The sequence below is a fragment of the Enoplosus armatus genome, chromosome 2, assembly GCF_043641665.1.
Source record: "Enoplosus armatus isolate fEnoArm2 chromosome 2, fEnoArm2.hap1, whole genome shotgun sequence".
In the NCBI taxonomy this organism is placed as follows: Eukaryota; Metazoa; Chordata; class Actinopteri; order Centrarchiformes; family Enoplosidae; genus Enoplosus; species Enoplosus armatus.
The window spans coordinates 20,741,788-20,813,876 of record NC_092181.1 but is presented as its reverse complement, the minus strand read 5'-3'; the positions used below and the strand labels follow the sequence as shown (position 1 = coordinate 20,813,876).

Sequence of the window (72,089 nt, the reverse complement as noted above, 5' to 3'; positions counted from 1 at the left end):
TCACAAGAGCAGTAGAGCCAAACTCCAGACTTCAAAATGTCACTTTAAAAAAACAAACTACTGGTGAAGTTACGGCCACTTGTCTGATACAGAAGAACGAAAATCTCAACTTCTTCAGTACAAAGGAATTTATTCTTCGAATTGCATAAAGTATAATAGAAATCTGGACTACAAAGGGTCTAGTTCAGAATGCAGAACAACAACATTTCTCACGGCGTCAAGTTTTAAACCTTTCATACTAAGCTCCTCCTGATGGGATGTAACGTTCCTGATTGGTCCGGAATCAAAACACGGAAGTCACAGAGAGTCTCTGATTGGTTATAAATTAAAGACGGGATCGAATGGCATTAAATGTACCCACTTTGAGGCACTATTATACAAGAAAACTTTCTGATTGGTATAATTTAGAGTAACGGATCATGTGCCATTTCAACTGTTGCTAAGTGACACGCCTGACTGCCTGAACTTCTTAGAAGAAAGGACTTTCACGGTCTCTCCCCCGTGATAAAGAGTGCTAATCAGCGACTTCCCAGGCTCTGCACAACAAGATGACCTTGGTTCTCACCATCTTCGTGTGTTGCTTTCTTATTCAAAATTCAATGCTTTCTTTGTCACAATAACAGCCACAGTTAATTTACAAGGCAGGATGTCCTTCTCTCTCTGTTATCCTCAGTTAATCATATTTTCTTATGATCTGATCTTACACACACACATAGGCTATGCATTGATTATAAATTGATTGTCAAAACAGTTTCCTTCAACACATGCTATTGCCTTCCAAGACAACAAGTATTTTCTAATGTGACACTCTGTATCAGCAGTACGACAGAGTAAATGAAAGCATCAACACTCAAAGAGAGAAATTTCGCCATACCTTTTATACTGTGGTTGCTATCCTTGCAACATCTCTGATTATATTACAAATTAGTAGGACTGATTGATAGCAATATTTATATTTATTCATTACATTGATTTTTGCATCAATGTACACTTTACAGTGTCTCAATTGATTTTCTAGAAAATGTACTACATCACAATATCATGCTATAAATATTACATATACAGTGACAGGCACAAAAACTACTTGGTTTAGGTTAGGATTCATCAGATCATGGTCATGGTTAATAGAAGAACGATTGTACTTGGTTAAGGTTAAAGAAAGAGCACTGTTTTGGTTAAAGGAAACCAGAGGACTCACACTGTAAACAGCTTTTGTCAGGGGCCAAATATTTTTGCTAGAAGGCCAGATTTGGCCAACGGACTGCTATTTGTCTACCTCTGGTGTGCAGCAGTCAAAGCTCTCACTTGTCAGCCAGAAAGATTTTTATCAATGAACCTAACCCACTCCTCCACAGTTCAACTATAGAGCTCTGACGTTAGTGATTAGTCCATATTTGGGAAGTGTGCTTAACTTAACCTTCAACCAAAAGGTGTAGGTAGAAAAATCTATTATAATAGTCAATTTGAACCATCTTGTCCAAACAAAGAACTAGTCAATGCCAATTTGTAAATGTGTCAGCTCAGCTCAAATCTAATTCAGACTTCCTGTACCGTACTAACACCTCCAGGTCTCTTTCTATAAGTATATCCATTATTACCAACCAGAAAAAGCTACACAGAATGGATACTTCAATTCAAAATAGTTATTCTTTCTCTCGCCTAAAGTGAATCATATTGACGTCAGAGTAGGTGTTGCAGTATGTCTGACCTTAACATGAGTACCCATCCAGTACATGAAAAGAAGTGCTGCCTGCTACTCTGTATTGTGGTTTCCAAGGTAACACAAGCAAATGCACTCTTCCTTACTGAATAGCCTATCATCTCTTACACACTACAATATTCTTTTTTTCTCATAGTGTGGGCAAAGTTTACAAGCCTACAAAGAACATAATACATGTCTGTTTCTGAAGATATAATTACACATTTAGAAAAATTTAAAAGAAAAACAGTACTCTACTAGTTTGTATTACAGCACATAAAATTGACTAAATTGCTCATTAAATGTAATTATCTATGTAGTGATTTTTCACTAGCTGAAACAAATCATTTGGATTGAGCGGAAACATTTTCAGTCAGTTACTCCTCTGCCCTCACTCTTCTGTAGCTGCATAGCATTGCAGCAAGCTAACGTTAAACACACTTCCAATAAAAGGTTATTTGATAATTCTGTTCTTAGCGGCTTTTAACAAACACACTTTTCTTGAGGGCCACCGAGAGTTCAGACACGTCTGTAACAACAGCAGGACAGAGAGGATCAAATGGCGTTTTCAGACAGCAGGGATAACTGCTAAAATGTTTGGAAAAAATGACTCAAGAAGAGTGTTGATGGATATTATGGATAAGGATGAAACCAAGTTATGCCCTTGTAAGTGAATTTTCATAGGAGCTGTAGTTTATTGTATGCCCACAAAGTAATATAATGTTGTTAAAATTGAAATGGTTTCAATGTATAATTGCAAGTACTAGTGGACAGCAGGAACACATCTAAATCTTTTCAGAAAGCATTGAGCTACAGAAGCTAGTGGAACAGAGGCTAGTCCAGCAATGGCGTCAAGCCTTCGGCTCTATAGATTAGCGACACCTCGTGCCAGAAAAAAAAGTAAAAAAGTATAAACATAGTTCCCATAGGAAGTACAACACAGTGTTCTAGTAAACATAAACTTAAAGAGTAAAAGTAAAGGGAGTGAAATAAAAAAGTAAATGAACAGTTACTTGCAGAATGTTGTACTAGCAACACAGTAACCTCTGACAGATAGTAAAATAGGTTGTTGGTTAAAAGTAAACTGGTTGCAGAAAAATTAATTCCACTAAATAACAAAACAGCTTTAAATAAATGATACCTACTGACAATACAAAATGGCACGTAACACGTAACAACGTCAGTTAAACTGTAACTGCTGTGGAACTGTGCCAGTAGTGGTTGCTACTAGCAACAGAATGTTCAACTAAAACCAACTGCCGGCGAGAGAAAAGTTATCATGGTTACCGATTACAAGTTGAAGCAGGTGACCACTAGTGCTGCTATTATTGATCATGCTACTCTGTACTGACAAAAACAGGGTTAGGGTCTATAATTTACAAGAAAGCCAGAATATTCCCGCCCTTGAGAGGTTTCAGTAATGTGCTGGAGAGGTTTCTGTCATGTACTAGAATTGATGATTGAACACTAACACTCGTGTACTGCATGCCAGGAGATTTTCTTTCTGGTGATTTATATTAGAGAAGGAGCCTGGGCTGAACAGAGTCTCTGCTACATGAAGAGGACACAAACATCAACATTGTCAAAAAGCCACCTGGCATGCGTGGTCTTGGCCCGCCCAATGTACATTTTTCTGACTGGGCTGGGTTTAATCTGGTGTTGGCCGCATTCATATGTGTTGGCTCAGCTTTCTGTATAGATTCTCGGGCTTGCTCACCTCTCTCTATATGGGCCTGCTTAACTGCAATAAACATATCACTGAAGATGTTAAAGCCAATCCTGTAGTTTACAATTCTGTAAAGAAAGGATTTTTTTTCTCTATTGCGACTTCTCCCCGGAGAGCAACACCTCAGTCTTTAATGTAGACAGCTAGGGGCATTGAGGTTATTGTGGATGTATTTCAGCAAAGTTTTCTTATTAGGCATTAGTCTTTTCTGCATCTTTTCTGCATTTACCTTTTATTGATTATTTATGGTGTGCTTTGTGTTGTGGTGCTGCTTGGGGGAAGAAAAAAAATCAATATTGGTTTACCAATTGAATTTCCTCATATTTATTGGTGTAAACCAATAAATAATGAGAGTGAGTGTGAGGAGTGATGTGGGAATACAACAAGAGCAAGGCATGGTGTACCGTTTCTAGGAAGGCAGCCTTGAGTACATGAGGAGGAACGATGTTTTGAGATGCAAAGAGAAAGCTGTGGATAGATGTTCTGAGTCAGAGCATGCACCAGCACGAAATGAATAAACTTCAGCTATGGCACTGAAAAAAAAGTAATTTAAAAGGAGTGTGTGACATCTTGGTTAATCCCATTTGCTTTTAATTTCAGAGTTTGAAATGATTTCATTGTTAGAACTGTTGAGCTGATGGTTGACAGTTGGGGAAATAGCCTGAGTGCTATTTTGAGCAACAGTCACTTGACAGCTCTGTGGCAACTGTGTAGAAATGTAGCTCAAGACATGCAGCATTAATTGAATAAAAATACACTTTCTATGTGCTTCTGACTCAGATATTTCACTGGAGGAGGAATATATGGTTAGTGGGTAAGAAAGAGGGCAGAAAGTCTGCTTCAAAAAATAAAAGTTATATCATGTTAACTAGCACATTCGGGAAATAAAATTGAGCAATTATTTCCGCGTTGGCTTTTTAACTGTGTGCAAATACTGTAGCAGCGATGACAGAAAGCTACGTATGGGAGTGGTGGGAATTTTATTTTCCTTCTTATCCACTAATGAGTTAAAGAGAGACTTTGATCTCACACTGTAGACTCCTCGCAAAATATGAAAATGCAAATCACTTAAAGGGGAACTGTTGCTATAAGTATCAGAGAAAATATTCATAATAGAGAAATTTGTGTGATTAATTCTGAGCTGAAGTGTACAGATGGTGGGCTTCAAGGCACAGTTTGTGGATTTTCAACCTTATTTTCCCATTTTAGTCTTCCGGGTTTGCATATCTATAATGTCCACAGCTCTCTGCACTGTTGTGTGCATCACTCTATCCACCTGTAGCACCTGTAGCAATTTACTTCCACCATATTGGATGCCTGAAGAGAGGAGATAGTTGAAGAACTGCAGGAGGGATTGTGCAGTTTTGTTCTTTCTCCTCACCTCAGCTCAGTCTGCTATCAGAGCTGCAGCGGACATTATGGATTCCTGTTTTATAACATGTCGCCAGAGTCAAAGCAGATTTGCTTGAGTCACAGTCCACCACTCAAGGACTGGAACTAGGTGTAGCACAGACTAGGAGACAGGAATGTCAAGTGTGGTTGACAATTTCAGATTTTCAAAACTGCAGCTTTCAAAGTGTATTTTGGGAAATACACATATTCATTTCCTTCCCCAGAGTTGGATGAGAAGATGAATACCACTCTCATGTCTGCGTGTTAAGTACAAAGTGCCCAAAGTACAAAAATCAAAACTTCTAAAGCGTACTAACTGAATGTCGTTTAATCCGTACACAAACAGAAATGTGAAAATGACAAGTTGTGGTTTTAGGGAGAGTTACATGCCGTTTCCATTTCTCGGGGAACAACAGTTGGCCACAGTCTTGTAGTCCCGGTGAGGTTGCCAGGCAACCAGTGCTATAGAGTTGCTAAGTGGAAGGAGCTGCTGGTTTCAGGAGTATATTTGCCCACTCTGAATTCCCATTTGAAAACATTTCTTTTAATGACACTGAAACATCTCTTTTAAGGACGCAGAAACATGGACGGATCTCCAATAATAATATGACCATATAGGTTTTAAATTCTGACCATCAGTTATCATCATAATCCTTTTAACTTTATTTCTGAGACACCAAGTTTATCGGGGCGGATGGCTCCCAATACTACAGTACCAATGAGCTTTGGCTGCCGTTGCCATGGACAAGAAGCCAGTCAGAAGTCCCAATAAGAGCTGCAGCAAATTCAAAATGTTTCATCGTTGCAGTTGTAAACAGAAAACCATAGTTGCCAAATTTATCAAAAATTTATCGAGAATCCATATTGTGTTACTAGTTTTCCCAATAGCCCCATGTTTATCTTCAGTGCGCTGTTATGTAGCATAATGTTGTTCTATTATTGGATGTTTCTTACAGATATGCATCTTGGGAGTCATAATTAACTTGTCACCTTTTTGTCTAACTTTGGTCAAAGAACCAGATATTTTTTAATACAGTTGTTTATGTTTTGTACTGATGATTCAACTGCGAGTGTCATTCTCTTGTATTGTTGTTACATCGTGCAAATCTCATTTATTTTTTAATTACCGTTTGTGTACGGATCAAACAAATTAGCTATACTGTGTTAATTAGTGAGCTTTAGAGGTGAAGCTTTGAAGGCTGCTTTTGAATCCAAGCTAGCCGTTTCCCCCTGTTTCTAGTCTTTATGCAAAGCTAGGCTAATTGCCTCCCACCTCTAGACTTAATTCACAGACATGAGAGTGGTGTCAATCTTCTCATCTATCTCTTATCTATCTGATACCGTTGTGAAGGAAACCATTTTACAAACACTAATTTTCCTGTTAGGACTTTGGATGCCATACACTTTTTTTAAGTCTTATCGTCCTTGAAACAACAACTGACTTCCGAATTTTCTCTTTTAGCTGAGCTCCACTTCCTTTAGGCGATATAAGATATATATTCTTTGCTTACTCAAAGAAGTTATTCTGCCCTTGGCTGTAGGAGGCTTTATGCCCCATTACACCTGTTTATAGTGGATGGAAATTGGTTGAGTTCCTGGATCCTCAGACATAGTTTGGCAACACCTCTGACCACTTCTGGTCCATTGACAAGAATGCCAGCTATCTTGGATAATAACCTGTGAATCACTATCTCATATAACTCACACGGGGGAGGCAGGGGATGTGAGTTCTGGGAGACAGAGTCAACTGTGTAATTGTCTATGATTTCAGCTTATAGATGACAGAAAAGAAAAAAAAACCTTCTATTCATGTCCACCAACAATTACAGAGATGCTTGAATATCTATAAATTGTCCTTTCCTCAAAGTGCCTCCCAGGGCTGTGGCACATGGCAGACGCTACACACTTTCATCTTGTCACGTTTGCTCATTATGGGAGAGCGACACACCAGCTGTGACTGGATTCTCTCTCTTACCCAAGGCTGTACCGACTCGCCTGCGTCTCCCTCCTCAATCAAGCAAAACAAATGAAGAAGCATTTCCTCACAAATGAACAAGGAAAATAGAGAGAGAGAGAGACTGGGAGAGAAAAAAACTAAACCAGGAACACAGTGTCAGGTGAATAAATTATATAATCATGGGTAACAAATTTCTCCTGGCTTGGAGCCATCGTATTTCACAGTGTTATGATCGGTGGTGCAGCGAGAGACCTGCTCTTCTGATATATTTCCTCCTCAGTGAGGGTGTTGGCCAGGGTGCATCAGAGAGGGTTTCATAAAAAGCAGAGAGTAATGAGAGGGAGGATAGGGTCATGGCCTCCAGGTACATAGCAATCATATTCAAGGACAATAGAAAAATAGATCTTCATGTTCATGAATGGAACATCTGGTTATAGACAGACATGTCAGCAGCCATCGCCGACACGTACAAGAGAATCACTCTCTGCTATCATGGTTCAGTATTCAGAATTGTATCCCACTTGAAATCAACCACAACATTTCACAAAACATATTGTGAGAAGAAAATATTCTCTAGTTTTTCAGAATTTTTTATACAGAATAGACCTGTGAAATATTTTGGAGCAGAGGAGCACTTCTGACATGACAAACAAACTGGATTGTGGTGTCTTCATGAAGTCTTTGGTCTCTTTGAGAAAGTGTTTTTTTCTGTTTTGTTATGATGAACAACACGCACTTTTTTCCTTCAGCTTTTCTGAATAGAGTGCCAGAATCATGTGAACATCAGACAAAAAGCAGAGGCAAGACTGCTCGATCACTGCTGGGAAAGCAGTGGCTTTTTTTAGGCTGCTTGCAGAGCCTAAAAAATCAAAAGGCAAGTTTCTTTGAGTTGTATTCATCATTCTAAAGCTATTAGTGTCTTTTGTACTACATTCTGTTCATATTGGGTTTGTTTGAAGCTGCACTCATCAATATTTTTATATTGACAATTTATCAAATGATTAAAGTTTATTGTGAAAAGTGCTGCTCATAGTGACGAACCCACAGATAATTATTACCTAATTTCCCCTCAGCTTTATGTCATGTTTTAGCTCATTGTATTGGTTTTATGGCCCACAACTGCACTGCTTTGATTCAGTCTTAACTGCTCTCATCAGCATCGTTTTCAGCCGCAGCAGAAAGAAAAACCCACTGTACGCTACCTGCACACCACCAAACAACACACAGGCAACTAGCAGGTGACCATAGCGGAGAATTTAGCAGATAAAGAGCCAGATATTTCCCTCAAAACAGCTAAACAGGAGAGTGAATATTGGACTTACAATTGTCAGTTGGACACAAACACAACTTAATGAATGCTAATGTTGCTGTGTGTCTGCTCAATGTGTAAATAAGTCACTGTTTGCTGACATGATTGCCGTACGTTATAATATGTCAGTGTTGTGTTTACAGCTTGCTGCTTTGCCCCCAAATGGCCAGGAAAAAAAATCAATGAATGCAGGTTTAAAGTTTATCGAAATTCTATGGTGAAGTTTTACAGGTGATATTAGCAAAAGTGTACATTTTTTTATTCATTTATCTATTTAAGCACAGACAATTTCAACCTTCAACCTGAGAAGGTTTGAATAATAACCAGCGTTTTTATAATTTGGGCATTAGAATGAGCTGAAACAACTTGTCAATTAATCGTTTAGTCAGTCGTTTGCTGCTTTTCTTTGTCATAAATCATGCTAAATGTAACAATTGTGTTTTAGACTTGAAAGATCTGGAAATCTGGAAAGACGACTCTTTTCTCTTTTCACTCACATTTTTAGTTAACTGCTGGATGCCACACATTTACATATTTGCAGTCATGCAGAAGACATGTTATTATGTTTTATCCTTATTATTTTCCTCATTATTATTCCCTTCCATGTATGTACTGGGGTTAATTTTGAACAGTGAAGAGTCAGCCCTATAAAACACTTGCTGATAAAATGACAGCAATGACGGCTGTTTTTAATAAGTTGAAGGATATACCAGTGGTTCACATCGTGTCAGGTTGTAATTTCAGTGCTGCTAAGTGGGAATAGAGGTGTGAGAGATCAGGGTGTACAATATTACAAGCTTCTTTCTTTATAGTATATAAATAGTGATTATTTTTCCTGTTTAAACATTCATAGAACTGACTGCTAGACTACTACAACACCTCATTACATGCATTATCCCTTTTTATTATTAGAAAAACAGAGTTGGTTTAATATAAATGATAATGCAACAGGAAAGGTGTCATTATATCCTACCGTTTTATTTAGGAATTACTTTTAAAACAAGAAAATGCGACCACAATAGCCTATTACACCATGTCCACGTCTAAATTGGAGGACAGGTTGCCATTACGCAATTCATAATTTGTTTCACATATTTTTAATGGTCCATTAAAATGTTTATTTCTCACAGAATCAATTATGCACGTTTAACATAATGGAAGAATGTGTTTTAATATTGAGGATTATTATTATTATTATCATTATTATTGGCTTATGAAGATGAGGTTGCAACTACAAACCGCAGTGCTGTTTTAACAGACGCCTGTGGAGGGTTGGGCAATGTCTACCGAAATTGGTATATGACAAATTAAAACATGCTTTCACTGGGCTGTAAATAGTGTGATTAAATAAGATGTTTTTCCTTTAGTAAATCAGGCACAAGATGCAATTGATTATAATTTGAATAAACCGACCTCCTTCACTGTTGCGCTCTCTGGCTTACACTCCTTAAAATACATATTCATCAGTTCTAAAGGTGCCAAATGTTTTGATAAATTACTATTATTGCCTTTTTACTCGCAAAGCTTTTATTGCACTTTCAGTAACGACATTTTACTCACCAAGCAGAAAACCTACCTGCAAAAAAGAGAATTGTATGTTCTCTCTATAAATGCACACAGTAGAGACCTATGCTTGACAACAATTATAATTCCTGCAATCAACATTAAGTATGGACTTTCTTACAGTATCTAGTCCATGTGCTGCTGTATTTGTTGTACTAACGCAATGAGTCCCTGTGCTGGTGCCATGTCCCTGTGAGGGAGTAATGGATGTCTAATCAGATTATGAACCGTCCCTGTGTCCTTTCAACCTACAGCAGACTTAGACATGTCCAGGAAAATCAGTTCTCCCTTTCAGCCATTGGGTCTGAAGCCCTTTCATCTTATTGTTTGATGAAATATACACCTTCAAAGGCTTGCATATATTCTATCAGGGGGAAACTGTGGTTCAAGGAAATGAAAAGAAACTTTCTCTTATTAGGAAACTGTGTTTCGACAAACGTTGGCCACATTGTGCTGTATACAGCACTGCATGTCCTGTGATGAAAGCACAAAAGTAACACATCTCAACTACAAGATGTCCAATAAATCTGATGCCTGCAGGGACCAAATTTAAAGTCAGCCCGAGTGAGCATAATCTAATTACACAAAGACAGTGTTTGTGCTGTATCTCTCTATTTATCTCTTCCTTGCAGGTCTGCGTGAACGTTTAAACGATACGCATGGATAGCCGTTTTATTTATATATCTACAATGTTAGAAAGACTCATTATTGCTTTCAAGTTAAGATAAAGTCAAAATGTTTCTTGTGCGATTCAACACATTGTGGCCTAAAGATGCCATATCATGTCTACTTGATGGGGCTTAAGGCAGCACAGACACTAATGGGCAGGGCTAATGCATTCGTGAGGTCATTCAATTAACATCCCAGGTTGATGTCTGCTGTTGATTCCAGCTCTTAGAGTACACAGTGGGAAGAAAAAAAAGATGGTCTAATCTCCTCTTTCTTTCCAACCAAGAGTGATTTAAAAGATGTCTTGCACATTGTTTTTTTTGCCAAATCATTTTGTCATTTTGTAATTCTAATCTAGTAAGGCAAATGTGTTAGCGAATGATTGCCTATTTACACATCCAGCAGGCCCAGAGAAACATTAGCATTCATTGGAGTTGTTTTAGTGCTGGGCAGATAGTGCCCAGTGTTTGTCACTATGAGTGACCCTTTTCACGTAGTCATCAGTCCATTGTTAATATAAAAATATTGATTACAGCAGCTTTAAATTAATTTGGGAACAGAACAAGGTAGATTTCTAAATCAGCAAAGGACAGAAATTATTACATTTGCAATAGAGGGCATGTCATAAACTATTACAGTGACAGTGGCTAAATATTTTAGTAATGATGATGTGCAAGTACTGTACCCTCCCGCACAAAACCCCATAACTTATGTTGATCGATACCATAATTATAATAATAAAGGACCGCTCTTGCACACAAAACATAAACATAGGTGTCCAAACAACCATACATTCCTGAAATAATAGTGTGAGTTTAAAACTGCTGTTTATGGCCATTGTTTGGCTGCATGGTGAAAATCCATTTTGAGCTGCCTGTGTGCATGACCGGAGAGGACAGAGGACGGAGAGAGTGCCCAGACCTCTCAGCTCAGAGAGAAGCTATAGTGGCATGTCAATCTAGATAATTAGTGCTTACACTGAGGGAATGGGACTTTAATCAGCAGAGCTCTGTGTTTATCATCAGTGTTCAGCGTTCAGAGTACCATCAGTCTGTTAATGAAGTCACTGACCCACTGGCTTGTTGGCTAAAGGCAACAAGAGCATGTACATTGATTGAGACAAACTCATTCTGTTCACTTGCTCATATTTTCCTTCATTCATTCATTTACCATCCAAGTCAGTTAATGATCTATGATTCGGGATAACATCATTGACAACATTTCTATCCAACAACTGTTGGATGGATTAAGACATATAGTTTTGTACAGACATTCATGGCTCTCAGAGGATGAATCAAAATTATTTTGGCGATTCCCCTGACTTTTCTTGTGGCGCTATCAGCACGTTGAAGTTTTCAAGCGATGGATTGAAATAATAACTCTGTACAGATATTCATGGTGCCCAGGTGATGTATAGCAATGACTTCGGTGATCCCCTGACCTCTCCTCTAGCGTTACCATGACGATGACATGTGGTTTATTGGACTACTATTGGATGGATTGCCATGAAATTTGGCACAAACATTCATGTTCCCCCTCAGGATGAATTGTATAAATTTGCTGATGTTAGCATGGTGACACACAAAACAAAAATGTGTTAGCATTTAGCTCAAAGCACCACTATGCCTAAGTACAACCTTACAGAGCCGTTAGCATGGCTGTAGACTCTTGTTCTGTTAGGGTTATAAAGAGACAAACATTATGTGCAGGTTTGTGGCAGGTTGCAAACAGACACAAACCCGGGTCTTCTGCATGAAAGTCGGCCGCGTTACACGCCCATCCACCACTCTGACGTCCGCACCCATACTACTACCTGCATTGGCACTAAACATTGGCATTTAATCAAAATCGTTAGGTGTGGATTTGCCAAATATAGATGTAATTCCTCGGGATACTGAGCTAGTATGCTACTGGAAAAATAGACACCCAGTGCAGATATTTGATACAGTCTCACTTTAACAAAGAGAATCACAGATGGAGAGTAAAACCGAGAGAGAACTTTTGAGAGAGACAAGTTTGTTGGCATTAAATGCAGAGCTTGTGGATAGGATGTGGTCATGATGGCAGCCGTGTGGATCTCAGAATGCCCAGCCATCACTCTCTTTTTGAAGCCAAGTGTGAAATGGGCTTTAAATCACTTTTACCCCAAGCAGTCACATTATTGATGGCGGCCTCTGAATCCCATGACAGAGGGCGTCTTATCGGTTTAGCACAAATGCTGCAAATTAGTAAAGTAATTATCATGGCTTTAGCTTTATAAATGCAGCTAACCAAAATCCTCTCAAAGACACGCATGCACGGAAATTAAATATTTTAGGAATGCCTTAGTGAATGGAACAGACCAGAGGGCACCTTCCACAATCCAGTGTGATTCATGTGAAATGTATCTCTTTGTTTCTACAGTACAAGAACAAAACACTGTGAGCACCAAATTCATTGTGAGAGGCCGGTTCATTTTGTGATATTGTTTCATTAGACACAAATGGATGGAGAACAAACAGAATTAATCCTGCTTGTTGTTGATGATGAACCTTCATGTGTGATTTAACGCTTCAGCGCATCGTCGCAAAAAAGATCTCAAATTTAAAAAAAACAAAACAAAAACAAACAAACCTGGCCTTTCCAGACTTGTAAACAACAACATGCCAGACCTAGTTGGGGTACAGTCGGCCTATACTGAGATATGGGGCAGCACTCATGGGACCGGCTGACCTGCTCAAATCTAGATCATTTCCCATCTGAGCCTCAGTGACCTTCAGTTTGTCCAAGCTGTGCAGCTGAGAGGCAAGGGCAACATCAACGGAGTATTTCTTCTTTAAATACAGGTGCTGGACAAATATCAAAGCACTATCACAACTTTGGGGTGCTGCCAGGTTCAGTGCCAGCCCGGGTTGGTGTACTATCAGCCTCCAGCAGCTACAATTCATCTTCGCTTTGTGTATTTCTCTGGGAGATATAAAATGACACCGTTCCCACTCTCATCTCATCTCATTCTCCGGTAGCTGTCTCTGCTGTGATGAATCATTTCATCTTCTCTTCATTGCTGGATGGTGGAGAGTCAGAGCAGCAGGCGTTTCCCAGCCAACTGTATTGTGTACTCATTTTTACAGCCCTTAGACAGTGAATCAAAACATCGAATATTACATTTCCTGTCTCCAGGAAAGATGATTATGGACCCATCAACGCCCTCCTATAGCTATATGCTGCACACTCACTAATGCACATCGACTTTGCTGCTTAGCCTTTCAGTTAATGTTTCCCTTATTATCACCTTGCATTGTTCTAATATTGTAAATTATCTGTAAAATCCTATTTCTGACTTCATCTAGGGGCTACTGAAAGACTCTACATCGGCTAATCCCTCTCAAGGAATTGACCATTCGCTAAACCCCTCCCCCAAACACCAATTGTCCAATCATAGCTTAGCATCTGTAACTAGGCACTGCCTGTCAAGCTTTGGATTTCTCCACATGTTGAAGCAGCGTGTCTGGGGGGGGGGGGGGGGGGGGGGGTTAGCAAGAAATGGATTCAACTACAGTATGTGTTTATCTGCTCTAACGTAAGCTACAATCGTTAGCATGTCCAGCTAGCTGGCTTACTACCTACAGAATCAGAATCAGAATCAGAATCAGAAACTGTTTATTGCCAAGTAACATACATTACAAGGAATTTGCTGTGGTCTGAAGGTGCTATTGTTTTGATAACAAATAAGTAGAATATAAAAGCTAAAATAAGAATAAGAATAAAAATAAAAATAAAAAATAAGATAAGATAACAGTAGCAGTAGTTACAAGTGTTAGCACATCATTACCTATCTACATTTGTTTGTGGGGTTACAGGTTACATTAAAAAAAAAGCCCTGTTCACGACATCAGGTAGTCCTCATCCTAAAGCCTCTCTCTCTCTCTCTATATATATATATATATATATATATATATATATATATATATATATATATATATATATATATGTATATGTTAAAAGTGAAAACATACAGTTTAGAATATGAACACATTTGTAAACCAAGCAGCCAAACAGTGTTATGTTAGAACAAAATAACTGTGAACTTTGTCCTTATCACAGTAATGACACACTGCAATACAAAAGCAATGCTCCTTTATTTCCGTGTTTTCTACATGGATCATCAACTGGTGAGAGCACTGACTTTCAGCCTAGGACAAGTAGCTTCAGCCTCAGTCTTTTAGGATAATATCATGTCCATCAAGTGCATTTTTAAGACCCTTTTAAAGAAATCTCAGCTGAAACAGTAAAAAGTCAGCTAGAGAGAGCGATTATCCAACTGGAGTCAACATTACCTTAATTAGCTAGTTAGCTCGAGCTGATCAAATCTGCTAGTGACAGTTTTCAGCTGGAACAAAAACGATGAACGCTGGCCATGAATGAGAAACCCACTTTTGTGAACCTTCAAAAATTACAAAAGAAAAATATATTTTTAAATCTGCAAGGACGAAAAGCTTGACAAGTGTAGCAGCAGCATTTAAGTATTTAGGAGCTTAGCAAACAGGTAATTGGCAGTCCACATTGTCTTATTTTTTGTATCTCTCTAACGTTAGATATTTGCCTTCTAGATGTGTGCAATATGTTTGAAGGCACCACCATCATACAGTTTATTTCTAACACAGATTCTTGTGGTTTTGCTGCAGATCCTCTTCCCACTCTGCCCTTTCCCTGACACAAACAGTGACATGATAAGCTCTTATTAGGAAATCTGTGCCGTGTAATGGCTTCAGCCGTGTCCATCACAAAAAAAATAACAAGTGCTTCATTATACCGTGAACCAACAGAGACTTGGGCAAAGATGCATTTCATTGTTAATCCACAGTTGCAATCACCACCCCTTTGTACAGCTAAAATGTATTTTTCATACGAAATCACCATCTTTATTCCTTCCCCTCAATGTACACTTCAGAAGAAGAAAATTACCTGTGGTGGGTGGTGACTGTGCAAAATGGATGTGAATATCTCAATTGTGAGTGCAGCTGTGCCCCTTGATTGATATAGATGTGTAGGCTGCATACATGGGGATTGCAATTTTCACCCCGTCTCTGCTGTAAGAGGCCATTTTCAATCACAGCTCCCAATCAGCCCACAGTTATCTGCAATGGAGTCACCGATGCTATTGCCATTGTCTCAACCAATCCCTCTCAAGGAATTGACCATTCGCTAAACCCCGCCCCCAAATAGCAATTGTCCAATCATAGCTTAGCATTTGAAACTAGGCACTGGCTGTCAAGCTTTGGATTTCTCTACATGTTGGAGCAGCATGCCTGGGGCTGTAAGGGAGCTACTCTGCATGTAAAGACTTGGAGAGGTTGGAGAGAGTCAACATTAGCTTAATTAGCTTGCTAGCTAGTGCTGATCTGCTAGCAACAGTAGTCATTTCAGCTGGCAAAAAAAATGACGATTTTCGGCTAGAAATGAGAGGCCTACTTTTGTCTACCTCTGAAATCAAGGAGCCACCCTTCGAAAATTATAGATGTATAGGCTGCACACATGGGGATTGCAATTTTCACCCTGTCTCTGCTGAAAGGGCGATTTTCAATCACAGCTTCCAATCAGCCCACAGTTATCTGCAATGCAGTCCCTGATGCTAACTAGTCATTAAAATTATAGTGAACACAGTTATAAATATTGAATTAATGTAGCCTGTATCAATTCATAAATGAGGATAGAGGTTAGACATGTTGCATTAGACATGTTGCATTAGACATGTTGCGTACGTCATGTTGCATACGACATGTTGCGCGTACGTGTCAGTTTCCTGGGGTGATAAATGGAGGATTTGGCTTCATGGGTCGTGCTGTTAATGACTCTTAAGATCATCTCTGAGAAACATGTTGATAGCAGTCCAACATAATGTAAGATGACATTAGTTCAGGTGTGCATTCACTGTGAATAAATGCTTCCAAGCGTGTGATTCCAGTGGATTTGATTTGTCTTGTGCGATACTGAAAGACACCTAGCATCTGCTTAATTACATTATCTACAGTTGAAAGATCTCTTTGTTTCACAGCATGTCTGCTGGGTACACATAACTAGCAGGTGTGGAATAACTTCATTAGTGCTGCAGCTAATGGTTATCTTCATTAGATTAATCTGGCAATGATTTTTTCAATTAATCTATTAATTATTTGTCAATGTCAGAAAATAGTAAAAAAATAAAAAATAAAAATAAATAAGCCATCAGAGCACAAGGAGAAGTCCTCAAATTTCTTGTTTGATCGTCAATTACAAGGATATCAAAATAGATAAATGCAGCTTTCATTTCTGAGAAGCTAGGAACAATTAAATTGATAAATGAACAAATCATTAAATCATTTCAGCCCCAAACTTCACTGACACAAACATGGACATGCATGATCATTAGGGCTGTAACTAAAAACTATTTTCATTATTAATTAACCTGCCAATTATTTTCTCAATTAATCAAGTTAGAAGTCTACAAAATGTGTCTGTATTTGTACGTGTATGTTGTTCTTGTTAACCATGTATGGAGATAAAAGTAAAACCCATCTCTACAATTTCCTGTGTCTGTGTTGCTGCATCATCCAATATCTTATTCTGATGAACACAGACGAGAATAGGCGTGTAAAGTGAAAACTCGCCATTATCCGAATACATCCAGATCACAGTGTCATCATTACTGTAACAGAGGAGTAATTAAGGAGTTCTGACTGGTGACGCATCACAACTTTACACCTCGAGGTGAATAAATGGTTTCTCTGTCAGACACATCCTTCTCTGCGAGTGAGGACTATAGGTTTGTAGGAAAACATAAATTGAAACTGAGACCGTTTCGTCAGAGCGGCCGCACTTTGCTGGTAGACTACATAATGATAGTGATATGGAAGCTGACAAATTGTGCACGTTCAGCCATTGTAACCAGAGGAGAAAGCAAACAGAAGACCACGCGGGCAATCACTGTCATTTTAAATGCTCCCTCTGCTTTTAAGTGCCTGTGTTATATTGTCAAGCCATAAACGAAATAGCAAGAATCCTTTACTTTTAGATTGTGGGGTAAACCAACAGTACATATAAACGGTTGTAAATCTGTCTGCTAGTCTTTGCGTAGGTAACATTTTTTTCTAATGGGTGTAATAGACGATGCTCAGTTCTGCAGAGACTACTGCCAGGAAACTGCAAAAGGTATATTGACTTCAAACACATTGTGTCAAAGTCAATAATATTTACTGGGCTGTGTTTTCTTCTGAAAGATGCTGAAGCTTATTAAGACAACTGGAAATGTCAGTCACACAGATGCTCTAAAACAGACTCAAAAGTAATGTTGGCTGGAGGAAAAAAGTTTATATGCAATCTGCGATTTCAGCTCATTGTTTAGCTGTCCGACCCATGACTTTACGGTTTCGGTTCACTCTCACTGCTCTCATAGTGTCATTTTCGGCTGCAGCTGGCAGCTGGTTTCAGTGAAAAAGGTTTAAAAACCACTGTAAACTATCTGCTCAGCAGCAGGCAACAGCAGACAGACACTGTTTGCGACTAGCTGGTGAACATAGTGGAGCATTTAGCAGACAACGAGCCACATATTTACTTCAGGAGTTGGTTGAGACCAAAAACAGAGTTGAAAGAGCATCAATACTGGACTTACGTTCACCAGGTGGTCAGAAACACGACAACATATAAATGTTAATGCTCCGTATCCTGGATGTGTAAATAAACAACTGTTTGCTAAAAAGTTCACCATATCAACTCAAAAGGTGACGATATGTCAATGTTGTGTACTTGTTTCCGCTGCCCCCAAGTGCCGCTGGTCCTAGTCCTCGAAGCGCTGCAATTTGCCCGTAAAGGCAAGGAAGAACTAGACTGCAAGCTAGCAACGTGAACAATGCAGGATTTAAAATATCTTTTGCAAATGTTTTATGAGGAAGGAAAAGCATTAGTAAGACCTCGAGGATACACACAATGAGTAGGTGAGAAACAGGGAGTGTAAAACTCCACAGGGCACCAGTCGATCAACTGATTGATCAGTCAACTAATTGTGTCATCTCTACACAGTTGGTTTCAGAGCTACACTATGCATAGTACGAAGCGGACCTGCAGCAAACTTGCAAACATCACTCAGCTGTATTCCATACAGTTGTAGCCCCGAGAAATGGACAGAAACAACATTTTTAAAAATCAACCTGTTTCTACACTTTTTTGAAATACTTAGGACGAAATGGGCTTCTTGTGGGGCAGCTCCAAATCTTGTGAATAAAATAATAATAGCAGACTAGTCTTGTATGCCTCTTTACTCTCTGCAGTGAATGCAGAAACACACCAAAATATTTTGATGAAATCTGACAAATCAGTGCAGATAAAAATCAAATGCACGTTAATACAAATAGATGAGATGTCACCACATTCGCTGACACAAAGTTGTTTTCTCTCTGCAGAATCAAGCCTTCTTAAATGGACCCTCTGTGGCTCAGAGACAACAACATTTGAATATCTACAGCTTATGCATCTCAAAGCTGATCTCAATGTGCCTCCCATGTGCTTCTTATCTTAAGGGCTTTTAAACTGGCACATCCCTGAATACAAGAACCCACAAGTCTGCAATAAGCCAAAGCTGCAGTCATGGCATTACTGCACCCAGAATTCTTGCCCCACTTGTTCAGATTGGAGTAGTAATTCCCATCTTGGCATCTGCTCTGCCTCTCAGTCGATGAATGGAACATGCATATGTGGCGAATCCAGCTCACTTCAGGGTCTTTGTAGTACGTGGGTTCAGGCATGAATGTCTCAGCCATGGCATCTTTCCATGGCAGTAGATTTTTAATGTTTCCACTGAGGGGAGTAATTGCAGACAGGCATGGCCAGAATGGCAGTACACACCATAACATACACTCATACCTCAATGAGCACACACGCACACACGCATTCTTGCCCACTTCACACTGAGAGGGGCCATAATGACAGTGCTAATGGTATCTGCTATCAAAGGCAGGAGAATTAGCCATGAAGGACAGCACATTTTAACATCACAGACACAAGCTTGTTAACTTAGATGAGCTGAGTAAACAAACTCACAGCTATTAATAATGTCAGAGGGGCATAAAGGGAATTGTAGTAATGATGCAACAGGAATGATGTAGAGTAGCTGTCCAATTTTCATGCAAAACAACAGGAATAAGCAGAGAAATAAGCAGATTTTCAATCACGTCTGTGTCTTTAAAACTGATTGATGGTGTGACATTTCCACATCACTGTGCCAAGCAAAGCTGTAATTAGTTGCGCTGCAGAGATAGGATGAATCATGCTTTTTTTTTCTTTCCAGAGCTATGTCTTATTTCTGGGTGTGCAGGAAAAGAGCAGCACAATAAAAGTTCAAGTCTGTGGTGAAATATAACAAAAGGGCATAACATAAAGCACTCTGCTGTCAGCACTCAAATACCCTGGTTCAGCTCAGACTCCAGAGTATGACGATGTGTTTGATCACCATGTTCCCTTTGCTCCCAAGATTGTTTTTGTCAAGTATCTTGTGAGAGCGGCGTAATCAGAGAAGTTTCATGAGTTGCATCTGAGGATTAGCTCAGGCCCGAAGAGAGCGGGGGGTTAAAACTGCTCAAATTAAAAAAGAAAAACTTTGATCCACAGTAAGGAGGGTTACACGAAAGAGTTTCCAAGAATAATTGTGTTTGCCTAACGCTGCTTTACTTACGAAAGAAAGTGCAAAACTTCTCCCACCTGTCCTCTGGGAGGAAGTTAGAGGCAGAAGTTTGCCAAAGGTAATATTGTCTTTGGAAGACGCAGTGAAGACTATGCATTATTCATCACATCTGGTCAACTTCAAAGGCTAGCTGTAAGCAGCAGTACGGTATCACCGCTTGAGCGTTATCACCACAGAGACCCTCCATAGGTTTTTGTTCTCTGGGAGCGGCCTAACAAGGTGTTGTCTTAGGAATTACACGTCAGATCAGAGCTCAGAGCCGAGAGAGCGGAGAAAGAAAAAGAGAGCACTCTCCCACTCTGTCCTGATTTCTGTTTTTCATTTTGATGTTTGACAGCAAATAATCACTCTTACAAAAATTGCAAAGTTACGCTTCTCCTACGCCATGCCGTGTGATGGTTTAGCTGCTGTACCACCTCGTAGTAAAAGGCACCTTGATTTGAACTTTCACTGACACTAGAATGAATCTGTGCTGTCAAACCGCCATCAAATCTTTGAGGATCGGGAAGCCAGAAAGCTGAAACATTTGTGTTTTTTGTTACGCACAAAACAGCAATGTCTTTCACAAAATACCGCCGTAATGTACAGATATGTGTTCATTTCATCTTGAAAAATCTGTGCCAGGTCTCCTTAATGTGCAAAACCTGAGCCCTGATCTGCCAATATCAGCTCATCACAGTATCATATTGGCATAGCAGTATGAAACAAATATTGGCTGATATTTAATTATCAGCCAATATTTGTTTCATACAGAGAACGCTAATGCACTAATGACCTCTGCAAGAAGGGTCACACCGTCTCTATTTTCGGAGGCGGCTGAGGTCCTTCAACATCTGCCGGACTATGCTGAGGATGTTTTATGAGTCTGGGGTGGCCAGTGCTATCCTCTATGCTGTTGCATGCTGGGGCAGCAGGCTGAGGGTGGCGGACTCCAACAGACTCAACAAACTGATGCGCAAGGCCAGTGACGTTGTTGGGGTGGAGCTGGACTATCTGACGGTGGTGACAGAGAGAAGGATGCTGTCAAAGCTGCAGGCCATCTTGGACAATGTCTCACATCCTCTCCATGATGTACTGGTCGGACACAAGAGCACCTTCAGTGGGAGACTCATTCCTCCCAAATGGATACAGAAACAGATTAGAAATCATTCCTCATTATTTATTCTTTATTCTCTATTTATATTCACCACTGCAATACATATATATACATACTCAACAGTGCAATACATATATATATATATATATATATATATATATATATATATATATATATATATATATATATATATATATACACACATTCATCTACATTGTTATTGTATATATTTTTTACTTTTATTTTTCACTTAAATTTTGTAAATGTGTATATTTCTTATTTTTTATATCTTATTTTTGTACATATTTCTCATTTATAAATTTATGCTACTTTCTACTCTTGAATAGGAGCAGCTGTAACTGTATAATTTCCCCTCGGGGATCAATAAAGTATTTCCGATTCTGATTCTGATCATCAGATTTATAACAATTGGATGAAGAATCCAGTATTGGTTGGGTCAAAAATTACCCAAACATAATCAATTTTATCAAATAGAGACCTGATCCAAAAGAGGGCCGTGAGACCCGATCCAAAATAGACCTGAGGATAATTAGATCTGATCCAAGATGCATCCAACCCAAACAGACCAAAATAGAGAGTGGACTGGCAGCAGCATGATGCTCCATCACACAGTGGCAACACATTCAATTTTGTTCAAACTCATATTCTAGCCTAAAAAAAAAAAATGATCGCCTGCTTGATTGTCTAACTATACTAAGACTACATGGAACATAATTTGGACCAATCCCAAGTTGAGTCCTGGGTCGGGTTTTGGTTACTAGGAGCCAAATGGACCCATGAAGACCTCTGAAGTTTTGATAGGTAAATACTTAACATAGCGAGGACAAGAGAGACGGCATGGAGTTTTTCCTGTTACAGCTCGGGAAAGAAAGTGATCTAAAAGATCAGGACCAGACTCACGGCAGCTCATCCTGCAGCCACGGGGCCCCATCACTAGTTGAGAAACAGAGAGAGCTGCTGGGGGCCGTTTGTTAGACAACAGAGACAACCATGTGATTACTTTCTTCCTAAGCTAACGATGACTCTCACAACAGCAGGGGCACAACAAATATCTTACAGCCCCTGCGTTTCAACAAGGGCCTATTGTGCACCCATAAATCAACAAACTACAAGCAGACCATAACGTTAACTGCTCTCTGTTTCTCAGTTTCTCAGGCCACTGAACATATCATAAAACAAAATATGCACAGCAGATAAAGACATCTGAAAAAAGCGTGCATTGAGGTATATTTTAGAAGGCAGGAGAGCGAGGAAGGCGGCAAAACAAATGGACAAAAGAAATATATGGCGTTAAGTTGAATTTAATTTCACAGGACATAAAGTTAGCCTTTATTAGTTTTTCTCACGGACTGTGAAGCGTTCTCTAAAGCCATAGGCCATGGAATATTCTGTACCTTGGAATTATTGAAAATCAAATCATAAACAATAAATATGCTTCTTTCCTCCCTCCCTTAAAATAAATTACACTGTAGGAGCTGTTTTTGTCTGTTTTTGTCATTTTTGCATCTCAAAACAAAACCACAAGAGCAATTTTATTGTTTTCACAAATTGAAAACAAAAGACATTTCTTATTCACTCACCATATCGTTAAACTGACACAGGAAGTTTGAAGAGAAACAAGCAGAGAGGAAATGAAAACTTTTCTTATATCTGATGCAGACAGTGTAGATTAAGACTTGCCTTCATTAGCAGTAGGTCCCTTAACTGGGCTGTCTGCTGCCGTAATTGGCGTGGCTGAATAAAACATTTAATGAGAGTGCCCTGCAGAACAAAAGTGACAAATAATATATTTATAGGCTGTCAGTGACCCTGTTTGCATTAAGTAGCGAGAGGTTTATGTGTCTCTGTCTCAGTGTGATTACCTGCAAAAGAAAATTTCCGAGTTTGTTGTAACTAATGGTCAATGCTTAATGAGAATTGCCTTATTATATAATCAAGAATCCATACAGTAGGTGTGATTGATTACATGTGATAAACAGCACAATAGGCTGCCTGATGCTAAATGACTATGGGCGACACTGCATCCATCCATTTGCTCTGTAAAAAGGGAGACGAATCATTCCTGCAACCCTAAACATCAATCTTTCCTGCTTTGTTGAATTCCTAAGAGGGAGGATAAAAAATAAGGAGGTAGCAGAGATGGGTGAGAGGGAGAACATTTTTCATAATGCAGGTGTAAAAGACATCTATACTCCAACAACCCCAGTCAGCCCATGACTTTTGCTTAGTAAGTGGGGAGTGAATGAGACCCAATGGCCTTCAAATGATGCATCTTCCCTGCCTTTAACCTCAGAGGCGACCCAACCATTTTAAAAAAGGAGATACAGTAGGTGTGAAGACATGGAAAGGGGGTTTGAAACACTGATTTCTCTGGGCAGAGACTTTGGTAACACATTACACACACACACACTTTTAAACTGATTTCTCTGTACAAATTGTTATAGCAAGACCTGACATATAATTTGAACGGCAGGATACCTTTTAAATGCCTAGGTATGTTCTTCATTTGAATAGAAAAGATGGGTCTGTGTGTAGGCTGCCACAATCTCATTATGATTGAGTGTGTTAATTAAGATCTCGTTGGGAGTGACATTTCCATGGGCGCTCTCTCTCCTGATGGGCTGGTGGGATGGGAGAGTCAACGCCACCATCTCCCCTCACTGAAAAGGCTGAGAGTAATGAGAGATGACACTGAGGAGATGAAGGTCTTGGTGCAGCCATAATATATGAATCAATGCATCTACAAAACATGCGGAGTCATATATTTCAATTTCAAGCATCGGATTAGGACCAAGAGTTCGGATTCACTATATGTCTATTTTTGCTTGTGTGCATCTGTTTACGTTCTGTTATGTGCACACAGGCTTCTATGTCAGTGGACAGTAATTGGTTTTGCATTATTAATAAATTAATTTAAATAGTTATTGATTGTCAATGTCTTCAGGCTGCATTTTTAAAAGGGCAATGTCTCTGTTCTTACTGTGGGTGTTACCTGGTGCAAAGAATCAAGGATCCTGATCCATTTTTCTGCTTATAGAAAAGACATGTTTGTTCTTGCAATACTAATAGTCTGTCAATGTCAAACTGTGAGTTCCATGATGCCATGCAGCTGCACACACCCGGCTGGCATCACAACCAAACAATGGCAGACACACTGGTGACCAGAGATGTTGTATCATCTCATTATACCCGATTGAATCTCCATGTAATTGCATATTCATTTGATAAACTGTTAAAAATAAGACACTGTAGATAAACGGAACAGACAATGCATTTTTCATGATTTCGCATTATTTGTAAATGTTGAAAGAGTTGGGGGCAACGAGCGTGTGGTGATGTTCAGTATAGAGGCAGATTACCTTCCAGGTAAAGCTGAGTGGCTGCAAAAGAGGAAATATAGAAAGTTCTGCTTTTGTTGCACAAAAAAAAAACACTAAATCACACATCTGTCAGTCTGACCTGTTGTGAAATGTTTGCCAACACACAGGCTGTGATATATCGGGGTTCTACAGTTTGCCTGAGGCGGCCTCAAGTCAGGCAGCTTAAAGCAGCTTGAAGCCAAGCAGAGAACTCTTCTATCAAGCTTTGTTTTGGTATGTGGAAGTGTGGAAATGTTACTCAAGGTACATCCTGGGCAACAACTTTTAGGCATTTTGTTGACGTTGTAAATCATTTAAAAACAAGACTGAGGGACTGCAGCCACACTAGCAGCTCAGTGAGGCTGTTGCTAACATGCAGAGACAATGCTATCATGCTGATATTTGGCAGGTATAATATTTACCACATTCAACATCTTAATTTGGCGTTTTAGTGTGTTAACATTTTTCTAATGAGCACTAAACACAACGTAGAGCCGAGGGGGGTTATAAACTGGACAAATTACAATTACAATTACTGATGGCGCTACATGAAAAAGCCAGGGAATCAACAAAGTCAATTAGGATTTATCCTTTCACAACCTTGAATATCTATAACAAATTTCATGGCAGTAATTGTTAATATATTTCACTCTGGACCAAAGTTGTGGAACAACTGACATTTCCATTATTAGAGTCACACTCCTACAGTTTCCAACAGTTTTGAACATTGATATGATACATTTTGAGTTCCCTTTTTTGTGAGAGAAAAAAAAAGGAAAATTACATTTCTCAGCGGAGGCTGTATTAAACGAGAGCTGATAAAGCAGTCAATCACACTAAACTCTCACAACATTTTGATATGTCGTATTTTAACCTAATGTAATTTCATTATTCGTTCTTTCATAATGCCATTTTTGCAGTTGTATATGCAGTATATTCAGTTCCTGTTTTTATCCAAGAATTTCTCTTTAGAACTACATGCATGCACAATAAAACTGAAATAATAAATAGACCTCTATCTAACAGCATGTGTGCTGCACCATCACCCTGCACCACCTACACCGTGAGCTCAATTTCAGCTTTTTATTGCAGGACAGAGATAGGTGACTGCATCACCCCATGTTGATGTGTGCAGTTGTTCCCCACCTCCACAGTAGACATTGTCTGCTTGCCTTCCAATCTGCCGACCCCCCAAACTCACCTCCCACCACCTTGTTCAGCCTGTGACAGAATATACTGATAGCCGGCTCGCCTACCGTTCACACACCGGCTGATAATTCCACCTGCGGCTGCATGCCTCCAAATTGATTCGTCCCTCTCTGCCTGTCCCTTTGGTACAGCTTTGGCTGTATGATTGAGGTGCTCCCTAATGAATTCTCAGAGACCAGGTGCTGATACTGTGTTAACTGAAGGCAGAGAGAGCCATCTATAAAACAGGAGGGCATGAGCCTCATTGGACAGTTAAGCAGTGCTCCTGAGGGGATGGGGCTGGATGAAATACAGCTAAATATAATATCCACCAGCTGTTTTGTTGCACGATCTGGCTGTCTGGCACACTGTCACCACGTTCACCACTGGTGTTCATCATTTATCACTTTATGGAAATGACCCAACAAATATTGCATACCTTAGCTTCACCTTTAACAAGACTGCAGCATCAAATGATCATTACCAAATGACTTTATCAGGGGCAAGCTGGATAGACGTCTGTATTATGAGGCATGACACAAAGGATCCTGTTTTACATAAAGCTGCCGTGATGGACACAATGTCACCCTTGCTGTTCAGAATTAATGGTAAGATGAAATGAGTTGTCTGTCTGGGGACATGCCATGCAGGAGATGGCTGCCATTAAGATGAGAGGGCAGGAAGGCTCTTTCCTGCTCATCTGTCCGACATTGTAATATGTGCTGACAAGTTTATAGCTGTGTCCCATCCTTGAACGAGTGGCAATTACTGTAGCAAGTGCTGATAGTCAGTCGGGCCATGCCAAAGGAAGTTTATCACATGAGCAGGGAGAATTTAAGAACGTGTCAACGAATTAATTTAGGATATGTGAATGATTCAGCGGGTGGAAAATGTTCAAATGGAGGAAGTACAAAATGTAGAGAGAAACTACTCAAAAATATGTCTCAGGAAGCTCAGCACTATTTGAGAACCTTCTTTAGCTTGTTGTTAATTTCTTCTTCATTCCCCAGATGTAGGCGATGATCCGATGATGGAAGGAAACTCCGCTGATACTGACTTTTTACATAATATTGTTTATTTGCATCAAAGATCAGGATCAACAGGCATGCGCATCTTAACCTGTACAGCACCCGTAGCCAAATCAGTACTGCTGCCTCGAACACTGTTCAAGCTCGTCTTTTATACCTTTAGGCATACATGGGGTCCTACTACAACACACAAGTCTGTAACTTCTGTTTCCTATCTAGGGGTCAGGAAAAGAGACCTCTCAGAATGACCTTTCACATACCAAGGAAGACCATGTCTAAACAACAATACATCTTATCTTTATGGGACCCCAACATCTGCTAGTTGTTTACCTGGAATACATCTAATCTTTATGGGGCCCCAACATCTGCTAGTTGTTTTCCTGGAACATTGCATACATGGCAACTTTGTACTGCATGTCATTTTATGAAAAGACTACTTTTATGATTAGTATCAAATAATACACATCAAGCTCAAAACCCACAATAATCAAATGAGTGCATACAGTGAAAATTCACCGGGGCGGTATCAGAAGATGTCATGTAACTGTCAATGCACACTGAGGATTTTCATTAGGTTTGCACAGCAAATACGGCAGCCCAGACAAACCCAGAGGACTGACAAGAAAATCTTACGTCAGTCTTTGGATTTAGACTTGTTACGGCTGGACTGGAAACTATGACACAGTTTTCAGAGAGAAACCATGCAGTGTCCCTCAACTTTAAACTGACACTTTACCTAGCAGGATGTGAAACTGTCTGAGACCAATTAACCATTTGCTAAGCTGTGCTCCCATTACTTACTGTTCATTGTTAATGATATGCTCCTTGGCCTTAAAAGTAAAGCTTGATTACTACTGTAGGTAGTAAGCTAGTTAGCCAAACATGCTAACGATTGCAGTTTACATTAAAGCTGTTAATCGCTGTTAATCCATTCCTTATGGTTTTGCTCTTGTGTGTTCAGCCTCCAAACTCTTTAAATATGAATATCACTTTCTATCACTCACGCCCCATAAACATCTCTTTGTCATGTTACGAAATCCAGAGCTTGCCAAGTTATGAACAATTGCTGTTTGAGGGAGGGAATTAGAAAACTTGTAGTTAAAACCAATGAAAAATTGATATCCCATTCCTCCTAATCAATTACTACCAATAAGACAAGAAATACTTTTGGTGTTTCCTGTAATGAAAGCCTTTTAATACTGCTGCTCAAGGGATTGGTAGGAATTCTTAAAACTAGTTCTGCAGAGACAAACTGATGCATGCTGTTTCTTTTTGCATGTTATGTTTTTAATATCTGAATATTGTAGACTAGAGTGTGTTGTGTATCCATATCCCTCAGCAATTAAGCTGCACTGAGTTCAATTTAACTGAACTGAAGTGAACTGAGCTGGGCTTAACTGAACTGAAATGAACTAAAATTAACTGATTTGAACTCAGCTGAACTGATGTTAAATGTTCATTAAAAAGTGAAACGAAGTGGACAGAGCTGAAAGCAACCGAACTGAATTCACTTTGAATGGAGAAAGGGGAATGAGGAGAGGGCGAGACATGCTGCAAACAGTAGTATCCTTCTTATCTAGTCTGGTCACACCTTCCTGCAAATTATACTGCTTATTATCCCTGAGCGCTCTATCGCAGCCCTAAATCAGGCTGAATTATGGGTGCACAGCCTCTGCCTGTGACCAAGCAACACTGCCAGGTTGTGTGACAGCCAGAGAGAACATCATCCTACTCCTTCCATCCTATCTCTCCGTCTGCATCTCTTTCATCCTCTTTGTTTCTTACGTTGTGTGTCAGTGCATCTCTCCCAGTCAATCTGACTTCACTTCAAACCTGCTCTCTCCCTTGAATCTCTTTATCTCTAATTTCAATTTTCTACTTCTCTGACTTCTCTCATTTCTCCTTATCTAATTTTTCTGAAACTACTGCACCCATGGACTCTCTCTCTCTCTCTCTCTCTCTCTCTCTCTCTCTCTCTCTCTCTCGTCTTCCACATATACAATAAAACAGTTTTGCTCACTGACAAACATTTTTTCATCATCATCATATTCTTATGACGAGATGATTCTCTGTAGGTTGATCACTATGAGCGACACCTTTCACATCGTCACATTGTTTTTACATCATTGCTTGATACATTTGTATTGTAAAAATATCGGTTATAGCTCCTTTAAGTAAATATAAGTATCTCGCTGGAATCTGTATCAACAGACACACAATATTTAAGAAGAAGAACCTTAATTGGACATCCCCGGGATTTTATGAAAACTATATCTAAAAATCAATTGGAAACTGAAGCCAGAAGCAGAACAGAGTGAATCAAGATATTAGGTAACAAAAGTGTCTTCTTCAATATTGTTCATACGTTAGCTCTGTCAGAAACACATCATATAGCAAAGAGAGTTGGAAACACAGTCTGACTTGGCAGTGCGGTTGTACTCTTGGGGACTCTCCCTGCGGCGGCAGTACTTCATATTAACGACACAGAATACACAGCACATAGCTAACGTGCAGAGAGGACTGCAAACAATCAACCAGTGGGAATCAAGTCCAAAATAAAGACCCTGCAGGGTGTGTAGACGCAGAGGAAAATCAAAACAGATCGAGGCTGCAGTGAAGGAGGCTCTTGTCAATATCAGCAGCAGCACATGTAACAAAAGCAAGGCACGTGTCACGGTTTAGAGTCAGTGTGAGGATGAGACTGTAGTGAATAAAACCACTTTAATCAACTCCACCATGACCCCATATTTCTGAGGCACCACAGGATCAGGAACACAATAACCGAATAAATTGATTTATTCATCAGTCTGCTTTTTTTGTTTTGTTTTGCAGTTACAAAATAACAGACCTCCTTCCTGGTATAGTAACAAACCATATTGATGTAATTCCTTTGTGATTTCCACTAAACCACCTTGTGTACACACTATTTACATACACTCAGTGGCCACTTTATTAGGTACACCTGTACACCTGCGTATTAATGCAAATATCCAATCATGTGGCAGTAACTGGTGTGTTGCTCAAACCAAACGTCAGAATTGGGAAGAAATGTAACCTGATTGTTGGTGCCGCATGCAGATGTTCCAGGGTCAGGATTTAGTGTAAACAACAGGAATCCATTAATCCATCCTGCCTTGTGGCAACAGTTCAGCCTGCTGGTGGTGTGTTTCTTTTCTTTATCTGGGCACACATAATACAGTTAAACATTGTTTACATGCCACAGCCTACCTGCGTATTGTTGCTGACCATGTGCATCCCTTTATGGCCACAGACTACCCATCTTCTAAAAGCTACCTGCAGAAGGAGAACGCCCCATGTCACAAGGCACATCTTAAGCTTGTTCCACCAACATGACAATGAGTTCAGTGTACTCCAATGACCTTCATGGTTAGACATTTGCAGCATGACCATGTGCATGGACTAAAGAGTGCATACTGTAAATGCCCTTAACTCTGTACATTGTAAAAACAGATGGACAAAGAAACAAACATATTAAAAGACTCATCAAATTAAAATCAACCAATATGATATGATAGTCACAGTGAAAGCCATTTTCCAGATCAAATCGCCAGCGAGTTCATAAGAACATTCTCATACTCCCCTCACAGAATATAAGAACAAATAGAAACAAATGTTTAAAAAGTTTTATATGTTTGAGGCTTTAGAAATTTTAAAATTTCTAACCTCAGAAATGGGAGTCTCTTAACGAAAAGGAAGTTAAGGTCTTATGCGGCAGAAAATGGCTATTTCACATATAGAAGTTTGGGAGGAGGATAAACTCAATCTTGCTGTGTAATTAAGTGACAAAATATCTTGACAACATGAAACAGAAATGAGGAAATTTGAATTAATTATGGTATCTCAAAGGGCCAAATCCTCTCTCACAGTTTTGCATATTTTTGCAGTTTTCAGAAATTTGACTTGCAGAAATGTTGCAGTGTATTCCCCAGCTCTGTGTAACCTGTTACATCAGGATGAATGCATGATTAGAGCTCAGCAGTTCGACTAGCAGCAGCAGCAGCAGCAGCAGTCCCTAATGACCGGCTTTAAACTTTACTTATGCTGATTGCATTAGCATTATGTATTTCACTCAGTTTTTATTTGACTAAATTGTGGATTCCACAGTTTGCTACTGTGTGCCCCATGAACGTGAGCGGATCCTTTTGGCTGCTTATTTTCGAAAAGCGTAACAGAACCAATTCACGATTGCACTGAAAAAACCAACAGCTCTGTTTTTATTGCCCAAGAGTGCAGTAAAAGTGGCCAATGATCAATGGTGTTTAACCGCCTGATCTGTTTCACATTTTTCCAGGAGAGCAATTTCAAAGACTCAAATCACTTTTGAAGAGCTCTCTCCATTGTCTGTATCAAGAGTGTGAGGTTATCCTGTCTGGACAGAGATTTAGACTGCTAAAGGCCAGATCTAACAGGGTAAGAAATTCCTTTATCTCCCATGCCATCAAATTCTTAAAGGCTCATGGGCCGACTGATGAGTCCTATGTGTAAAGATTTGTGGGTTTACAGTCATGGGTTGGTGATAGTGATGACATGTTTTAACTATACATTGTATTAGATGGAGATGGCTGAATGTACTCCAGGTTTTATGTTGTGCAGTTACCTTCATATACATTGTATTTTATGTGACTAAGTTGTTTTAGCATATGTTTTATATATAATATTACATAAACACTCAGTTTCCAGTTTGTTAGATCTGAATCAACAACTGTCTAAAACAGTTTCAACAAAAACTGAACATTATAACCCTCATTAATTTACAGTACAGTCCTAACTACAGTCAGGCTCATGTCAGTGCCATGCTGTAGGCAAATGGCCCATTGTAGTTGACTGTTGGAGAAAAAGGTAGGAACATTTGTCAGGTTGTCAGTTAAAGGTTTTTAGGATGGACTGCAGTTCATTGGCTGTTAATTGAGCAAACAGACCACGTACATGTTTCTCAGATGGAAGAACTGACTGAGCCATGAACTGTAGTATTTGTGCCATTCAACATCCCAAAACTGTTCATTTAAATTCCTTGCATGCGATAAAGAGATTATCTTATGTACGGACGTTTATCTGACATACAAGATATGGCGTGAAAAATCTTTCAAGAATATCAAAACTGATCTTATGTATGGAAACAAATACAAGTCAAGCAAGCACAAGAGAGCAAAACGGACAAAAAACAGACACTGGCGGTGCAATTCATGACGCTGGTGCATTATGTCTCTTCTGCCAACATCCACTTTTAAACATTAACAGAATTATTTTGGGATCTATACTAAAGTCCCTCTTGTCTCAGGTCTTCACACCGAGTTAGATCCCAACCAACACATTAAGGTCTGTGGATGTCACACTGAGTGAGTCACACAAAGACTCAGTGTGAACAAGTGTTTGGAGTGTGTGAGTTTGGCTTCCGCCAAGGGGAAACCTGCCCCCCGCCAGGCCTTAAAGCCTTTGACAGAGAAACTGGGAAGGAGAAGAAAGAGGACGAGGAGGAGATGTACTAAAAACCCAACTGTAGACGTAAAAATTCAAATGTTCTGCAAGAATTTATATTATTTATCCATAGTCTCAACATTCCAGGGATACGCCACATTTGCTTTGATTTAAAATTTGCAGAACCAAAACACACAAAAATTAACAATTAACTAACCTTTAATGAGCCAGGATGTTTGCTATGTACATGTGTGTAAAACTGCATCATATTTATGGCACAAAATACAATTCAATTCACTCAAATACAAATGTATGAAAGTTACTGCTGCAAACTCTTACTAAACTAATGCTTTGCTAAAGGTTTGTTGTACAATTTTCAATATAAGCAAACTTTAACGAATACCTACATTCACACAAAAGTCACAATAAGTCCAGATTTTCTCATATTTGTTAGATGCACGTATGTGTGTGTGTGTGTGTGTGTGAGTAAGCGCATGTGCTCCTGAGTTAAATTAGTCAGTGGGATATGTGCCACTCTCGTGGCAGGTCCATATGGCACAGAGCTCAGCTCGAAGGCTGGCTCCACTCATTAACATTCCCCTATCATAGAGGCCAAGGGGAATGCACAAACCAAAGCGTGTGTGTGTGTGTGTCTGTCTGTCTGTCTGTCTGTCTGTCCGTTTGTGAGAGTGTAGGTCTGTCTCTGTGTCTGTCCTCCAAAATCGTGTCACATCAGCACTCTCAACAGACATCAATGAAACTACTGATACCTTCCTGTTACTGGTTTTGACGTATTTGGTTGTAATGAGAACCTATAAATAAAAGCTAATAGTTGTGGGGATGAATGTAAACATGAGCAAATTTGATGAGGAGCAGAGCGAGAGGGTAGTGTGGGGGCGGGGGTGGTGGGTGGAGGCAGGATCAATCCCCAAATCACTGTGTTGCATTCCAAAAAGGGTGTCTGCCATATGCTTGCTGCTGAAGAGGCAGCTGCCCCCAAAGCCTCAGATTCCATGTTTTTGTGGTTTTGTGTTCTGGCGCCAGAGTGATTCTGTACTAATTACTATTTTGGAACATGAGGAAAAAGAGGAGAGAGACACAGAGATGGAAAGAGGGAGAGAGAGGCAGAAAATGAGGAAAAAACTGAATGGAGCAAATGTTCCGAGTTTGAAAAATATTATAAAATGAGAATGTTTTTTTATTGTGTGTGAAATAAATAATTTCCTATAAATTTCCTATAAAGCATCTCAGATGCACACAACCACCTCAAAAAGGAGGAAAACTCAATTAATACTTAAGAGTTTTAATCTCATGATGCAATGAAATTCTTGCTGCTAGCACAAAATGTTAAATTAGGTATAACTTCAGCGAAAAATGTGCACTTATTCCAGGATTTTATGAGTGTACTTCATAAATGTACAGAGACGAGAGGAAAAAGGAGAGAGACTGGAGGGAACCACAGAAACTGAGGTGAGTTCAGAGTTCAGTCAGAGGCTGAGCTGAACACACTCACTCCCACAGACACAGGCTGTAACATTGGGGCGAATAAACACATGCTGCACAAACAGCCAAGCGGTCCAACACAAGGCAACATTTTGCTTCACTTTCACCTTTGGCCTGTCTTTTTAGGCCCGCCTGCCTTGTCCTCTTGGTTTTGGTTGCCTGTTCTGATTTCCTGACCTGACCTGTTTTGCCTGCGAGTTGTGCATTTGAATCCTCTACCTCTTTCACTGAGCCATCACGTTTCCAATGGAAGGACTACACAGATTTTAGACCATGTTTAGATTGATGCCAACAAAATGGCCGCAAAAGTTAGAATTTGTAAGAATCATATTAGCTAACGTGAATCACAAGCACTCATCACACAGATGGCGTTGACTTCACAGAAGACAGTACTTCTCAAAAGCACCAAATTATGTCTGCAACACTGACTCATTAAAAGTTTTCAGTGTGTGTATTAATGAGTGTATTGGTGGCTTCTCACAGTAAATAATTTGGCTGAATGCCTACAAAACAACCACTGACCCAAAAGTTATGGGGGAACTATTTCATACAAGCATCAGAAGTGACAGGTAGCGGTCCAAAACTTGTGTGCACAAGTTATTTATGTCATGGGAATAAATTATTCAAAAAGTGTGCACAAGATATGGGCCTCGTGGACTCCATGGAGACTGCAGAAGAAACACAGGGACCATGCTGTCTGGATGCTGCAGATGAATTGTATCCGCTGCTTACTATTTATGAAAGACTGTGTAAGAAATACTTTATGGCACACATTGGAGGACCCACAAAATCCATGTGTCCAATAGTTCTGTGGCAGCTACTACAGGCCGCTCCTCACCTCTTCCTGCTGTTTCCATCACTTCTTTCCAGTCCCTTTTCCATTCCTTTGGAAAACATGAATCCCATCACGACATCTTAACAAGCATAGACAGTCAGTATCACAACACAAGTCTAATCTCTCATAGCAGCTGACCTGTGGGTCACAATATAACTCGCTTCTCATCAGAAAATACCAAGGTCAAGCTCCTCCTATCTCTGGTAAGTACAAATGTTATGGCCTTGTTAATAATGGCAACTCTCATACAACTCGCATCTCAGACCAGACAGTGAAGAAAAACATCCACACATGCTTTGGAAATGCTGTAGAGTCACAGCACAGACATACTTAGCTTGCAGTGACGCACATTCTTTGGGGTGCACATAATATAGGACATCGCAACACACTGGAAAAACATTTACACACACACACAGAGTGAAAGAAATTTGGTTGATCTTCTAAAGCTCACAAGAATCACAAGTTAACATCCACCTCATTTTGCCAAAAGCTTGTAACGAACAAGATCATTGAAGCCTACAAAAACTAGACTCCTTACATTTAACTGATATTTACACCACATACACATATTTCTTTGTCTTGACAGTCAGGAAGGAGCACATATTGAACTGAACTGAATGAATACTGAGGACATCACAGTGGAGAACTGTGATTTGAGATGCGAAGACAATCCACCCCAAAACCCCATGAGAACACAAATTCTCGTTTGTTGCTGTAGCAAAACAGAAACTATCAAAAACGGTTTGCCTTTCTAATTTATGCTACAATTTGCAGAGGGAAGGCACAGAAATGGAGCAAAGAAGCTAAAAATGGATGAGGTGGGGTAGAGAGAGATGAAGGCAACAAGGTCTGAAACTCAGAAAGCAGGAGGAAAGTGCATTTAGAGAGTGAGGTGAACTTCAGGTGAGGGTTAGGGAACTGGATTATAAAGTAATTCTCACTTGCAGCACATCATGCCATTTTACCATATGCTTGCCATTTTGTTTTGTTTTTTAGAATTGTAGCATGTTTGCCTTTATGGGGAGACAGAGAGCACAGAGACAAACAGTAGTCGAGGGGCAAGAGAGAGAGAGAGGTTTATGACATGCAATAAATGGCCCTGGCTGGAATTAAATGAATGGGCGAATACACCCTGACTCATAAACTCATAAACAGCCTATCCCCCCCAAGCGTGCTCCCTCCCTGGTTAAAGTTAAAATGAAGTGGTTGAAGTGGTTAAAGTCAAGATGAAACAGCATTTTGAAAGTATCTAACGTCCGTATTGTGACGTATTTCCAAGTGAAACAGGATCGGCAGGCAGGACATAACGTTAGGAGGAATTTGATTTGAACGTTGGGCACGTGGGCATGTCATAACCAACGTACCATGCTGTTGCTAGCTAGCTAACTAATGAATCTTAGCTCTATGCCGCTAAAAGTTTCAGAGTGATTGATGGGTGGATGTCATGATATTATTGGTTGAAATTGGTTGGTTCAAGCTTATGTAAGCATTTTTTTCATTTAATCTCAACTTTAAATTCAACCTTTTTTGATCTGGTCCTTAAAAATAGGTCATCACGATGGACAGCGACCGGTCAAGACGGTCGATGTTCTACCACCGGCAGTTGGTTTCTGTTAAACATTCTATCGCTGGTAGCAACCACTACTGGCAGTTCTATGGCAGTTGATGCTTAACCGTCATTGTTACATCGGCCATTTTGTCAGATCTGTGACCAAACAAATATTGACAGGCATGTTTAATCTACTCCCCAAATGCCCTTGTTGATTGTTGATTTGTGATTTAGTAGAGTTTGTATGTATTTTACACTGTTACTTTTACTCTTGAACTCTATGTTTATGTTTACTAAAATAATTACTGTGCTGTACTTCCTTTGGGGACTTAATATTGATCTTTCAGTGGTGAATACTTTGTTTCTTCATGGCATTAAGCTTATTGTAATTAGTTTGACAGCTAACTAGTCAATACTTTTGTGTACTAATTTTAATAATTCAATCTTCAGCTCTTGTTTATGCAGTAGAATCTCATTGTTCTCATTGTTTTTTAATACAGTTCTCACAGTTCTCAGTTCTCACAATTGTGCCCAGTAAAAACTTACTGCACTTACACATATACAGTAGTGAAGACAGAAGAGTATGACTTTATCTCCCAACTGTCAACACCAACTTGCACCGACTAGAATAGTGTTGTGATGCCCAAATCACAATAAAACTGCCACAACAATAGTTATGAGTGTCCCTGCCATGAGTCATTTCAAAAGTCAAATATTTGTATTTGAGATTACAGCATTAACATTTTAACTCCATCCACAATACCGAAAGTGAAAGTCTCCAATAAGACACGATAAAATCCCAAACTGTTAATGGAAAGTTGGGATCTCCACAGAACGCTAACGCCGGAAACTTACTGAATGAAGAGAGTCCCCGAAGGACATACATGTACTGAGTTTATTATCATATTTTACAGAGTCTGAGCGAGGGACAGTGGTCTGCTGTTTGCATTCTACTCCAGTGTGTGATATGAGGTACCAACTGTACATCAGCACAGACTACATTTATAAGTCTGGCGACAGGTATGTGGGACTTGGGGAGTTTCTAGATTGGGGCTTTTAGAAAGCACTCCAGTGTCCCTGGGAGTTTTTGAACAGTATGTGACAGTCCGAGAAAGGATATTTGGCCCCAGTGAGTTCAAAACTGATCTCTGTGAAATTATAGCTCCACTTCAGCTCTCTACCTTGACAGACAGATGACAAAATAAACTTGACACAAGACTCCGAACGTTCCCTCAGTATCTGCTCCTTACACCATCTTTTTTTCTCAGACAAACTTTTTAAATTCCTGGTTTATCATTCACAATGATTCTCACATCTGTTCCGCCCTTCTTTATATCTTCTTAAATTGTTTTATCTGTTGCTTTCATCTCCACATCTGTCATTATGTAATTGTGTGTTTTGTGTATGTGGTGTTGATGTGGTGTATTGTCACTGTGTATATTTTTACCTAAGGAAAAATAGCTGATGTAATACAGCATCCCCTTACACAGTAACCTGTGTAAACTGAGCACTGACAAGTTTATTTTCAGCTGTATAATATGCTGCTCCGTGTTCATCTTGGTCACAGTTGCATTTATGGAAAAAATAAAAAATATCGGCCAATATATCATTATCTGATTTTTATATCCAATATTGATATTGGTATCCAGATTTGTTCAACCAACACCAATAACCTGTCCCAGAAATCTAAACCTCACCAGCAGAAAATCCAACAAAAAAAGAAGCCACAGTATTTCTCTGGGAAGTTCAGAGCTAAATCTCTGCAGCAGTATAAACCATATACAGTAGTTCTTATTTCTTCTACAAGATGAAAGTCTGTAAGAATGGTCTCTTGAAAACAGTTTCCATACTGTAGGTGTTAAGCAGGCAGCAGGCAGGCATGGTGGCAATTCAAACAAGAGATTGTAAGACATAAAAAGGTGGCAGAGAGGAATGAGAGGAGAAGAAAAAAAAAAAAATTAGTGGCACTTCTGCTCTGGAGGACATTTTCTTTTCAATGAGAGAAAGGACTCCTCTCTTCTGCCTCAGTGGTGCCCCTGGCTGTGCCTGTGTTTAGCTGTGGGAACAGACCACTTGGTGGCACGTACTGAATAGGGGGCCTTCGCCCCTTGGCGCTCCCTAAGTGGGCCTGCCAGCAAACAGGCTTTGGACCATTTCTTTCTCCTCTTCACTCTCAACTTGTTGTTTTATTCTCTCAGACACACTTATCACAGCCTTTCTATGACTACCTTCATCTTTCTGCTTACTTTTCTTTATTCGCCTTTATTTCAGCTGTTCTCCCTTCTTCTGTCGCATCCTGTCATTTTCCCCCTCACACACACACACACACACACACACACACACACACACACACACACACACACAGCAACAGAAAAGGAATTATCAGGACAAGAGATAGAAGACGAGGGGGAACCCCGATGTGTAGATGCCAGTGTGCAATAATTAGCCATCTCTTCAGCAGCTTTCCAGAGAGGCTGCCCTGGCGGCTGGGATCTCTATTGTGGACGGCTGGACTTGGTCACTTGGAGCTGGCCTGGGGGTCTGGCCCAGATTCCTCTCTCCCTCTTCCTGGGGGGGGGTTACTACTGGCCCTGGTGGTCCAAAACATACTGACACAGACCAAGTCTATTAACCATAGTGATTTAAGTTCGTGATGAGGGCTGATTTATCCCCACCTATAGAGATGTGGGGCCCTCACTTTGGCCAACATACCGCCCTCCTCCCATAGGGGTCTTCAGTGGAGTGAAGAGGGATAATGGAGGGAGGCGGGGTCTAGGCAGCATCCATTAATGGACAATAGAGCCTGCCACACAGATGGACTGGTAAAAGGATGGCGGTAAAATGTATTTATGTGTGTGTCACAGAGAAAGAGAGATATCATGTTTTGTGTGCGAGCATGCCTGCAAGCCTTTGTGCGACATCAGTTCCCTTGATCCCTTTGCCCAACGACCAAATCACTGATCACAACTTCAAACTTCTTGTTGTCAAATATGAAAAACCAATTTGGAGATGTGATGAAGCCAGACTGAAAAGCCTTCCAATGCTCTTGTTTCGAGCCGAAACATGATTTTTCAAAAGATTCCTTTTCAAACAGGAAATCAGAAATGAGCCAGAGGGCTCTTAGAGGAATGAATAAATGAACAAACAGTTTTGAGGCTCTAAATACTCTGTCAGATCACATATTATGTTGAAAAAGTAGGAATATAATGAAAAAAGGAGGGCAGGGAAACGCATTCAAAATAGGTCAAATGCGTAGTGACATATTGAATGTTTTGGTTTAAATTCACTTTAAACTCTTCAGTGTTAGACTGAAAAGTCGTTTGCATGATATCGCACAGGAACACCATGTTGTGCAGTATATCAACAGTTAGTTACAGCAGAGGTAATTACAATATCGTCAAGCCCTCATGGACTATAATTTATACCTGTCAAGATTTCCCTTATAATTTCCCTAATAACAACATTATTTATCTCCAGTAATTCATACCAAATATAGCCTCTGTCAGGTCCTACAGTCCATTCCACTACAACCAGGAGGTGCGATGTCCTGCAGGTACCTATCAGAGATATCCAGGGGCATTAATAATGACTATGGTCCATGTATATTGCAGGTTTTCACTTGTGTGTTTTGAGTGCTCTGCCTCCCCATGATCTGTGGGAGGACATGGCCCCATACCGCATGAACCATACATAATCTATGAGCTGCCATGTTTGAATGGAGATAAGGATGGCTGAGCTACTCTTCCAGACTCTGTGGCCGACGCTTCAGGACAACCAAGTCAATGCAGAATTTCACAGGCCTGTGGGGGGTGGAGATGGTCGCTGCTGGTCTCTGCCAGATTTACTGTCGACTTGATTTTTTAAAATAATATATGATTAAACTTTTAAAAAGAGAACAGACCAAGAAAGGATCAGAACAGTTAACTTTAACCCCTCACTAAAGAGTTTAAAGTTGAGTGTAAACAGTCAAATGCTTTCTAACAATATACTGTAATACAAAGCCATTTTTAAAAACAGCTTCTTTATAACACACTATAAAATAGCAAACACATTCAAGAAAATATTTTCAAGGGATAGTTCAGTTTGTGTGATATACAGTATGTAGGAGTTACTTGCTGTAATATTTCTGCTTAGCTATAAGCTCAGGTGTGAAAGGTGCTATATTCTATTGTGAATTATTAAGAGTCCCCTCTGGTTAGGTTGAAGGCGGGTGGAGATATGCTGGAAATGCAAGGTCACCAAACCAGAGACGCACTAATAAGAATGATAAGAAGTCTAATTAGTCCCACCTTAACAGGTGCAACAAAGCTAACAGGAGAGCCAGGGAGATTCAATCAATCAAGTCAATCAAGCACAGTCTGTACATGTCCACACAGTCCTGAGAGGATGTCTATTTAGGCAAAATAATTCAAATCATCTGTGTCGATTTACCATGGGTGTGCATGGCCTTTAAAGCTTTTTTGTGCTCTGTTACTTTGTTGTTTCATGTCTCAAAGTACAACTATGGGACCTTTACTGGATAACAGCCACTGTGGCCACAAGTGGCAATGGCAAGATAATGGTAAATGGCAAAATGTTGTTTAACAGAAGCACAAGTAGAGAATGTCAGGTGCACGGAAAGGTCTAGCTAAAGTTTGCTAACATTAGCCACCATACTGTAACTACTAGTCATATCAGACCAAATAAGACTGTAGCAGTAAAACCCCTCAGTGTGTTGAGCTGAGAGAGTTTGCATTTTGTGGCTTATTAATTCGACTTTTAATTTGTGAAATGAAGAATATGTTATTTCATTTACATAGTCTCCATAGTCTACAGATTACATAGTCTCATTTTAAATAGTATTAGCCGTGTGCTGCTACTCATTATTCCAAACACATGCAGAACTTACATTTCTATGCATCACTAGCATGCGCCACTAACAACTACTTCCTTATGGCAAGAAATTCAGACTATGCCCATTTTTCAGGCATTTGAATGATTTAGCCTCACCCTATTAAGCATTTGTACATGGTTAATACATACATTGGATTGAGGTAAATATAGGTACCAGGTCTGATTCAGTATAGGCAGATATCTAATGTTAAAGGACTTGGATCGGGGTCAAAAACAAAACCTGCTCGGGACATCCCTATTTCTAACTCTGCACACTGGCAGGGCTAATGTACACTTGAGCATGATAAGCCAGCTGGTACTTGACTCTGGAGTATGGTACAACTGAGCCAGTCATAAAGGGCTTGTATAGTCCCTCTCCAAGTACAATATTGTTTGGTAGCATAACCCTGTTCCAGTCATCTCAAGTGAGCGTGCTCTATTTAAAGTTCACTGTTCTTAATACAGCTTCTAGTACCTTTTTGTGTGGTTGGTGGGGGCTATTGTGTTGGTGTAAGGTATTAGTAGATGTCTTTTTTCCCTGCAGTGGTGCTGAGTGATAGCCTGCCAGTGGAAACACAGGGAGAGAGCTGATGACCCTTGTTACAGGCCAAAGTGAGGAAGCTCCTGAAAGGTTAGACAAGTAGCAGGGTGAGAGAAGAGAGAGCTGGAGAACAATGGAGAGAGGGGGGGGGGGGGGGTGGAGGAGGGTAAAGAGCAAAAAGAGGCAACTGTGTAATGACCAAGGAAGACAAACAAGGGAAAGAAGTCTACTCTGAAAGACAAATGGAGCCAGGGACTAAAACAACCATAGCAGGTGTGGCTTTTACTACAGGGAAGCACACATTATCCCAAGGGAACTAATGGGGAGGTGTTTGTGGCTCTAACTGGGGCTTATCTGTATTCTGGCCCTGTTCAGTGAAACACACGCGGGTGGTGGTATTCATACAAAGAGCATCAGCCCACAGCTGCTGCTCCGAGAGTGATCAAGAATTCAAAACACCCTCACGGCAGGGGTTAACAGCAAACTCTACACCCATGTTACACGAGGAGTTGCAGTGTAAAATCTTTTCTTTTTTTAAAAAACGGCACATCTGCATAAATTCACCAAAACAAGCTTGAAAAGTTTTGATCTTAAAATGTCCTTTTTCAGCAGTAATTTGCAACAAAACAATAGCAGCTGATGATGGGGGAATTGTTTGAGCCAGTGCATCCATGGCTGGCCCTGAATATTCTCAATGGCTGGCTCCTCGTGTGGATTGGCAGCAAAGTAACAGTGAATCAGGTGTGGACAATTTCTGGTTATTTCACATGGAGAGTGGAGGATTGCCTTGATGATGCCGGGTTTCACTCCAGACGGGTACAGCAGTATCCCCAGCAGCTGGCACAGCTCAGCACTGGCCTCAAAACAGCTGCCGCAGGTAGGCACTCTGGGATGCTGAGTATTTCCTTGGAGGTCTGATCTTTGAGCACAGCGGCAGAGCCAAAGTGCAACAGCAGGTTGTTCTCAGTGGGTTTACAGACCAGGATGTCCTCTGATTTCAGGTCTCTGTGGAGGCGCAGTGCTGCAATGCTCAAAAACACCTGCCTCATTATATGATCCACACTTTCTCCTCCTGCAGGAAGTCCTTCAACTTTTGCATGTAGTGGAGGAGTTTAGGATATTAGATTGAACAAATGGTGCAGGAAGCCTACAACAGTAAAGCAGGCGGGGTGGTAGGTAAGATAAACATCACATTGCATTTGAGGCCAATATTTTAATGAACCTTTTATTCATTAACTTCTGACCCACTGGTAATTACCACACGTTCCGAAACCAGTGCACGTGTTCTCACAGACTCAATCATATCCAGTCAAATCCAAAGTCTCCCCCTGTCAATTTTGCTTTAAAATTAACATTTAAGCGAAACCACAATCTTTCCCTAAGATTGTTAGAGACTCAGAATGTCAATCGTGGTTTTCGGTGTCAAAAGTCCAGTGCTTCGTACACTCCTAGGAGACAGCGTTGCTGTTTAAGCATGATGGGTAGTTTGCTATGTTGGGTTCATACACTCAATTGCCAGATTATTAGGTACACCTACCTAAAACGAATGCCGTCTGAACACTACTGCAATAAATCCTACCCTCAGGAAGGTTATAATGTTCAGTTTTTGTGTATTGCATTATTTCTACCTTATTCCAGGTACATTATTTTGCAGCCTCCAAAATTATCATACAGTTGAATTAACACCTCTCTAAAACAGTTAGATATAACTTTTTATAACCTTGAATGAATGTAGGATTTACTGCAGTTTACAGCCACTGTGTTGTCTCCATACCTAGTTTATGAAGGTTTAATTGTCACCCAGCAGTGCTGCCCAAGTCATAGCGCAAGTCAAACACACACACAATCAAACAAAATGTTCAGGGTACGCAGATGATTAAACCTCTGTATCATACCAGCAATCCTCTAGATTCTGGGTCTTTTTATGCATTCTGTGATAACTGCTCCCATAAAACTGATATAGTATGCAAAATAAAACAGTAACAAAGAAGAGACTGAGACACACCTATCTCCTCCTGGTACTCTAAGTGTGTCCCTCGGGCCCACACTTCCAATCACTGTAACTAATAAATCTCACCTCTCTTGTCATAATGAAAAAGAGGATAAAGCGAGAGTTCTCTTTAAAAACTGGCTGTCCATGTAGAAACTGAATATTACAGTGACTCTCAGTAGTCATTACACTCTCAGTAAAATTTAATATGGTGAAATGCTGCAACTGTCTCGGACATTAAAACAGTTTGACGAGACAGGCTGTTAACCAGCCATTCACCCATTTGTTATTTCACAGCTGAAGTAAACAATTTGTCTGCCTTATTTTAGCACTTCTTACATACCTCTTGCACAAGCTAACAATACATCAGGAACTACACAATAGTCAACAGCAATCAAACATCTGTGTCTTTATGAACATCATGGATGCCTTGAGGCCTTCAAAATGTATAAATTATTGGAATTGATTGAATATTCACAAAGCTACTATTCAGAATGCAAACGGAGAGAGGCATTAAGAGCTACTGCATTACTGCAAGCTTGTCCACTTTGGTCACTTCTTGAACTTGGTCGGTTTCCTTGTTTCTCAGTGTGAGTGACTCACTGTTTCATTTGTATCATTGTGAAGGAGGAACCCCCTGCTGACTCCCTCAGGTTGGACTCCTCAGGAAGAAGAGAGAGAAAGGGCTCCTCCCTGTGGCGAGGCTACAGCTGTCCATCTCAATGAGGAGGGTGAGAGACTCCTCCATAGCAACAATCCTACATAGCAACAGTGTCTTTGAATAAAGATAGCCTTGGATGCCATTCAGAGTGTATCTTGTATCTTCAGTCCTTAGAAACAGAGGACACTGTATGGGAGTATTGTATCATACCCAGGCTGGTAAGCATACATTCAGTGGTCTCTTTTGCTTCATATCTGGTTTATACAAGTGGCTGCATGCCGTTACGTTGTATAAATAGGAGATTCACTCCAACTACAGGCGATGAAATGAAAAAAATAATTTAATTCTAGGCAGAGAAAAGAAAACTGAAGCTCAAAAAGTGGGAAATCTACTCAGAACAGAAACAGCTAGCATGGAGCATTCAAAGACTTAAGATCTGTATTTGAATAACAACACCTCTTAGCCCCCTCCGGTAGAAACATCTCAACCAAGAATTTGTCACTCTCTATTTGAACTTTTCCTTCGTCATTTCCACACTCCGTATGATGAATCATTCAAAGCGCTGAGCTCGAAATTAGACCAGACAGGACAGAAACTTGCCTCACATTGAGCTTTCCGCAGCCAGCCCAAGTCCAATTTCAGTCCAACAATGCAGTACTTTGATCAGTCTATACGGCTGATTTAGGATGTCGTTACTAACTGTCTATCACTCCTACGCAGCCCCTCCAGGACCAGTCGAGCTGAGCATGCCAGGATTGGGACATGCCAGGAAAATGGGAGTAGGGTTATACTAGACGGTGGCGAACTTCCATATCAAAGATGTCAAGCCAAAAATGCGCAGGCAACATTGTCAGTCCAGTGTATAGTAAGATAGGATGTTTGGTCATGGAGGTAGTATTCCGTTTGACTGTGTAGCTCTTCCATAGTATCAAAGGATAAGTCTGGTGATACTCTATATTTTCGTTATTAACAACAAATCCCACAAAAAAAACAAAACCAACAATTAATTGATCTGAAGTAGCTCAATATACTGTACTGTAGCTTATTCCTGTGTGCCAAAGACCCCCATTGTAATCCAAAACCTATTAAAAATACACTCTGTGACATGTTCCTTTATTACAATCAACACAGGCACTGTAATTTATTTCCCACATGGACTGTTCTGGTGCCGTAAATACTCGCAAGGGCACTAAATCCGCTGCTGAAAATAGTCCCCAACAAATACACCATTTACTTCTGTTCCTGTAACATTTGGTGAAAACTACAGTGCCAAGATGTTTAAGGAAATTATGCAGCCTTTTTCAAATTAAAGTATATATATATAGATCTGTTTTTGAATAATCACTTCCTCAGTAGGAAGAAATGGGCTTGAGCCACTGCCAAGTATTGTTGGTCTCTGGGTTTTCATGGGAATTGTTGACATAAGAGAAAAATACAGTATTACCATTTTACAGAAAAATTGCCCACACACTGTCAAAAAAGTAAAAGTGGCTCTTCAGATGCAAACAGAATCAATTTATTCTATGTGTAAAAGGTGACACAATGTGAGGAAAAAAAATCTTTTAAACACTGAGTACTGTTTTATGTCCTTCACTCCACATGGAAAAGTGTAAACTTTGACCACCACTGTGTGTCAGATAGTCAGGTGTCTTTTTAATGCTGCACAGCTCAATCAAAAGACAATCCTCCTGCCTCTCACTGTCACATATTAGCTTTGTTGCTCTTGGCTCCCTGTGGCCATTATGTGAATGGGACCTGTGCCTGTTCTGTCACACTTTGATCATCCCTGTTATTAACCATTCGCCAGATACATCTCTCAGCTGCGTTTCACAGTTATGCTTTCACACAATTCAGAGCCTGCTGCAAATCACAAATGTCAAGTACCTGCAGGGGTTGGACACAGTACCAGCAACACCTGTGCAATCTCATGCAATCGAGTGCCGCAGCTCTGCAACAAATGCTTCAAATCTTTTAGAAGACAATGCTTTGGTTGAGACTGTGTCCGAGGTGTGCGATGATTTCTGAGGTTGTAGGTTAATGCGACCCTACTCTAAATAGTTGCCTTCCGTTTGCCTTCATGTAATGTACATAAACAAACTACCAAAATGCATTTTTTAGAAATATATAAATAAATATATAAAAAAGGTAAAATGGCTTAATGATTTTTTTATATCTTTCTTGATATCTCACTTTCCTCCTATACTCCTATGCTTTCTCTTCCATTTTTTGCTGTGCGTCTCACTGACACAAAGAGAGATACGAGGATGTCAAAGGTAACAGAGATCTGAATGCTTCTGTCAGTAAAAATATAGCTTCACTACCTTGCTGAGCACTTCGGGAATTCTTGGCCCAGCTGTAGACAAAAACAGACATTTTCCATCATAGACTATCCGGTCCCCTTTGTTTTGAGGAATTCGAGACTCTTCTCTGTATAGATGTTCTCTCCTGTTATATGTTTGAGTTTCATCCACTCTCAAATGTAAAGTCAGGAAACCATGAGCTAACGAGGTGATAATTCTGAAATGTCAACTTCCACTTAACTGATAATCATGGATTCACACTACTTACTGGTGTTAATCAGAGGGAAATTACTAACTTTTTACTAACAGAGCCGTCATGAGAAAGAGTGTGAAGCTTTGGTTATACAACGGTTTATAATTAGAATACATTTTACCGTTGAATATGGACTCATATAAACTGTTATAAGAAATCATATTAAAAAGTTAAATAATCTTCATTTCACATACGCATGTACACAGAAGACAACTACAACCTCTTGTGCACACACAAACATACAGTCTCTCATGGACTGATTACCTCAAGACTTTCATTGTCTGTGTACTTTTTGCACTACTGTTACTGCACTACTGCTGCTGCCGCCACCTGCTGTATTTGCAGTCCCTGTTCCTGCACAATCTATATATAACCGATTTTATTACCATGTTCGATGGTATATATTGCATAACTGCTAATTGTTTATACTGTGTATAACCGTTCTACTATACATACTATTTATTAGTTATGTTCATACATATAGTTACATACTGACAAAGCATAGCTGCTTTACATTTTTGTAAATTGTTGTCTATTTTGTATGTATTTCATCCTTTTCTCTATCTGCCTAGTATTCATTTTGTACATGACTTTATATCCCTACATGGTACTGTTTGCACTATCTGGTTAGATGCAAAACTTCATTTGGTTGTACTTATACTTACTGTGTGCAATGGCAATAATTTAATCTAATATCAGTAATAATATTCTTAACAATCAGGTGGAAACAAAGTGAGAATTGCTCAAAATTGATGGATGTATCACCTTGTCTGTACCTGTACTCTCTTTACAGTACATCATGGACCACAACATAAAACCAGATACAACTACAATAGGACTGCAGGATTAAGCACTAGTCCACACTGAGAGCCTCGGTATGTAGTTAATCATTAAAACTAGAATGCATAAAGTTTGTTTTACTTAATACGAAGGAGAATTGTAAAGCAGAGAAACTGGTATATTTTAGTTTCCATACTCTGCTATTGAGAAATGTTGAACAGCTTGTCGGGTCGCACTTGTCCTGGTTGACAATGATAATAAAGTCTGTTAAAACAGCACATTGGCAGCTATATTTTTCACACCAAGTTTGTACAGTCACACATTGAAATCAACAGCATTAGCCCATCGGTTTCACACTTCACTAGCTGTCCCATTTCCTAGTTTTGCAGTGCTTGATTCAAATAAACAGCAGGCTTTCACAAAACCTCCCTCAACAACTCCACCATCTCTGATGTGGTTCAAACATAATTTCAGTCATTGCTGAAGAGCGCAACACTGTGCAAGAAGTTCCAGATTTCATATTTAAATAGACTTCAATACAACAATATGCTGCAAAGGAACAAAACAAGATATTCACTCAACTGTTATTGTTGAGAATCCCTAAATAGTCGGAGACTGGCCTGTACTTGACACTCATTCATTTATTCATTCACTCTAACCAAATTCAATTCAATTCACTTTCAGTTTTATTTGTCCCGGAAAAGCAATTTGTTTGCATCAAAGTGCACATGAAGCATTCAGAACAATACATCATACAAAACAATAGGCGAGAGCATTCAATGCAAAACAATATGCATACAAAAACAACAGACTGGAAGAGACCCACATGGACCACAACAGCAACAGAGGCCTGAAGGCCATGATTCAACTCAAAAACTAGTTAAATGTACGTATTGGATAAATGTCATACGCTAGTGCACTGCAGACAAGTAAAGGAAAGTTCATTCAGCCGGCCACCGTATCAATTGAATGGCTGTATTATTAAATGGATACAGAGTAGTACAGGGTGTATTTGGTGTCGAGAGACTGACCTGAAATCACTCCCTGTAAGCAAACACCGAGCTCAGCACAGAGAAGATTGGGGAGTGACAATGACAAACTCCTCCACAGGGGAATCAGAGCCTTCAGGTGGACACTCGGGTGGAGGTGGGGTTTATAAAATGCTGAGGTGGTGTTTGTAGCAGTATGTGTAGGATGAGCTCCAGCTGCCGCATGGCCACTATCCCCATACACACCTCGAACCATCAGGGTAATAAACTATCTTGTAAATTGTGTTTTGATACATATATCCACCTCATATGTGGCAGCAGGCTTAGACACATCACTTATACAGCAGTAACAATATCTATACGTATGAAAAGCGTTACAATCTCTTACTTATGAACTGTTATGTTATTAAGTGTTGAGCAGCAGAGTAAACCACAGAAGAGGCGCAGTGCTGTTTATATCAAACTATGATGTGAAGAATAAACTGTCACACACCTAATGCCTTTGAGTTCAAATCTTCCTATAATGCTTAGCTAAATATGAAGTATGTTGCGAAAATGTCATTACCTATTCTATATGCAACAATAGCCATGATACATTTCCCTTAAAGCCATTATTAAAAAGGCGAATTAAGTGAATGGGCTCATGTTGACATTTCTAAAGCCATTATACAATAAATTATACTTTGTAGAGCTATTATACAATACTGTAACATCCTCTACTTGAGAGACCCAATTTGCAGTGAGCCAATTGGCAACTCCACAAAAACAACACCAACAACCTGGGGGGAAATGAGCTGCAAACCCCATTCATCCCACAACTCTCTAATATTGAAACACACTGTATTTCACCACTGTGCAAACTAACAGCATTAAAGCATCATAATCCATGTGCAAAAACAGGAAAGGAAGACAAGGCCAGCCATTACAAGAAATGAATGCTCAACTAACACCAATGCAAATATGGCACATAATAGATGGCAGAAGCATGAGAGCAGAAATTAGCAGCCAGCATGGGCCAATAACAAACATCAGGTCTGTGAAATGGCAATAAAACTGTAAATAAAGCAGCAAATTCTTACCTTAGACTGGCGAAATGAAGCAGGGATCAAGACATCTTAGCATAGTGAAAAATTCCTTTGGTAAGAGTTGTAGTCCAGAGCTGCCAACAGGAATGACAGGACAGAATCAGCCTTGAAGTGCGAATTGTTGCTAACCGACAAAGCTAAAAAATGACCAGCTAATGCTAATGGAGTCCGGTGAACAAATATTCCTCCACTTAGCCGATAAAAAAAAGTGTCAGTTGGAACTGACTACCTGAACACAGTTGCAGGTATGCTTTCACAACTCCTTTGTTCTTTTATTGCAGGTTTACTTAGACTTTATGGCCCCATTTGAATTTCTGGATTAGTTCTGAAATCGACATCCTGTCCCCTTTTACATTAGAAAATGGCTAATTTGGATTGCTCATGTTGAATTTCTCATTCAATAGCCCTTTGTTCACAGCAGACATTTTGACTTGTCATTGCAGGAAAGGCACAGGTGTTACTAATAACATTAAAGATGGCTCTGTTTTATTCAAGCGTCTCACTAAGCCATGACAGTGAGCCAGCATGCCCAATACCAGGATCCAGAAAATGAAGCAGCAAAATGGAGTTCAGCCATCATTCATATGATTATTTACACCTGGGCTTTTCTTACATTAACACATCAAGGTGTATTCTGTGAAAAGGGCCTATTTAGTTGTTTTGGCCAGGACCCTCATTCACAAATGTAGTGTGGAGTGCAGCATTGAAGAATTGAAGTGTATGACTGGCAAAGGAGACCAGAATATATATAAATACTTTGATTGTGTTATTTGCTAAACTTTTCTCTATTTATTTTGTTATTTTCAGTTGTTTGTTTATTTGTATATTACTTTTTGCTGGTGAAGATGGAGACTGTTACTGTGTCTGGAAAATGTTGCTGGTTCAATAAAGCAATAAAAAAGAGAGAATGGCTTTTCTACAGCAGATAAGAAAAGGCACAGGTGGATCCAATAACACTGACGATGATTCCCTTCCAGTGACCCAGCGTACACAACACCAGGGCCCTGGAACTCGCACACCTAAAAGGAATGCAGCCTTAATTAATGTTATTGATTACACCTGTGCTTTTATTACATGTCAAAATAATTCCACCACTTAATGGCTGTTGGAATAAAGGACATTCAAAGCTACAAATTAAAGCTATTTGTTACCGGTGATCTAAAACAGTGCCAATGGGTTTAAAATTGTGAAAAACAGAAAGACAAAAAGAAAAAAGGAAATGACCATCCAAAACGAAGATAACCTCTTTTTTATCTTATTGTAAAATTTATATTTTCTTTGGCAACTTTCATTAGCCATTTTCACCATCACAACTTACACAGAATGCTATTTATTATGCTATTATTAAGGTTTAAACTGTAGAGACTGGAGGGACAGTATTTTTCAGCAATGTACTTTATAGATAAGCAATAGCCCCCCCAGAGATACAGATTGAATTGACAGTAAACCATAGAGACACTCATGTAAATTGTTGGCAGGGAATTTGACTTGTGACTGTCTGTGGCAGCATCACACAAAAGGGAAGAAATCATGCTTATAGCCATTAGCAACGGTCCAAAATAAAAGTGTCTGTGTGTCTCTGTCTGTGTGTGTGTGTGTGTGTGTGTGTGTGTGTGTGTGTGTTCGTGTGGGATGTGATGTGATGTGAACCCCTGCTGCTGTGTAACCCCGCTATGTGAGATCTGACAGCTCCCACTGCTGTCTCTATGACAGGATAAAAGAGCGTCTATGTGTGTGTGACTCAGATAGCGGAAAGGAGGAGGAAGTGGCCAGAAAGAAAGAGAGAAACCATAGCTTATTCACACAAAAAAAGTAAATACATTCACTCAAGTAAATGTCTCTTTGAAAGCTTATCTGTGTGAGCATGAAAAACTAGACGTCCAACATCCTTTTGAAACCCTAACAAGCAACAACAGGCCTGATGGTATCTGCTGGGCTGACCATTATAAAGCAGAATAAAATCTAAGATTTAAACTTGTCAAAAGACTTCAATATAATTAAGCCCTTCAGACAAGAAATGGCACCATGGGAACCTTCTGACTTCTTTCTCAAAACATGAAGACATGAGGGCAACAAACATCTCCTCAGCTAACTCACATTTTGAAGAACTATAAAATCTTAAAGTGTTCATAAGTAAAATAAATACACAGTGAGACTTAAGCCTGTACTTCAAGATGACAGGTGTACATATATTTCCCACTTGTAAGTACACAAAATGCAACAAACTAATAAATGCACCCTTGAAAGTTTATTGGAGATGCACTTTGCAGTTCCAGGTCCTCTTTGTTGTTTGGTTTGAGGCAGTCCAAGCATAAAAACTCCGCCTACAAACGTACAATTTACCGTGACATTTGTGAGATGGTTCCTACTCTCAGACAACTTTGATGTATTTGTAGTGTTTCCAAGCCATTTGCCCACTCTGGCTATAAAAAAAATAGCTTCCTTCAAATAATAGGTAGGGAGTACATGAAGTACACTTCTCAACAGTTAATGGAATCCACTATTAGTGTTCTTAAAGTCTTAAGGACTTATCAGGATTTCTGAGAGTCTCCCAATCACTGCAGCCTGGGAAAACATGAAGGCAGATTTTGTGAATGGAAAATTATTTCACAGCCTCAATGGGCAGATAAAGATTGGGTCTACATCCTTCTTTTGCATGATAAAGTAAAGTAGTTTACATACACTATACAATTATTTACACAATTCATCTGTAAAATGTATTGTTTTGGATCTGTATATGCTGCATGCAACCATCTAATCAATAAAACAATACAAACATATATTTATGTTTACACTTTCCCATTCAGGTTAGAGCTGGGTTCAGGGAGAAATTTAGTCTCATTTTATGTTTGACTTCTTATATGTGCATGCAGTTTGATGTGAATCATAATGTGGAAATGTGCTACATCCCCAATATTTTCCAGTCTGAAAATTGCATGAGGATTTCTCAAGAGTTCTTACCGAAACCTCTTCAGGATCACATTTGGCAGTGCCTGCCTGTGTACTCTCAGAGAAGCAGCGCAACAGAAAACTGCAGGAGGAACAGCGATGCAGCCTGTAAATGGTTATTCTCCTGAGACAGCTGGAATTGCAGCATGATACCTGCCTGGCACACATCTAGACAGTGAATATTGAGATAACACCTACGATCACGATCTCCCATTTAAGATAGTGCACACTGTTTTGCAATGATGTTCACTGTGCATTACACTACTGAAACTAAGTGAGGAATGGCTTATGTTTTGGATGAATGACAGCTGAAAATGATTTCAGGGTTCTGCGGTAGAGCAAGCATTGCAGAATTTGTGGGGAATAATGTAGGCGCTAAGGATGTACGATCATGAAAAACTTATTTGGGGGGATACGGAGGTTATTCTGCTTCATCTGACGAAGACAGAAGAAAGCTCAGCCCCTTGTTTTTCCTATAAACCTCACTCCAAAGAGCTTAAAATTAAAATGATGTATTCACACATCGCAGTGCCAGAAGAGGAAGAGAGTTTGCATATCCATGTTTTTGGATACACACCAAGAAAGTGGACAATTGCTCATTCTTAATGTGGCACGCAGTGTCATATCTGCTTAAGCAAAAAGCTGTTTACTTTGAAGTGAGGCTTGACTTGCACACAGAGCAACATTTTAGGGATGCATGGCTGTTCTCCTTTGCAGCCTGTGGATGACTCATGCTTCTCTGAGTGAATACCGGGGTATACAGCTTAGAGCAATGTTTGTGTCTCGAAACACATGAATTGAAAAATCAGACAGACGTTTTCATCGCTGTGCTACGCTAGATTAAATAAATCTTGCACGCACACACACACACACACACAAAGTGTTTTTCCCAACGTATTTTGCATTTCAAGTCTTTGCAAAGATGCATGAAAGTTTCATTCAAGGTGCAATATATTGGTCGAGTCAGCTCAACAGCACTAACTAACCACTAACAACTGCTCTTGATGGTAGGGCATGCTTGTGTGGTAGCCCTTTGAATAAAAGTGCTATATAAATGCAGTCCATCGCTCTATAAGTTACGCGGTAGGTGAGTTAATAATGATTATTACACCTTTACAAACACCACGTTTCATTTTCAGGCAATCTGGTAATGTTGAATCTTGTCAAGGGAAGTTAGGTGGACTTGTTTCAGAGGTGCATTTGAATTATGTTGCGTTATACTGAGGGTTGTTAATATTTTGGCCAGCCCTTTTCTGTCAATGACAGTAGATAAGTATTAGAAATGCTGCTCAGTATAATACTACACAATTAAACATTTTTCACAGACTACAGCCGATAAAATGACCATGCAATTGAATCAATACTTCTCTTAAGAGTTTCTGGTCAGTTTCTGGACATTATAATCTCCATGAAATTAGGATTCACTTCAGAGCGATTGTACTATTAGACCATTAGTCTCAGCTAGGTGTACCTAATAAACCTTTAACTGACTGACAAATGAGCAACAAATAAAAACAGACAGAATCAAAGCAACTTTTACTTCAGAAAAAACGTGGCAGTTGTGTGAACAAAACAGAAGATGAGTTGCTCCAAGCCTGATGGGAAAGGAGGGTAAATCAAAACCATGATAACACAAAATCAATTCACAACTACTGTTTTGTCAGGGATGGTCAGTACAATAATCATCTGTTTCAACTCCACCGACTCTCTAATGCACTCTGTCACATTCCTAAACTGCTGCCAAACCATAACTTCTAAAATGTTCAGTGAGAAATATATTCCACAAAATACTCCCCCAAAGGCACTGCACTGTAATATTTTCTGCAAAGAGTATGCATTGCTTCAAATTTGCTCGGGCACATCAATGATCAAACTAAAAACAGGATTTAAAAGTTAACCTCAATAAAAGCAAACGTAGTATTCCCCAAGTACTTTGCCTGCTAAATGTGACTTGGCATTTGTAGGCAACTAGGCCTAGTATGTATCACAGAAAATACAGTTAAGAGCACTCATAGTTATGCAACAAGTCAACCCAGAAAAAGACCCATTTGAACCGAAGGATAAAGTGTTCATTAGTAGGCCACAGTTGAACTGCAGCACGTTGACAGGGAATTTATCAGCAGCTCCAGCAGTCACTGCTACCAGAGTCCCCTGATTGACATCCGCCTTTCAACACCCAAACTCAGTCCTTGTACTCAGTGTACTTCTTGGCCGAACCGTGCACCTTGTTGGCGGGGTATTTCAGTCGGTTTAGGGCCATTTTACGAAGCACCGCTTGGGGAAGGTTGATGCGACACTTCTCGGCGAGCTCCACCAGGTAGATCAACACGTCGCTGAGCTCGTGTGCCAGGTGCTCTCGCTCCGACTCAGTCCAGTCCGGCAGGCCCTCTGCCACCTCCCCCCGCCACTGGAAGAGCTCCGCCACCTCACCCACCTCTCCGACCATAGCCAGCAGCAAGTTGCGGGGCTGGTGGAACTGATTCCAGTCCCGCTCGTCTGTGAACTCCGCCTGCATACGCCGAATGTCCTCAATGGTAGGCTCGGGGCTGAAGGAAAACCTCCCGGCTCCTCCGTTCTGCAGCTTGGAGTGAGGCGATGCCTTCGTTGCTGCTCCGTTTACCACAGAAGAGTGGGACTTGTTAGCAAAAGCATCGTTGCTGCCATTTGAAGACACCGATGGCTCGTCACCGTTTATGCCACAGGCTTCCTTTCCGTTTGTAGCCATCATGGTGTATGAATTTTATCAGCGGTGCCTCTAAAAACAACTTCTTAAGGTCTGTAAACAGCCTGCTTGGCTAGTAACGTGTGTTGAAGTCCCGCCAGTTGACGGAACGGAAATGATGCAGTTTATGTCGGAAACCGGAATCTTACCAAGACTGGGCTTTGTAGTTTTAACCTGAAATCCTGCGGCGTAAACGCACACATTAAATGTCACTTTAAAAAACTACAGCTCCCGTGTTCATTGGAAACTTACAACATGGCTGCCTCCTCTGGTGCAGCAAGTGAGCTGCTACACAAAATGAATAAACAGATGCCGATATTGTATCCAAAGGCTTTGTGTATAATTAGACGAATAAGCACATCAAGCTCACGATGCGACAGTCAACTGCAGCTGAGAGAAAAAAGGTAAGTGGGACTGCTGAAGTGGAATACTGTGTGTTATGATGCCCCTGACCTGCCCCCTACTAATCTGTATGTAAGCAGTAGCAAACGATGAGGTGCCCAAAAAAACAGGGGACAAGGTGGAGGCGAAGACGTTTCCTCCGCTGAGTCGAATATTTTTGTATATCATGATATCTCGGATTTAAACTGTGGCCACTCGCTAATTTACTGAAGAAACGGAAGCTGTCTTCAAATGGCCACTCGTTTTTAAAAGTTCGTCAGGTTAAGCCACAGCTTGGTTAAACCGGTGAGTTAGCTTAGCTAGCCAAATAACTGCAGAAGTACTGTTGCCATGGTTACGTGCAGTTGCTGCGCACTGATTTAGAGCGTCGGTTGAAGTGGGTTAACCCAATCAAATTGTTTCCCTCACATTAAAGTGGTACTCCAGTGATTTTGTGTCGTCCTTTCATACTTTCATACTAAAGGAGAAGAAATTGAAGCGATAGACGGCGTGATATACTGAATTTTAGTCCCTGATATGGATTAGGTTATAAAATAATGGACCCTTCATTCCCCCTAATGCAGCTCAGTTGTATCTGTTTGTTAGACCCTCCCTGCCTGTTACAAGCCCATGTTTTCTCCATGCCTCCAGTTTTTAAAGCTTTCTGTTATAAATTATCTAAGCCAACCTCTCTGCAGGATTACCAGCTGTGCAAATGGGCCCCCAAAATGGGATGGGTTTCATAATGAGGTCATAGGTTTTGGAACATAATTGAACTTAACTTTTAAGGTATAAGAGATGCATTACTAAAGCAAAATATAAACTGACACAACGAGTCATGGAAAGGATCCCATGGTCCTAATCTAGTTTTAAGACTATAATACTGTACTGAAATATTGCATATTTATAAATTAATTTGTGTTTTATCAGATAACCACACTGCAAACAAGGAGCCATGTTAGCATAGGAATACTGTACGCATGTGCAGAGAGGGGAGAAATGGTTAAATTGTCCTGGGGGCCCCTGGTAGGTTAATCTGGCCTTGCTTGAGATGACCTCAATGACATTGCTAGGATTATTTTTTCAGACAGCTCCCTCCACAGAAGACATTGTTTTCACATGCTGAGCAGAACTCCATGAAAAGCAAACTGATCTTCCCGTGTAAAATTGGATTGGTGGAGTTCCCCTTTAACCTGAAGCCAACTGTGGCCCTAAGTCTGTCATCTTCTGCAAGGATTGATTCCAAATTAAACTATAGGACTAAACGCAACCAGTCATCTCTGTGACGGCAATCACATTAACCCAAATTAAGCCCTAACCCCAACCAAGGAGGAAAATGTTGCAGGAAACATTATTTGAAGGGGAAACAGACTTTGACACAAGACCAAACTATTGCTGCGTCCCAATTTCATACTACGTAATAGTTTTATACATTGTGTACTATATCTAATCTATTTGCAGTTAATATACAATAAATTGATAAATACTTGATATTTTACACTAATGGAAAATGATGTGTGCATTAGGATGTCAAGTAAACTGGGATTTTAGAGTGTCACAGTCACATAAACTTCACAAAGAGAAAGAAAAATGTCTTTTCAAAGATTGAATCCTTCTGGAGTTGTTTCACCACCATTTGCAATTAATTTTACTTTTTTGCAGCGTGAGTAGTGCCTCAATTTCCTTTGTGTATTGCGTTTTGGGACAATAGTGTACGTCAAAAGCACAGTCAAAAATCAAGTGTTTTTTAGTATGCATGCTGACTTTTGTCGGTATACTTATTTTTGTCACTTTCCCAGTGTGAACACACCACAAGCTCATAACCTACTTAGAATTAGCAGTATTTTCCTTTGTCATGGTACACAGCTACTGTTCTGGCTGATTTTGTTGTTGTTTTGTTGTATCCTCAGTCCTCCTGTATAGTAGAAGTTTATTTTAGTTGGTTCTGTTTGTACAATGTCTTGTTCTCCTCTGCCTCAGTGCTTCCCAGCAGCTGGTTGGAGTCGTGGGCTTGGAAATCCATGCCCAGATTAACTCCAACACCAAGCTATTCTCCAGCTCACCGGTTCGCTTCTCAGCACCTCCAAACTCCCTGGTGTCATTCTTTGATGCATCCTTACCGGGCACATTACCTGTAAGTGCCGTTTAAAGTAAAATTCAAACAAAGATAACCTGTGGTTTTCTGATCGTTTTCTCGTCAAGTCATCAGGTTATGTCCCTGTGTGTCCCCAGGTTCTGAACAAACGATGTGTCGAGGCAGCAGTGATGACAGGATTGGCTCTCAACTGTGCCATAAACAGGAAGTCACTTTTTGACAGGAAACACTACTTCTACGCTGACCTCCCTGTGAGTTTTTCACTCCATGTCCTCACTTTCTGTACAGCATCTAGAGTTTAATAGGTGGGAGAGTGATAGCAGAGGCATTAGTGGAGGTACTTTATCTGACAAACAGCAGTGTAGTGACACTATTGTCCTGCACATCATGCTGCATCATTGCTTTTGCTTTGATGTAAGCTGTCCTCGTCTGCCTCCAGCTTCTCCATCACAACCCTCACAATGAACTCTCCTGGCCATGAGCTCTAATTGAAATAGTGAGCAAGTCTCGCTGAAGCAGTAAAAATGCTATTTGCCACACGTACCGACAAATGACACCGAAAGCTGTTAAAGAAAATGACCAGTGTTTTTTCACTTACCAGCTCATTTCCTTCAGTGCACTTCTATTTCTACATTATCCACCGGTCATTTAATTTGGGGATAGCTTTTTTTTATTCACATAATTTGAATCATTATTGGAGTCATAAAAACCCCAGGTAGTGTTGTCTAACTGCACAATTCTGGTTGTGATACGTTTGATTATGTTTGATTATTATGATAATAATATATGAAAATTCAATACTTAATTAAAATGAACGATTTTGTAAGCTTGAGATGACTCTGATCATCTGTAGTTACCCATAAAGGACTTCACTTATTAGTTTCTTAGAGTAGGTGCTGGGGTTTTTTCTCACTGAAAAAAGCTGCCTGCTGTGGAAATAATGGGGATGAGAGCAGTGAGAGTGAACCAAAACAGTAAAGATGCAGATGATACACCTAATGTGACACCTTTCACATTACACATTGTTTTTTGACCCATTGATAATATGAAAATATTGATTAGTGCAGCTATAGGAGTCACTGGTAGTGACGAACCTACAGAAAATGATCACCCAAATCTGCAGCTCTCCTCGGCTTTACAGTGAGCTTCAGCTCATTGTTTAGATGTCCGGCTGCGATTATTGGACTTAGTTTTGCCAGGTGGCCAGAAACACGACTCCAAATGAATGCTAATGTTGCTCCGTAACGGCTGTTCACCATATCAGCTGAACCAGTGATAATATGTCAGTGTTGTGTTCACACAGTTTTTCTGCTGCTCTCAAGTGGCCAGAAAAAATATTCTTTGCAGCTTTAAATTCTACTGCTGAGAAGAATCAAAGAAGAACAGACATGTTTTCCAGCATGGCATTTGATAAATTACATATGTCCTATGGTCGTGACATGGGACTGTGGTTAGTATTTAGATATCTAACAACATGTCATATGAGCTGAATAGCAGTCTGGTAAGGTAGTGGTAGAGGTATTCCATAAAACCCTCTTTAACACCGATGTTTCCATTTAACCGTCTCACCAAAGTGATGTGCACTTTGCTCTCTGTAATGGAGTGCCCGCATGGCAAGGTTTCACTACCCCTCAGAGCCTCAGGGTAATTTTACTGCCATTATGAGTGACATTTTAAGGCTTACATGGAAAATACAAAATGTCATGGGAACTCCACAGTGACTTGCCCTACTGAGACCTCTCCTAATAAATCTAGAAATTCTCAGAAGAAAGGTGTTAGAGAATTTTGCATTTTCAATGTCAGTCTTTCCCTGGTAAGATATCATGCTAACGCAGCTTTGGGCAAGGTAATGAGGACGGTAATTATGGACTGAAGAACTTAAGAGACAGATTTTCTTTTCCTTTGGTAGTCTTTCATTGAAACTGCCCAAAGAAGTGGCTTAAAATGCACCCTCGTGAAATTGCAAGCAATACACTGACTATGAGCTTCAGCTGGTATTTTTATTGCACTATTTTTATTACTGTATCGCACTGAAATAAATGATCCCTTTCTTTGATATTTCTGATTAGTTTCTGCTCTAATTTCTAAGCTAACTTGACTTTATTGTGAAAATGTGACTGATAAGGCTAGATGGAGCAGCTTTCTGTAGAGCTTGATAGAGTCCCCCCCCCCATTTCAATATTTCACCGACACACTGGTTATCACAAAGTTGCTGCAGGACATATTTTAATCACCATGGTAAGGATACATTATCTCCCCAGAAAGTACATGTATCTCGAAATTCAAGCAAAAATCCGCTCCAGAAGTGCAGGGATTACTGTTGGGCTCCTCTTGCTCTTTTGTGTATTTACTGAAGATTGCATCACCTCCTTTGGAATAATTCTCAACAGTTGACACACACAGCAGGGACGATAATACCCGCTTACAGTTTTTATTTTTCTGTTAGATTTCACAAAACAACCCGTGCCAGCAGGTTGAGCCCAAACCTTTTTATTTGTGTTTTAAATTGACTGTGTGCCCCGCGCACAATACCTGCTGTTGCCTTGTTTGTAATAATTTAGTGTGCATTAGTCTCATCAGCTGCTCAAAAAGAGGGATCTGTCCCAGTGTTGTTGTGTGAAACAGCCTGATAAACTGAAGTCAGAGCGGCTTTAATTATGCAGATGATGGAACATTTTTCACGTTTGACCTGAAATTTGAGTGTAATCTATACTTGTAAAACCAAGCCAGTTGCAGCAACAGAGGGAGAAATTATCCCACCCTTGAAAAATACATTTGTAAATTGCGTTGTACATTATTGATATGTTCCGCTAGAAATCCCTGATTGCATTTTGTAAAACACCACAGTTACTCATTAAATGATTAATGCTGCTGCCCAACCAGCATTCCTTCTTTCAATTGAAATGGCAGGCAAGACACATATATAAAGTTTTTTAACGGCCCTTTAATAACATGCCTCACCAGCCTGACACTAACCGACCAGCATGAGAAAATAATTACAATTTACTTGAGATATTACGTCTCCAATAAACAGACATGGCCTGGCTGTCGAAGTTTCGACTTGTGTTTTAATGAGAGCTATGAATGTTTTTTTTGACCTCCGTGGGTGGCTGAGAAGAACATCTGCATGCAGGCGCGAGGAATGAGATGACCGACTGGTTTGTTTAGTGACTTTGAAATTAGTCAGAAAATTACTCAGTGACTTCACAACATGGATATGAGTTGTGTGTGTGTCCAATTCTGTATGTACAGTATGTGAGCAGGCATGCATCTGTACCTTTTTGTCACAGGAAGTGTTACTGCTCATTAGGGCTCAATCTGCTGTCAGAGTGTAATTGGGAAAACTTAATGTGGCCACCAGGATCTTGTTTACATCAGACTTGCCTCACCCCTCATTATGTAGCAAAAGTAGTTGATCTACTATGCAGGAAATGCAAATAGCCTTCTCTTATACAGATGCTCCCTAATGTACGATATGACATGCTCGTGCTTCAGCCAGCAGAAACAACATTTTCAAAGGCTGAGACAAAACTCACAAAAAGATGAAGTAAGAAACGGGGGCTTTTTGATAAGCTGCAACAGTGTTCACAAAATCCAGCAGATTTAAAGATCGAATCAGCCAAGAAGAAGAGAAATTGAAAAAGAAAATCCTCTCATTTGTTTGAAAAGGAGAAGGTGTGGAGGTGATTGATTGTGTCGATCAGACACATTGTACAGAGAGCCAGTGACTAACAGCCCCCCAATCTCTTCTCCCACGTCCTCACTCTCTTTAGCATAAGTATGATTAATGTGTAGTTCCTGTGATGTGGTTGCCATAGTAACGTGGGAAATTAGTACTTGGGGCAGCAGATTCTTTTAGGAATAGAGGAACAGGTGAAATATTTATTCTTATGCTTTTGTGAGCAGAAACCTTGAGTGAAATGGCAGCACTCCTGCTGCATGATAATGACGGCCCAGCCAATCAGCCAGCTCTGTGTTTAATTGATGCTGCCTGTCTCACCTCTACATAGACCCATGACACTGCCTGCAGCATACTCATCACTCTTTCACTGACAAAAGAGTGAGATTTAAATCAAAGACTCAGAGTAATGGTACCTTACTTCCATAACTTGATGTATTTCCTATTGAAAAATGAGGGCTCGTTCCATTCATTCACTCAAAGTATGACGGGACAATAAACTTAATTTACTGAATTACTCGCATTATGTATCCTTACTGTCCCAAATGTACTCATGTTGCAATTTTCAGTACATGAATATACACTGAAAATAGCAGCGACATCTAACAGCAGTTAACCAACCAGTCAGTCCAAGTGTTTTCATCATACTAAATTTATCTATCTTCATATAGATTTTTGGTCGTATCGTCCAGCTCTATTCCAAAGTGAACCAGAAGGATATCAGTTAGCATAAGACTGTTGTATTTCATGAAAGAGTGTATTGGAATTTTCAATTACACGTACGAGTGCAGCATGATGTTACCATTAAAATCTAATTTCATGTGGGATTAAGTACGTGCAACTAGTGTTGTTCTCCTCATTGACTCACGATACAATAAGCTGTTTGGATTGTAATTTAGGGACAGTTCAGAAGAGCAACGTAGAGTTTTGAGGTTTTGGGTCCTCTGTTCACTACACAACCTGGCTGCCCAGAGTTTTACAGTTTGGGCTGATGTATTTTCAAATTTCAGGCTGGATACCAGATCACTCAGCTACGGCAGCCCATTGCAGTCGATGGCACGCTGGCATACAGCCTTCTTGGAGGAAAAAAGAGGAGCCAGGTGATCAGAAAAACTGTCAACATCAAACAGATTCAGCTGGAGCAGGACAGCGGCAAGAGTCTCCACGATGACCTCCGCAGCCAGACACTCATAGACCTCAACAGAGCAGGTAACGAGCTTTTGTCTGTGCCCTACAATTAAAGGATAAGTCTGGGGGTATTCTATATTTTTCTTATTGTCAAGAACTACCATGAAAAGCAGCAATAAATTGATCCTACCAATGTGTGATGTCTATGTCGCCAAAGCTGGTTATAGCATATTCCTCTGTGACATAGATCTTCACTGTTGTCCAAAAGCCACTAAAAACATATCATTGAGCCACAGCTTTGCACTGGCTGACATGTTCCTTCATTACTATGAACAAGGGCTCTGCAGTTTATTTTGAGTCCCCCTGTGGCTGAAAATAGTCCCCAACAATTGTGCTATTTACTACAGTGCTATAAACTACAGTGCCCAGCTATTTTAGGAAATAACTTTTTAATAAATTAAAAAAAGAAACTGTATATTTGTGATAAAAAATGCCCATCTTCAGTAGGAATGAATGGGCTTGGCTGAGTGCCACAGACAGTAGAGAAGTAGGAAACGTTTTGAGAGACAAACTAAGACATTGTTGGTTTAGGTCATGAAATATGTTGTCAATAAGAAAATGTTTTATAACTTTCTACTTTAACTCTGGAAGACATAAAGGTGCAGACAGACATTATTCTACAGATTTAAATTGCTCAACAAAGCAAGAACTGTTGAGGTTTGTTGCAGAGCTCCATGTGATAGATACCTTAGAGATGTAAAACACAGCTGTCTTCACATGTGTCAGGTGTAGGTCTAATGGAGCTGGTGATGGAGCCAGACATGAGCTGTGGAGAGGAGGCTGCTGCAGCTGTCAGAGAGCTTCAGCTCATCCTGCAAGCCCTGGGCACCTGTCAAGGCAACATGTCTGGTATGGAAATCACTCTGTCTCTCTGCCTTCCTCTCTTTTTTTCTGAGCTGTTATACCTCCCCCAAACTTATTTCCCACTCGACGTGAATCTTCGTTCATCTTTCTCCACAGAGGGCCAGCTGAGAGTAGACGCCAATGTGTCCGTCCACAAACCAGGTGAGCCCCTGGGCACCAGAGCAGAGGTGAAGAACATCAACAGTATCCGATACCTGGCCAGGGCCATAGGTAAGTATCTCAAAAAGTGGCTTAAGAGTGGCAAATATTTATGGAGGTACTTTGAACACTGACCGCACACACACACACTCCTGCAATTTTGTATTTGTCAGGTGTAACGAAAATGTAATATTTTTATTACTTTCATAGATATTTGTTTCTTGTTTAAATGAAAACAAAGATTTAGCCGGATTTATGAATAGACATTAAGCCAGGAGGCATAGTTAATATTGACAGTAACTTGTGAAGCATAAGTTGAGGACTGACAACCAGTCACAAACAATTAGCTGTGTTATATCAGCATGTAAAGCTGAATTGGCTTCTCGCAGCTGCTCACTTAAAAAAACATCGTTTTTTTGTTAACTCTAACTTCACTGACTGTTGATTGAGCTTCACTTAAAACGCTGACAAAGTGCCAAAGCCTGAACATTTCAGCACTTTACATGCAGATTTTTAAGCGCGGTGCGACATACCGTGGAGCTGTGCTTGAATTATTTATCAATAAAGTTGTATAACTCTGCCGCGGAATTGGTATTTAAAAGTCATGGAGAAAAACATCGTTTATCACAGTTATAATGTGGCGGCAGTCAGAGACCTGAGGATTGCCAGTGTATCACGTCAGATGTTTGGCATTTACCACAAAATTCTATTTGTGTGTGGTGGTGTTATTGAATAAACTGTCTGTGTTTGTGTTAATGCGCTGCCTGACATCACCAGACTACGAGATCCAGAGACAGATTGGGATCCTGCAGAGAGGGGGGACGGTGCAAAATGAGACCCGGGCGTATGATTCCAAATCAGGGTAAGAGGATGAAAAAGCAGTGCCATGATGCCAAGCCTTAGCCACTACAGCACTCTCTGACTGGGATCTCTGCCTGGTTCATTAGTCCTGAGCTGAGGAACCATCATGGTAATCATGATGAATAGAGCCATTTGGATGCCGCCGTCGTCCTGTGTTATCTGTGAGCTATGTGCTACTCACAGGCTTATGAGCTCACAGAATGAGCCAACTCGCACACAGCTGAGGCCTTGATCATCTTCTGGTGCTCTGCCTATTTCCCATGAGGCCTTGCGTGTTCAAGGTACATGGTGGTATGTTAAACAGAGTGTGTGATGGCCTGTGATCGGGTCCCTCTTCTCATTCCTGTGAAGGTGGCTACAGATTTGACTACACTGGTTTGCAGACACCCAGGCAGACTTTTTTTTTCGTGTGTTTGTGTTTTTTTGCAATTAGCTGCATTGAGTACACAGTTTCTCTGGGGTTCAACAGGCAAGCCTCTCTTTTATTGACTGATCTGTTAGTTATTTTCTCAATTATTGATTTGGTCTATTATTGGCATATTCAAATGTCTTGTTTTGTCCAACCAATTTTGTCCAAAATCTGCAGATATTCAGTTTAATATTAGAGAAAACAAGAAAACACAGCAAAGTCTTCCCATTTGAGATCATTGAACCAGTGAATTCTTGGCATTTTTGCTTGAAAAATGATTTAAACTCTTAATTGATTATCAAATTTGTTGCTGATTAATCTTCTGTTGATCGACGAACTGTTTGAGCTCTAAACAGTATTGCAGAGCTGTATGTCATATTTGTACTGCAGTTTATCCAGTTATTTTTCTTCTAATACCTATTATTACTAAGTGTTTGAAATCTGTGACACACGTGTTTATAAATCCAAATGTTTATCATTTATGATGTGTGCGTCTTTTTCTCTAGGGAGACCCTTCCTATGAGGGACAAAGAGGGTCTTCAGGACTACAGGTGAGTGTGGGTTTGAGGGCATATCGGTGCTCAGTTTTGTCCTGGGAGCTTGTCTTTATTGACATGCTGTTATGATATCAGAATGTGATCTTGCCCTCCAGCGGGGACTGAGAGAGGATGAGAGCCTCTGAGTGGCAACTAGATGGAGCGAAATAAACAGACATCACTCAAGGTCCGGACCACACTGGATGTGTATGTGTGTTTGAGTTTAGGAGGTGGAATGATAGACAGACAGGTGTAAGGCTGACGGAGTCAAATGATTAGGGGAGTAAGTGAAATGTTAGTGGTGTCAAGAGGACTATTAGTATCTCAGTAAAAGCCATCCTTCTCTTCGCTAAGCTTATCTGCACTGCTGATAAAGCATTCCTACCCCCTCCCCTTTTTCCCCCTTCAGGTTTATGCCAGAGCCCAACCTGCCCCCTCTGATTGTGTATGAGGATAACGCTTCGCTGCCCACTGGCATTGATGCGTGCCAGGCGGTGGTGGTGCAGAAGATAAGGGAAGGGCTGCCAGAGCTACCCAGTGTCAAAAGAGACAGGCTGGTGCAAACGTACGGCATCCTGCCCGAGCACAGCTTCACTCTGGTGGTGAGTTTTTAAGTGGGTGAGAGCAGCCTGTGACTCACTAAATCTGTTTCCTGCGTCTGTCTTTTAATTGCCATCTGAGTCCAAGCAGAGTCAGCTTGGATGCACTTCTGCTTGAATCCAGGAGGCAGCTGTGTACTCCTGGACTCTGCTGGGCTGATTTGATCCTAATTAGATAATATGCATGTGAGGTGATGACAGCATTTTCATGGTGTTTTGCTGCAGAATGAGGATGGGCTGGTGGAATACTTTGAGGCGGTGTTGAAGGCGACCAAGAAGGAGCCGAGGAAGGTGATCGGCTGGGTGACAAATGAGCTGGTGGGCCACCTCAAACAGCAAGACATGAGCGTGAGCCAGAGGTGAGACTTGCAGAGACTTCCCTTCTCGTCTCAATACACACAATATTCACATAATGCCATCATAGCTCATGAGTGTAGTGCTTTTCTGCTGCCAGCACTCAGGTCTTAGATGTCAGGGCCCAAGCACGTGACCCTCCTGAGCCTCTTGTGATTGGCTCACCCACTTTGTACTCTTTGAATGCTGCATCTGAAAATGTTGGTGATTTCGAGCTGTGGCAGAAGGAGGAATGGAACATGTAGACATAAAAGTACACATGGGAAGAGGGCTTCAAACCTGAGAGTCAGGAGGTCATGAAACACTTTTCTCTGAATTTACTGAAGCTTTTGCTTTTTTTTCTTGTAAAATAAATAGTTTTCCGCCCGAAGGCCTCCTGATAAATGAATCAACCTGAAAAGAAAAAAGTTATAAAAAAAAAAAAGGTTGGGGCACCCCGTATCTAAGGGTTAGGGACCTTTCTCTGCCTTCTGCCTCTCCCTTATTTCCTGTCATCTCTCCTCTGTCTGTAACAATGGCATACAAATAACTATTCACTTTCCAGAAGCAGTCTGCGTCCGTCAGACTTCTCTGTGTCACAAGCCACTGCTTCAATGGTTCATGTGAAAAACTGTGATTTCTTGTCAAAATAAATTGTCACATAAAAGTGATTTAGTACATCTGGTGTCAGAAGTTCAGCTCCATATCCTGTAACTCATGATTAAACTTTAGTCTGAGACACCTACTTCAAGGAATTGGACATTTATAGCAGATGGTTTTACAGATAGATTTGGCATACAGAGCTCTGCTCTTTGGGAGAGCTCTCAAAAAAATCCCAGCAGCAAGGAAGCCTCTGCAGGGAGAGCTAATCCCGTCTTGATAAAGGCATGCATGAACACTGGATCTTAGTTAAATCAAGAACACCAAAAACTTAGAACGTATGGAGGAGTTTGGTGGTGGAGGGAGTTCTGGCAGCAGGGTTGGCATGTGCGTATCAGCATGGTGAAGTTGTAGTCGAACATTTTGCTGACAAAATATATTCACGTGGAGTGGCCAAAAGCAGAGGAAACCGGAAATAGCATGGGTAGGGTTGTAAACATGAACTGCAGGAGCGAGGCTAACAACAGCAGTCTGCAAAGTCATAATTTATGCAGCGTCCTATCAAACATTTGACATTGTCATTAACCTCTCTCACTGTCCTTCACTGGCCTTGCACTCTCTGCAGCTAAACAGCATACTTTCTTCTCTGCTTCTTGTATTATTTCGCCGTGCAGCCTCACAATTTCAATCTAATTAAACTTGATTAAACTCTGTGCGAAGCGAAGGGGGCGGATAAATTCACAACCAGTAGCGAGTTTGTCTCGACCCCTTCCACATCGAAACGAATGGGAAGAAAAGTCTGGTCTGACTGCGCCACAATAGTGAGAAGTGTCAGGTTATGATGGCAGTGCTGTACACCTGCGTGAATATGATTGGACGTAATTAGTCAGCTGATGCCACACAACTGAATGAGCTGATGATTGTGAAGCATGAATGAAGCAACTGATGCCGATCAGCTAATGCAAGAGCGACTTCATATCTTGTGACGACTGTGATTATTTTGAATATTGTGACGTGTTTATATGCACGTAGCTGACATCATATTGAATCAAACAATAGCCACGGTCCAGATGAATGAATAATGAGCTGGGCTTTGTACAGAACGACATGTGCAGAGCAACAAGAATTCGCTTCATCAATCTAATTTTGGGGTTGCTACTGATTCCCACCCTTGACACACATTAACACACACAAACCTTCAGTTGTTCTTGGCTCTAAAGGAGATGCCACTAAAATTATTATTGTTATTGAACTGCTCCCTCTCTATTCCCCAGGAAGGTTTGCACTGGATTAAAGAGCATTTAGCCCCAAAAAAGATTTTGTTCTGTGCTGCATAGGGCTCATAATAATGTTTTTATAGTCAAGCTACAATGTCTGGGTTGAAAATAACAGCACATCAACCTGTGCTACACTGTACAGCCCGTCAGGGAAAAGCCTGTTTTGACAAATCCAATTACATTAGCGAAATCATTACGTTTTTGGAAGAAGGTGTTGTTTTGATATCTCCCTGCTGAAGGCCTGTTAGCTGGAACATGTTGGATTTTGTAAACGTTCCAAAACACTCTTGAAAACGAATAGTGTTTTTGATATTTTCATACAAAGAGAGTTGCCATAGTACCTTTCACACTTGTGCTTCGTAAAAACATGAAGATGTCTATTTAGCCACCGACTCTGAAAAAATAACTCCAGTTGTCTCCCACTGTGTCTGTTTATGGCATACTGTGACTCTAAATATCAGAAACTCAGTTCATTTTAGCTATTTCTTTTAAAATGGCAGTTTAACAGTGACTGCAGCTAAATGAAAAATGAAGGTGGTGGTATGCATCTGAGTTGTATTTGTGAAGCTCTGACTGAAGGTCAGTCACCAGACCACGACTTGAGAAACTTCCCTTCAGCTTGTTGAGCCAGTAGTAATGAATATTTTTCACTATTGTTCAACTCAGAGAAATACTGACAAATTCATCTCTGAGTCATTGCAGAGCAAATAAAATTCAAACAAGTAATGGTTTGACGTCAGCGCAGATGCTGTGAGCTTTACTTTATCTACCATTCCCAGACTGTTGTGACGCATTTGTGTGTGAGTAAACCACAAAGTAGCTCTCGTTTATTTATGCATAATGTTGCATTTGCTTTGATTGAAAGGAGGAGAGTTAAAGAAAAACAAAGAGTGGCCGGCAGGACTGTCAAAAGCTGCAGGAAGAAACAGAGAGAGTCAGCTGCATACGGAAATAACTGGCATTTTGTAAAATAAAGGTAGTTTTCATAATGTAGCTCCTTGTGATATGACTTTCAATATCAAATCTTTTTTATCTTGGCTGATCCTGTATAATATGCCTGAACCTCCTTTTGTCCCTCTGGCTCCAAGGCCTTGAGCAGGATAAACGAAATACGAAATTGGGAAGCATATTGGTCAGGTAGCCAGAGAGGTGAAACTCCAGACGTGTCATTAACTGCTCGTTCGGGAGCTTCCAGCGGCTGAGATAAGCTGCTCTTCCAGCGTTTCCTCTCACAAAAGTTGCTGGGTGTGCTGGCGGCTGCCTATGAGGGAAATTCACTGCAGGTCCGGTGGCTGATTTGTGGCAGGTTGGTGACGGCATGATGCCAGGCCAACATTAACGCTGAGGTGAAACATTTGAAAACAAATATAATGAGGGTTCCAGATTTCAGTGGCTTCCAACCCCGCTGCCAGATGAGCTCAAGTACCCCTTCACTGACACCTCCCAAATATGTTGTTATGACTGGATTATGAACTGGATGTTATTTAACACTTTTAACTATATAAAAATGGATATGGTTACAAAAAGTCATACAATGTAAGTGTCACGCTCAGGTTGCTTTGGTCAAGTTTGCAGATATCCTACTGCCACCTGGAGAGCAGAAGCTGGATGTTTCAATCATTTATCCATTACTTTTAGCTAACTATTTCAACTGCTTATTCATACTTTGGCTATTTAAACTTTTCTGCTCGCTTACTAGCTACTTTTCACACACTCTCAATTGCAACATGTGGTGTTCGTGTGTCACAACTGACTCGGGGATGAGCAGCAGTTATTGTAAATTGACTAAATATCTGCATCACACCAATTGTTAATCCCGTTTGGCTGTTTATTTTCCTCCCTAACACAAATATGTGGATATATTTTGTAATCAAACTAAAAGATGGATACTTTTCATCTATTTTCCCACAGTGTCTAGGCCATGTTTGGAGGAGATTTAGCTAAGCTGAGATGGGCTGTCTGGCTTGCAGTACACTCAAAGAAATTGTGTCTCTGCTTAATATATTCTAACAGGCTTTTTTGATTCTGTTTGTCTGGTAGCCTGGGGAATAAACAAGAAGACATAGGGAAGATAAACACATTATTGTCAAATCACAAATGTTGATAGACTCTTTCATCCTTTCAGTCTGACTCTCCCACTCTTTCATTCTGCCTCTCCCCTTCCATTTATATCACTAATTCTTCTTCTTCTTATTTAAATCACCCCTTCATTTGATTTCAGCCCAATCTCTCCTTCTGCCCTGGCTGAGCTGCTGGAACTCCAGGAAATGGGACACATCTCCTCTTCGGTTGCCAAGCAGGTCAGTCAGCTGCACAGACCATGCAATTATCTCCCTCTATCTGTCACTCAATACAAACACCCCGGCTAGTGCTTGTTTGTATTCTGGCTCACCTGCGTCTTCCTGGTTTCTCGCCGCTCTCAGGTGTTCCAGGAGATGTGGAGGTCATCCAGCAAGACAGCCCCGCAGATCATCCAGGAGCAGGACTTGGGTCTTGTAAGTGACACCGCACAGCTGCACAGCATCTGCCAGAAGGTGGTGGACTCACACCCCGATGAGGTGAGGGCTCACAGGAAAATTCTCACCTGTTTTTTGTTGTTGTTGTTGTGGGTTGTTGTTTTTTTGCATGTTTGAGATGTTTTGTGTTCCTCTCTGTAGGTTCACGCCATCAGAAACGGAAACAAGAAAGTTCTGAACAAGCTGATGGGGCTGGTTCAGAAAGAGACCAAAGGCAGAGCTGACCCGGTGTTGGTGAGAGTGATCTTACAAGAGAAGACTTCATGAAGGTCGGACTGTCCTGCAAAACCCGGAAATATCACAGACCAAGAGTCATGTCATGCCATGTGTGACCTTCATGAAAGGCAAACGACACGACAGTGATGTTGTAGATCTGTATGAAAATGCAGATGTGCACAGTAATCATGTCCATGTCACGTGGCAGTATGTGGTGCCACGTCTTCTGTGGGTTAAGCTGAAGATGAAGCTACCATCCTTAGTTCCTGAGAGGTTGACATTTTTGTAAATACTGAACAAATGTTTTCACTGGACAACAGTCACTATCTTCTGTATTTATGTGTTTAAAAAGCAATAAAGCTTTTCAGAGTAATCTCTCTGTGGCAGTGTTGTATCACCGTTTGATGCATTTTGAAAACAAAAAAAGGCATCCATGACTCCCAAGATGCAGTAAATATGTTTTCACATTCTGACCAGGTGATAAGATCTGATGAGACTTTTATTTAAGGTGGAAAAGTAAAATCTGCTTGTGGAAAACTAATTTAATATTTAAGATAAATTTATATGGTCCTGTTAGGAAGAAAAGACGTTTTGGATTACAAGAATGATTCCTCTAAACAGTCCTGCTTATAATTCAATATTGCAATTTCAATTTAACTTTATGTACCATTGGCCACGGCCATATTGGCTATTATGGTCATTTGTGAGGCCTGAAAATCACACAGGCAGAAGATGAAATTGCTGACATGACAGATGATCTCAAGGCGACAGGCCCCCCCTCTCAGACATCCAGACAGGAGAGCGATCAATGAGCTCCCTCTTGTGGTTGTAGCACGTTATTTGCCTTGTAATACTTTCTATATATTGGTGTATTATAGGGATTCTCTCTGGTGTTGAGGTGCAGATCCTTCACACACAATCTTCATCTTGAACTTGTCTGCCTCTGCCTATCCACTCCTCTTTTGTGATCGGTAAAATGGCAGCTGCCTGGCCTCCTCAGTTTGCTTCTTGCCTCTAATGGTTTGTGCAGTTTATTTGAATTTAGTAATTTAAGATGAGTCTTATTTTGAAACTAAGTAATTCTCAATATTTTTAAAAATGATATCCTTCACATTGCAGTTTATTTTAATGTAACGGAGAAGAGAGTCTCGTTCTTCTGCAGACAGACAAAGTGTTGTTTTCTGGTCAGCTGCACCTGTTTGCAAGACTGCCTGTGTGGATACTACACAGCCCC

General features: G+C 40.3%; 2 protein-coding genes across 2 annotated transcripts; one reads left to right on the top strand and one right to left on the bottom strand.

Moving 5' to 3' along the window:
- Nucleotides 1-53,988: 53,988 nt before the first annotated feature.
- dctpp1 (dCTP pyrophosphatase 1) lies at nt 53,989-55,197 on the bottom strand. Its single transcript, XM_070924283.1, has one exon. The coding sequence runs from the start codon at nt 55,167-55,169 to the stop codon at nt 54,624-54,626; it is 546 nt and encodes a 181-aa protein (XP_070780384.1). The 5' UTR covers nt 55,170-55,197; the 3' UTR covers nt 53,989-54,623.
- Nucleotides 55,198-55,403: 206 nt separating this feature from the next.
- Nucleotides 55,404-71,156, top strand: gatb (glutamyl-tRNA(Gln) amidotransferase, subunit B). Its single transcript, XM_070923537.1, has 13 exons — nt 55,404-55,567; nt 57,525-57,678; nt 57,777-57,890; nt 62,329-62,527; nt 63,233-63,355; nt 63,467-63,580; nt 64,286-64,370; nt 65,285-65,329; nt 65,724-65,916; nt 66,139-66,272; nt 70,345-70,423; nt 70,547-70,681; nt 70,781-71,156. The coding sequence occupies exons 1-13, from the start codon at nt 55,419-55,421 to the stop codon at nt 70,904-70,906; spliced, it is 1,650 nt and encodes a 549-aa protein (XP_070779638.1). The 5' UTR covers nt 55,404-55,418; the 3' UTR covers nt 70,907-71,156.
- The last annotated feature ends 933 nt before the right edge of the window (nt 71,157-72,089 follow it).

Coding starts and splice junctions, on each gene's coding strand:
- dctpp1 (XM_070924283.1), bottom strand. CDS start 55,169: ATGATGGCTACAAACGGAAAGGAAGCCTGTGGCATAAACGGTGACGAG.
- gatb (XM_070923537.1), top strand. CDS start 55,419: ATGGCTGCCTCCTCTGGTGCAGCAAGTGAGCTGCTACACAAAATGAAT. Junction 62,528..63,232: donor CATAGACCTCAACAGAGCAG/GTAACGAGCTTT, acceptor CACATGTGTCAG/GTGTAGGTCTAATGGAGCTG. Junction 65,330..65,723: donor GAGGGTCTTCAGGACTACAG/GTGAGTGTGGGT, acceptor TTCCCCCTTCAG/GTTTATGCCAGAGCCCAACC.